This window comes from Eleutherodactylus coqui, chromosome 3 (genome assembly GCF_035609145.1).
Source record: "Eleutherodactylus coqui strain aEleCoq1 chromosome 3, aEleCoq1.hap1, whole genome shotgun sequence".
NCBI classification, from domain to species: domain Eukaryota; kingdom Metazoa; phylum Chordata; class Amphibia; order Anura; family Eleutherodactylidae; genus Eleutherodactylus; species Eleutherodactylus coqui.
Genome location: NC_089839.1, coordinates 30362093 through 30423040, shown reverse-complemented (window position 1 = coordinate 30423040; position 60948 = coordinate 30362093). Strand labels below are relative to the sequence as shown.

General features: G+C 46.4%; 2 protein-coding genes across 4 annotated transcripts in view; both read right to left on the bottom strand.

Moving 5' to 3' along the window:
- Positions 1 to 14905: 14905 nt before the first annotated feature.
- SLC4A1AP (solute carrier family 4 member 1 adaptor protein) lies at positions 14906 to 41807 on the bottom strand. 2 transcript variants are annotated; one of them, XM_066595412.1, is made up of 15 exons: positions 41195 to 41807; positions 40039 to 41146; positions 38483 to 38675; positions 37765 to 37887; positions 33170 to 33230; positions 32547 to 32686; positions 28943 to 29103; positions 26263 to 26332; positions 24997 to 25186; positions 23868 to 23964; positions 20232 to 20433; positions 19427 to 19525; positions 17210 to 17292; positions 17043 to 17115; positions 14906 to 15468 (listed from the first exon to the last, which is right to left on the bottom strand). In XM_066595412.1, exons 1-15 carry the CDS (start codon positions 41731 to 41733, stop codon positions 15419 to 15421), a joined length of 3189 nt encoding a protein of 1062 aa, XP_066451509.1. In that variant the 5' UTR covers positions 41734 to 41807; the 3' UTR covers positions 14906 to 15418. The 2 variants fall into 2 exon arrangements, with proteins under 2 accessions (XP_066451509.1, XP_066451508.1); XM_066595411.1 differs by having other exon boundaries at positions 40039 to 41807.
- A 13357-nt stretch (positions 41808 to 55164) lies between these two features.
- Positions 55165 to 60948, bottom strand: part of LOC136620560 (oocyte zinc finger protein XlCOF8.4-like) — a 17714-nt gene continuing 11930 nt past the window's right edge. For both annotated transcript variants that reach the window (XM_066595405.1, XM_066595406.1), the window contains 2 exons: positions 60098 to 60149; positions 55165 to 56820 (listed from right to left, as the gene is read on the bottom strand). In XM_066595405.1, the coding sequence (XP_066451502.1) occupies positions 56129 to 56820; positions 60098 to 60149 (744 nt within the window). In that variant the 3' untranslated portion in view covers positions 55165 to 56128. The remainder of the gene's footprint in view (positions 56821 to 60097; positions 60150 to 60948) is intronic.

The window sequence follows — 60948 nt, the reverse complement described above, 5'->3', positions numbered from 1 at the left end:
AGAATGGTTAGAAGTAGCTGAGGGTCAGAGTCAGGAGAATGCTTAGAAGTAGCTGAGGGTCAGAGTCAGGAGAATGGTTAGAAGTAGCTGAGGGTCAGAGTCAGGAGAATGGTTAGAAGTAGCTGAGGGTCAGAGTCAGGAGAATGGTTAGAAGTAGCTGAGGGTCAGAGTCAGGAGAATGGTTAGAAGTAGCTGAGGGTCAGAGTCAGGAGAATGGTTAGAAGTAGCTGAGGGTCAGAGTCAGGAGAATGGTTAGAAGTAGCTGAGGGTCAGAGTCAGGAGAATGGTTAGAGGTAGCTGAGGGTCAGAGTCAGGAGAATGGTCGGAAGCAGCTGAGGGTCAGAGTCAGGAGAATGGTCAGAAGTAGTTGAGGGTCAGAGTCAGGAGAATGGTCAGAAGTAGTTGAGGGTCAGAGTCAGGAGAATGGTCAGAAGTAGCTGAGGGTCAGAGTCAGGAGAATGGTCAGAAGTAGTTGAGGGTCAGAGTCAGGAGAATGGTCAGAAGTAGCTGAGGGTCAGAGTCAGGAGAATGGTTAGAAGTAGCTGAGGGTCATAGTCAGGTGAATGGTTAGAAGCAGCTGAGGGTCAGAGTCAGGAGAGTAGTCAGAAGTAGCTGAGGGTCAGAGTCAGAGAATGGTTAGAAGTAGCTGAGTGTCAGAGTCAGGAGAATGGTTAGAAGCAGCTGAGGGTCAGAGTCAGGAGAGTAGTCAGAAGTAGCTGAGGGTCAGAGTCAGGAGAATGGTTAGAAGTAGCTGAGGGTCAGAGTCAGGAGGCTTGTACTGGCACGTGGTTAAACAAAGTTGTGAATCTGCATGAGGAGATCAACACACAGCATCAAAACCAGGAAGAGAGTCAGAGTCTAGGCCAAAAGGAGAACAGTGAGGAACAGAGTCCACAAACAGGCTAGACTAGGGTACACTAGACACAGCTGCAATGATAAGAACAGAAGAGTGGACAGGGATGGAGCCAGGGATCAGACAAGAAGGTCAGATGGAACCGTGGGCTAGAGCATGGTCTGACAGAACCATGGATCAGATCCAGGAGGAGTGGAGTAGATTAGAGCTAGGAGGATCAGAATTGAGCATGGTCATATGGATCTGCAGGTCAGGGCCAGGAGGACTGGAATGAAGCCAAGAGAATCAGAATTGAGCATGGTCAGACAGAGCTGTGGGTCATCACCCGCAGATCAGTGAAGAGCGTCAAAACTAGGGTGTGAGGCGTAGGCACTGTCAGAGTCCAGGCCAGAAATCAAAACCAGAAAAACAGTAAAGAACAGAGTCCAGGAACCAGCCATGAAAGATTACTAGCATAAATCAGGAACACGATGGCTTGAGGCAGCACCACAGAAACCGAGCAGTAAGTCACTGCACTGACACTCAGGTCACAATCTCTAGGATGTCACTTGTTTAAATAGGCTGCCAGGATCAAATTGCATCCGGTTGCCATGGCAATCTAACATCCTTGCCTTTTATGTCATTGGCGTGGCCTGGTTGCCTAGCAACACAGATAACTTGCCAAGAGGACACAGGATGGTGCTAGAACAGGGAGAACTGTGCTAATTGCAACACACCGTTTCCTATATGATGAGAGCAAGATAGACTGATCATTGGTGTCTGACGAGTGCCAATCATTGGGATCAGCGCTCCTTTATCTGGCCTTTCGCATGGGCCAATTAAGACTATATTGGGGAACGAACGATCGTTCATACTGTCATTTGTCCTCCATTCACATTCAGTATTCTTGGCAGCACATCTGCTACTCACACACGGCTGATCGCTGCCAATTACTCAGGGTAGCGATCAGGTAAACAAGAACTCATTCACACTAAAAGGGCCTTAAGTCAGACCTCAGGGAAAGCAATGGAGTCTAAACTAAGGATGTGACATCACTATGTTCATTCTACCTATACTGTGACATCACTATGTGTATCATCCCTCTACTGTGACATCATCACTGTATGCATTATGCTCATACTGTGACCCCATTGTATCTGTTATTCCTGTATTGTAACATCATTGTATTTTTATCCCTGTACTGTGACATCAGTGTGCATTATTTGTGTATTGTGACATCACTGTATTCATTATGCCTGTACAGTGACATCACATGGTTAATTATCCCTGTCATGTGACATCACAGGGTTTATTATATCTGTACTGTGACATCACTGTATTTATTAAACTCTATACTGTGACATCATTGTGTTTATTATCTCTATACTACACCATCATGGTATCTATTTAATCTGTACAGTGACATCAATGTGTTTATTATCTCCATACTGTGACATCACAGGGTTTATTATATCTGTAGCCACTTAGTTGGGGTATGGATGTTAAATCGGGGAAGGCAAAGACAATGCCTGAGAATTTAGGCCAAGACCTTTGCTAGGGACATTTATGTTTGTGCATGTAAAGTGATACTATAACTGTTGAGGCACACATGAGGTCTCCTAAGTCTGGCACTCACTGTTATGGAAGTTTTTGTGACTCACTTCTAGAAATTTTTGGCCCATGTTTTAGCATCTAGAAAAATGTTCTGAGGAGCAGAAAGTATCACTAACATATATAATGCCCCAAACTGCTCCCCCTTCATGTTCCAGGCCCTCTATGACTAGCAGGGTACAGCTCTGTGCTACCCTTCCACCGCTGTGTTCTCTCTCCTCCTTTGCAACTCTCGTAATACATGGAGAATGAACCGTGAGACCAGGGGTGAACCTAGTCTCTCTTCAGCCTGAGGCAAACTATAGGAAGGCACCCCCCTCCATCCAAGAGCGCATCTGCCATGAGGCAAGTTGGGCTATTCACTTAAGGCAGAGCCACCTTCTGGGAAGTGGGTTTTGGTGTAGCTACCAGAGCTTATATAAAGCAGGCGCAGTGGCAGTCTGAACTGTTTGGAAGTAACCAGCCAACATGAGCTGCATCTATGAGCACTAAGCTCAGCATGTGGGTTGCAATGGCTTTCAGGCTTGCCATGTATTACTGTCCAATAGGCTGCTGGTAAAAGTAGAATATACTGAAGTACAGAGGTATTGCAGTATATTGTACAAGTGATCAGAAAATTGTAAGTTCAAGTCTGCTATGAGGACTAAAAATGTAAAAAGAAGTTAAAAATTAGAGATGAGCGAGCATACTCGATAAGGCAAACTACTCGAGCGAGTAGTGCCTTATTCGAGTACCTGCCCGCTCGTCTCTAAAGATTCGGGTGCTGGCAGGGGGCGGGGAGTGGCAGAGAAGAGCGGGCAGGAATGTAGGGGAGATCTCTCTCTCCCTCGCTCGCCCCTGCTTACCGCCGCAACTCACCTGTCACCCGCGCCAGCAGCCGAATCTTTTGAGACGAGCGGGCAGGTACTCGAATAAGGCACTACTCGCTTGAGCAGTTTGCCTTATAGAGTATGCTCGCTCATCTCTATTAAAAATGCAAAAAATACTTTCCAGAATAAGCATAAAAAAAACACAGCAAAAAACCAAAACATAATTGGTATTGTCACATCTGCAAAAGTCTGAGCTGTGAAATAAATTGAATTATCTGTACTGCATAATAAATGTACTTAAAAATGCACAATGACAGAATTGCATTGCTTTGAGCACCCCTTTAGCCTAAAAAAGAAATAGGACTAAAAAGCGATCAAAAAGTAGTATGTAACAAAAAATGAGCCCCCCACACAGCCATGAGAAAATAGAAAAGTTAAAGGTCTTGGACAAAAAGCAATTTTTTAAGTAAAGTTTTTTTTACATTTTTAGAAGTACTAAAACAAAAAAAACTACATAAAATTAGTATCACTGTAACTGTTCTGAGCCACAGAATAAAGTGAAGATGTCCTTTGTGAAGAAGTTATGGTTCTTGTAAGGCAGAAATTAAAAAAAAAAAAACTGCAAAAAAGAAAAACAACAAAATGTCAGGTCCTTAAAGGAGATGTCCCGAGGCAGCAAGTGGGTCTATACACTTCTGCATGGCCATAATAATGCACTTTGTAATGTACATTGTGCATTAATTATGAGCCATACAGAAGTTATAAAAAGTTTTATACTTACCTGCTCCGTTGCTGGCGTCCTCGTCTCCATGGTGCCGACTAATTTTCGCCCTCCGATGGCCAAATTAGCCGCGCTTGCGCAGTCCGGGTCTTCTCCTCTTCTCTATGGGGCTCCGTGTAGCTCCGCCCCGTCACGTGCCGATTCCAGCCAATCAGGAGGCTGGAATCGGCAATGGACCGCACAGAAGCCCTGCGGTCCATGAAGACAGAGGATCCCGGCGGCCATCTTCAGCAGGTGAGTATGAAGACGCCGGACCGCCGGGATTCAGGTAAGCGCTGTGCGGGTGGTTTTTTTAACCCCTGCATCGGGGTTGTCTCGCGCCGAACGGGGGGGGGGTTTAAAAAAAAAAAAACCCGTTTCGGCGCGGGACATCTCCTTTAAGGGGTCTTCCAAGCAGCACTGGCTGTCACTGCTGGGCTACACAGGAGTTGGAGCAGAAGACGCTGTTCTACCCACTATCTAGTGGCCAGCGCTCATATTTGCAGACACAGCTCCCACTGAAATCAATAGGACCCCAGCTTGCAATTATAAGTGCCGGCCACTACACAGGGGTCGGAGCTGCAGCTTCTGCTCCGACCCCGATGTAGTCCAGTTCTGACAGACGGTGCAACCTGGAAAACCCCTTTACGGAAGCATGTTTCATTGTTATTCTTATTTCAAGGCAGCAAAGTAGCTGCTGAGAAGATTCTTCAGCCAGTAAGCTCTTATGCTGGGTTTACACGAGACGACTATCAGCTAAACGACTGCAGAAGCACTGCCACCACCGCTAAGGTTAGCGCTCGTGTAGAGACAGGCAAATCACTGCTGACTATCGTTGGCTTCTTGCTCAGAGCTTCATATTCTATATGAAGCGTTGAGCGTTTACACCGCTGCTTGAAGCCAAAGGCCCAACTTGCCTCATATTAGGAACGTCCCCGACTGAGACGGTCAGACCTCTCTTCATCCTGGTTTGCCCCTCTCTACTATACATCGGGGCACTTATGAGCATTGCCATATCACCGTGCTCCGGTGGCAGAGTCCACGTATCTTCTGGGTAGCTGCCAGTCCATTTTGCCTCTTAACGCTGGCTCACCTTTGCGCCCCGATTAATACATTGACCCATTTCCTTGTAACACTTCAAATCTTTGTCTCTTTATACAAGCCTGAATGGTGTCTACAAGCCAAGCGCTTCTGTCATCTGCATAATAAATGTCTCCATAAAACAGATCGAGTCATAAGAAATCAATCTGCAACCTCACATAAAATATCCTCTTGTCTAACTTTACAGTCCACATAATGGTTGAGTATGCCAGAGAGATTAAAGTGGGTGGAAGGGCGGCGTTCATTGGCGACAGATTTGATGCATGAGGTCTTTGTTATATATTCTTGGGTCACCCTGAGATGTAGAGGATAACTGGCATGAGCCACAGCTCGAACTGGGAGGCCTGTGTCCTAACCAGATGGAAGTGAACTGAATTACCCAGAATTAACTGGCAAGGCTGGAAACTTGCTTTAATATGCTAATAAGGCTGGCAGAGCTCTACAAGTACCACTGGTAAATAATATATACTGTAATACTGTCCCCTATGTACAAGAACACAACTACTATAATACTGCCCCCTCAGTACAAGAATATAACTACTATAATACTGCCCCCTCAGTACAAGAATATAACTACTATAATACTACCCCCTATGTACAAGAATATAACTACTACAATACTGCCTCCTATGTACAGGAATATAACTACTATAATGCTGCCCCCTATGTACAAGAATATAACTACTATAATACTGCCCTCTATGTACAAGAATATAACTACTATAATACTGCTCCCTATGTACAAGAATATACCTGCTATAATACTGTCCCCTATGTACAAGAATATAACTACTATAATACTGCCTCCTATGTACAAGAACACAACTACTATAATACTGCCCCCTTTGTACAAGAACACAACTACTATAATACTGCCCCCTCGGTACAAGAATATAACTACTATAATACTACCCCTTATGTACAAGAATATAACTACTATAATACTGCCTCCTATGTACAGGAATATAACTACTATAATGCTGCCCCCTATGTACAAGAATATAACTACTATAATACTGCCCTCTATGTACAAGAATATAACTACTATAATACTGCTCCCTATGTACAAGAATATACCTGCTATAATACTGTCCCCTATGTACAAGAATATAACTACTATAATACTGCCTCCTATGTACAAGAATACAACTACTATAATACTGCCCCCTATGTACAGGAATATAACTACTATAATACTGCCCTCTATATACAAGAATATAACTACTATAATACTGCTCCCTATGTACAAGAATATAACTACTATAATACTGCCTCCTATGTACAAGAATATAACTACTATAATACTGCCCCTATGTACAAGAATATAACTACTATAATACTGCCCCCTATGTACAAGAATATAACTACTATAATACTGCTCCTATGTACTAGAATATAACTACTATAATACTGCTCCCTATGTACTAGAATATAACTACTATAATACTGCCTCCTATGTACAAGAATATAACTACTATAATACTGTCTCCTGTGTACAAGAATATAACTACTATAATACTGCCCCCTATGTACAAGAATATAACTACTATAATACTGCCCCTATGTACAAGAATACAACTACTATAATACTGCCCCCTATGTACAAGAATATAACTACTATAATACTGCCCCCTATGTACAAGGATATAACTACTATAATACTGCCCACTATGTACAAGAATATAACTACTATAATACTGCCCACTATGTACAAGAATATAACTACTATAATACTGCCCACTATGTACAAGAATGTAAATCCTATAATACTCCATCCTGTGTATAAGAATATTCCTACTAGAATATTCCCCCCATTGTGCCCCAAAGAGTAATCATTTCTCCATAAAACAATACCACCCCAATTCCAAAACAGTTGGGACGCTACGAAAAATGTAAAGAAAAAAAGAATGAAATATTGCTTCACTCTGCAACAACATTGGGGGCGAGATAGGCGGAGCTGGATGGAGTCTTTTTTTTCGGCCTTATATGCTATGTTACGATGATTTGGAAATCTGATATAACCATGTTTTATTCACTATAGAACAGGGGTGTCAAACTCATTTTCATGGAGGGCCACATCAGGCTTATTGTGACCTTCAAAGGGCCGATTGTAAGACGGTATAGTAAGGGCCTGTTAACACAAGCGTATTTACGTGCATAATATGCAGTGAATAGAAGCCATTGATGTCAATGAGTTCATTCACATGACGTATTTCCTGCGTACTACGCATCCCGATAGGCCATTGAAGTGAATGGGCCGCACAAATACGCGGTGAATGCGCAGGAAACCTGTGTAGTCACTGCACATTTGCGCACCATCTCAGTGGGCTCATCTGTGTTCTTTTTTGCGTGTCCAAATATGCAGGCATAAGTAATTTTCGATTGTGTATTTGTGGGACCAAAATACGAATACGCCTGTGTGAACGAGCCCTAATAGTGACCCCTATAGTGGTCGCAGTAGTAATAGTGACTCTGATAGTGGCCCCAGTAAAAATAGTGAACCTTATAGTGGCCCCAGTAATAATATTGACCCCCACGGTGGGCCAGTTAGTCATAGCGACCCCCACAGTGGTCCAACTAGTAATAGCGACCCCCACAGTGGCCAAATTAGTAATAGCGACCCCCACAGTGGCCCCAGTAGTAATAGTGACCCCCACAGTGGCTCCCGTAGTAATAGCAACCCCCACAGTGGCCGCAGTAGTAATAGCAACCCCCACAGTGGCCCCAGTAGTAACAGGGTACCCCACAGTGGCCCCAGTAGTAACAAGGTACTCCACAGTGGCCCCAGTAGTAATAGTGACCCCCACTGTAATAATATTAACCCCCTAAGTAGTAATAACCCCACAGTAATATTATCCCCCTCAGTAACATTAAGCCCACTCAGTAATAATACTATCCCTGTCAGTAATATTAACCCCCCTCAGTAATAATAGTTCCCCCCAACCCATATACTTACCTCCTCCTTGCTGTCAGCACCGCTCCCCCTCTGCTCGCGCTGAGCCCAGATGCGCTCTGACATCAGTGTGTGCGCCCGGCACGTTTCCTTCCCGAGTCCTCTCCTGCGGAACTGAGGAGCAGGGGACTCAGGGGAGTAGGATCCCGGCTGCACACTGGCGTCAGAGTGTGTGCTGGGATCAGCGCTAACAGTGTGATTACCAGCGGGGAGCTGCGGCACCCCAGCTGGTAATTGCTACAGTGGTGAGCGGCTGTCGGCACGCTGCGAGCCACATAAAATGTGGCAGCGAACCGGATTTGGCCCGTGGGTCTTGTGTTTGACACATGTGCTATAGAACATATCAGAAGGTGAAAGGGAGACATTTTCCCATTCAATTTTTTAAATGTTACTTATTTATAATATGATGGCAGCAGCACATCTCGCAAAAATTGAGACACGGATAATAAAAGGCTGAGAAAGTAAGTGGTACTGATGAAAAACAGCTGGGTCAGTTTAACACAAACTTTAGGTGCAATTTTTCACAGATTGGTGCACCTCTGACCATCTTTGCTTCTGAGAGACTCTGCCTCTCTAACATGCTCTTTTTATACAGTCATGTGATTTAGTAGAAAAATGACCCTCCAGCTATGTTTAATTAGTGTCATTTACTTTTCCATCCTTTTGTTAGCCCAGTCAAACTTTTTTGAGATGTGTTGCGACCATCAATTTCTAAATTATTAATGCCCCCTCCAATGGTCCCCCAGCAGTAATAATGCCCCCCTCCCCCCAGTGGTTCCCCCAGCAGTCATAATACCCCCCCAGCAGTCACAATGCCACCCCAGTGGTCCCCCAGCAATAATAATGCCCTCCTCCCCCCAAGCGGTTCTCCCAGTAGTAATAATGCCCCCCAGCGGTTCTCCCAGCAGTCATAATGCCTCCCCTCCCCCCCCCCCAGCGATTCTCCCAGCAGTCATAATGCTTCCCCTTCCCCCCCAGCGATTCTCCCAGCAGTCATAATGCCTCCCCTTCCCCCCAGTGGTTCTCCCAGCAGTCATAATGCCCCCCCCTCCCTTTTCACCAGCAATTCTCCCAGCAGTCATAATGCCTCCCCTTCCCCCCCAGCGATTCTCCCAGCAGTCATAATGCTCGCCCCCAGCCCCACATATTTACTCCTCCTCGTGGGAGCGCCGTTCCTCTTCTGCCTGATCCCAAGTGCACACTTATGGCAGTGTGCTGCTGTTGGATGCCTCCTCCCCCTGCTCTTGCGGAACCAAGTAGGAGACGTCGGGGGACGGGAAGGAGGATCGTGGCTGCACACTGACGTCACAGTGTGCGCCGGGATCAGCGCAGATAGCAGCGCTGAGTGAATGTGGGCAGGGGAGCCGCGGCCCCTGCAGGCATTCACTAATGTGGTGAGCGGCCGATGGTGACGCGTGCCAGCAGGGAGGGTGCTGCGTGCCATAGGTTCGCCACCACTGTCCTAGTGGTTCCTCCATATAGTAATAGTGCCCCCATTAAGCTGCCATAAAATAGTAGTGCCCTTTTTGTGCAAATTATACAAAAACCCTCAGCTAACCCCAATTCCCACAACAAGCCTATCGTCTTCCTCTGCATGCAGCCCAGTGTGATACACTAATGGCATTGCGTTGCATGAGCCGGCCTTGAAGGCTGAGAGCTGCAGAGCCCTGGCCAATGCGCCAGGGAAAGGACACGATAGCTCTGTGCATCCCCTTAATTCTCAACGGGATCTGTGCCCCGAGGACGCAGTTGTAAAACTGTGCCCGCTAGAGAACCCCAGTAAGCCCCCATCCCCTCTGCGAGCCAATCTGCACCCCTATGACTATGATTATTGCACATCTGTAATACAGTATAAGGCAATGCTTGGTGTAGAAGTGACGGATTACATGGAATGTTCTAGAAGCTCCATGGCTCGGCCTGCTGCTAATCGCTCCCAGGGCAGTTAATTTAAGGGTCATGTATTATACAAAACAGACTAAAGAATAAATCTGGATGCTGCAGGAGCCGAGAATATCCAACATCCAAACACCCACATCACACCGGATCCAGCAAGTTCTGGCCGAGGAACAAGATGGAGTTTGTTGCTCCAAGCCTAATAAAGAGACGCATGAAGTCACTTCATCCACATCGAGATCTTAGAAATCCCATTCAATCGTTTTATACTCTAGTCACACCCAGAGCTGCGTTCACAGTTCTCCTGTTGGCTCTCGGTAGGGCTGGCAGGAGCTCCACTTGTTATCAGGGTAAAGATACTCTATAATTGTCAAGCCAAGGATACAGGGACCGGGGGATGGGAGGGGGATGGGTGGGGGGCCACATATGTAACTCCCTGGTCCACATACACCTGGAGCTGACCTTTCTTTGAAAGCGGCTTTCAAAGGGATTTGAACTTTGAAAATCAGCTTTTGATGTGAATGGAGAACTGAAGCACTGAAAACTCATCATGAAACTGGGTTCATTGATATGAAAAACGGAGAAAATGCAAATAAAGCAACAATTACACAAAAACGTTATAGATTTTTTGAGATAATATTCCATTAGGTGGCGCTGTTGTGATGCAATCAGCAGGGAAACTATGTCAGTATAACAAAAACATTGCACTGTGGATCTTAGCCGAGAATCTGTAATCCGGTACAACCCCTCGGGGCATTTCCAAATGATTCCTGCTCTCACCCACTACTCGCACTGCCATCATTCACATGGATGGGCCGTCGTCCGGAGTGCCTATAATTTAAGGCTGCTTTCACATGGGCGACAAGACCGTTTCTGAAAATCCCAGCAAAAGAGCGCTACATAGTCATGCGACTTTGTAGTGACACAAAATCGCAATATCGCCACTAGAAAATGTATCAATATCGCAAAGCACACAGATACGATATCGCTGGCGACCGTCTGAAAGAGACTTAAAGGACCACCCCCGCAAAAACACATTTTTCCATGCCAGAACCCCTCATCTGATTGTGCTCTGGAGTTTTCCTCTGTGTATTGCAGTTATGCCATGCAGCCTCCTGTCTGATGCTTATCAGGCAGACACCATCTTATGAGAGATTTTTTACCTTCACATCAATCCCACGATGCATTAGCACAGCATAAGGTAGAGGGTGTACCATTCTACCAGCTGGAGGGACAGTTTAATTACCATTGTATTCTATATTCACCTAAACAAGCTAAAAACCCTAAGTATACAGCCAGAAGGATGAGCTGTGATCTCCTCTATTATAACTGTGTGACTTGAGCTGTGTGATCACCAGCAGGAACGGTGCTTGTATTCCCCCCTAGACAGCTTCTGTGGTAGGATTAATGCAACAGCATAAGACAGACTGAGAAATTGACTAGTTTCAGACAGCAGAACCCCAAGCAGATCTGATCTGGTCAGAACTGAGATCACATGACCATCTGAGGAGAAGGCGGCTGGGAGTTTCAGACAGAAAGAGGTAACTAACCAAGGTAAAACTAGCTGACATATATAGGGGGGATAGCTACAGAATGAATGGGGGGGGGGGGGGGGGCTCATTCCCCAGATGCCGGCGTTTCCCCACTCACCGATTGGGCCAGGAAATGAAGCTCTTCACGTTAGGAGCTAAATGTAAAAACATACCGAAGAGTATTAACAATCCATCAGTCTTAGAACGACGACAACACAGATTTCCATCCTCGGAAAATAAAAACTTCGGAGATGAACTGGGGATTAAATGGAGCTCTGGTGTATTATAGCCAGTACATAGGAGCCGTAGATTATAACAGCTAATTATAACATCCTCCAACATTCTGAAATCAACCATAGGCACAGGAGTGAGGAGGATCGAGCCCTGGGTTTGTACCTCCTGGAAAATGTAACAAGTTTAAACATTTGTCCAAATCCACTGAAGGATCATTGCACTAGCATCATCACCTCAACGGGATGGTCCACCTTTTCAGACGTCAAGGTCCACAAGGTCCTCCATACTCAACTCGATCCATGCTCTACGCAGCAGCTCCGTCAGTTGGTGCACGTTACAGATAAGTGGGAGCAGATTGATCAGCCCTTTCTAGTGTATCCCAAACAAGTTCAATGGGGTTACAGTCGAGTAAGTTTGGGGGCCGAGACGGTGTGGAGAATTCATGGTCATGTTCCTCCAACCACTTCCTAATGATCTAGGCTTGAGGACACGGAGCGTTGTGCTGTTGAAAGATGGCGCTGTGGTCGGGGATGGACTTCCTGAAGATATTGGTGCACATGGTCAGCTATAGGGTCCCTGTAGTGTTCACCATTCAAGGGTTATGCTATCGTGACCAACAGGTCTCAGACCATGGAATCGTCATAACGGGCCTGTTGAACCTCAACGGTTCACCCATGGGAAAAAGCTTTCTGCTGTTTGTGTCAGATGCATACCCAGCCATATGATTCAGCAGAAAATGGGACTCGTCACTCCAGATGACCTTCTGTCATGTATCCAAGGTCAACGGTTGTCTTTCCTGGTCTATACAAGGCATTGTTGGTGATACCATCAGGGCATTAGGGGCACCCTTGCCGGTCTTTGGCTACTGAGCCCCATTGATGCAAGGTACACCATATGGTCATTGTGGAAACTTGTCTAACTTCCCCACTGTTGGGCACATTGGTCCACTGTGGCACGTCGTTGCTGAGAAACCTCCAGGATCAAGCACACATGGCCTGCCGCTGTATGATCTTCTGTCAGATGTCTGTCCATGGATCACTGAGTCTTGACAGACTCTTAATACTGTGGTTCTGGAACAGCCAACAAGTGCAACGGTTTCAAGAAATACTGGGACTACACCTCTGGGCATCAGCAATCTGCCCGCAGTCAGAGTCACCATTGTTACCCATTAGTGCCAAGCGTTGCCTTCTACTTTGCGGAGGAGAGGTCAGCGTGGTATCCGAGAGCAGATCACGATATGGCGAGCACATTGTACAGTGATACTGACCACAAGATGGCATTAGGCATAGATGGCATGTGACGAGATCGTTGAGTGTAATTATGCTACACAGATGTCAAATGCAGTAACAACCCGAGGCAGTGCCCACATAATAGTGCCATGCAATCCTCAAAGACTACCGCAACTTCCTGAAAGTGCCAAGCAGTCCCCAAATAAACCTGTAAGATCCAGAGAGACCGTGCCCAGGTAATAATGCCACATTGTCCCCAAATACTAATTTGAGTTTCAGAAACCAGAATGCCAGTGTTGTTTCCTGCTGGAATTCCCCTTTAAGACGAGGAATACATGACAGACGCCGCAGCGGAGGGCGTTCCTGTACACAATGGCGGCCGGCTGCAGCCAGACCTCACCCAGAGCTGACATTTGATGTGAAAATATGTATTGCGTACAGTAAATAAGGCCGACTATTAACCGCCTGAGCGCGCAGATGGTGAGATGATGGTCGGAGCAAATGAGCTGCCCCTACACACACATACAAGGACAGGCAGCATTGACAGATTCTGACCCCTCGTTGCAGGTCCAGGAAGATCTACCATATAACACACCTAAGGGTCCTCAACCAGGGAAGCATCTGTTCTCTCAAAGTCAGAGCTCTAAGGAGCTGCAGCGCCCTCTCCTGGTGATAGTAGTACTACATATTCTCCGACTGAGTGGGATAACCAGCTATCAAGGGAAGAGCGCGCTGGATATTCCTTTCCCCAGCAAGGACGCAGCACACCTAACAGCACCAGCTGCCCCTCTCCATACACCTTTCACTCAACTAGTATTGTCGTTTTTAAATCTTCTGCTGTGCTTGTGTGTCAGTCCTCACTGTCAATTTGACATTTTATTCACTAGTCGGAAAGTTCTGCATGAAGAGTGCCATTTGTGTACACAGAAGAGCATTAGAAACGGCCTCTATGCACGTAGAACAGATCCATGACTGCCATGTGGCTCTAAGAAGGTGTACACAGTGACACCACCAGCAGAATAGTGAGCGCAGCTCTGAAGTATAATACAAGATGTAACTCAGGGTCAGTACAGGATAAGTAATGTATGTACACAATGACTCCACCAGCAGAATAGTGAGTGCAGCTCTGGAGTATAATACAGGATGTAACTCAGGATCAGTACAGGATAAGTAATGTATGTACACAGTGACCCTCCAGCAGAATAGCGAGTGCAGCTCTGGAGAATAATATAGGATGTAACTCAGGATCAGTACAGGATAAGTAATGTATGTACACAGTGACACCTCCAGCAGAATAGTGAGTGCAGCTCTGGAGTATAATACAGGATGTAACTCAGGATAAGTAATGTATGTACACAGTGACTCCACCAGCAGAATAGTGAGTGCAGCTCTGGGGTATAATACAGGATGTAACTCAGGATCAGTAGTGTATGTACACAGTGACTCCACCAGCAGAATAGTGAGTGCAGCTCTGGAGTATAATACAGCATGTAACTCAGGATAAGTAATGTATGTACACAGTGACTCCACCAGCAGAATAGTGAGTGCAGCTCTGGGGTATAATACAGGATGTAACTCAGGATCAGTACAGGATAAGTAGTGTATGCACACAGTGACTCCACCAGCAGAATAGTGAATGCAGCTCTGGAGTATAATACCGGATGTAACTCAGGATCAGTACAGGATAAGTAGTGTATGCACACAGTGACTCCACCAGCAGAATAGTGAGCACAGCTCTGGGGTATAATACAGGATGTAACTCAGGATCAGTACAGGATAAGTAGTGTATGCACACAGTGACTCCACCAGCAGAATACCACCAGCACACGGTCACTTTAATAAACAGTTGGTCCTCTTGTTGCCCCAAAGCTTGTTGAGGGAAACCAGTCACTGAATAGGGTTCTGTAAGTTCACCAAAGACCGTTCTAAAGGAGTCGCAGATAAACCAGAATAATCTCACATTTTTAATCTTTTACAAACAGTTCTACAAACTAATCTGGTATTTACAGCTTCCATATTATACAAGGGGGCAATAATAATTATAATAATAAATCAAAAAATAAAAAACATAAAAATGTCCGTACTGAGAAGTGGGGCCCTAACGGAGCGCTGCCGGGCCCCTAATGGGGACACCATCCACTGCATCTTTATTATAAAAAGAACTGAATTAGCACAAAGCTTGTGAATCCAGTAAAACTAATACGGGGGAGGGGTGAAGGTGGCTCCGGACGCCGCGGTCAGTCAGGGGTCCGGCTTCCCTGCTGCCACATATGACAGTCCTGACCTGTAGACGGGTTTATCCGGTGTCCACACAACACAACACAGCAGCATCCAGGGAGAAGTACAGGTAAACCTACTGGTGCCAGGCCGATTCTGAAAGCGCAAGCGCCCACGTAGGTACTGAAGAAAGGTAAGTCAAGAGTTATGGTCTGTCCTGCGATGATCATGAAGCAGCCCAGTAGTGTCAGTAGCCGTATTTTTCATTCAAATGGGTCTTCCCGTCTCCCGTTTGCCCTGATTGACAAAAGCAGAAAAATTAAACTGTTAATACTTTCATGTACTCCTCTTATCCTCCAGTCACACCCAGAGCTGCACTCCGTGCTAAAGTGGGCTGAATCAGAGGCTTAGTTGGAGTCCTGTAATATATATATATTGCACTGTGCGAGATGTACTAACAGGAGATCTACAGACACAACAAACCACATCTCTCATAATGCAGAGCAGCAGCGGACGTAACTCAGGATCAGTAATGTATGAAAACAGTGACTCCACCAGCAGAATAGTGAGTGCAGCTCTGGAGTATAATACAGGATGTAACTCAGGATCAGTACAGGATAAGTAATGTATGTACACAGTGACTCCACCAGCAGAATAATGAGTGCAGCTCCGGAGTATAATACAGGATGTAACTCAGGATCAGTACAGGATAAGTAATATATGTACACAGTGACTCCACCAGCAGAATAATGAGTGCAGCTCTGGGGTATAATACAGGATGTAACTCAGGATCAGTACAGGATAAGTAATGTATGTACACAGTGACTCCACCAGCAGAATAGTGAGTGCAGCTCTGGGGTATAATACAGGATGTAACGCAGGATCAGTACAGGATAAGTAATGTATGTACACAGTGACTCCACCAGCAGAATAGTGAGTGCAGCTCCGGAGTAGAATACAGGATGTAACTCAGGATCAGTACAGGATACGTAATATATGTACACAGTGACTCCACCAGCAGAATAATGAGTGCAGCTCTGGAGTATAATACAGGATGTAACTCAGGAGCAGTACAGGATATGTAATGTATGTACACAGTGACTCCACCAGCAGAATAGTGAGTGCAGCTCTGGAGTATAATACAGGATGTAATGTAGTATCGGTACAGGATAAGTAATGTATGTACACAGTGACTCCGCCAGCAGAATAGTGAGTGCAGCTCTAGAGTAGAATACAGGATGTAACGCAGGATAAGTAATGTATGTACACAGTGACTCCATCATCAGAATAGTGGGTGCAGCTCTGGAGTATAATACTGGATGTAACGCAGGATCAGTACAGGATAAGTAATGTATGTACACAGTGACTCCATCATCAGAATAGTGGGTGCAGCTCTGGAGTATAATACAGGATGTAACGCAGGATCAGTACAGGGTAAGTAATGTATGTACACAGTGACTCCACCAGCAGAATAGTGAGTGCAGCTGTGGAGTATACAGCTGCTTATATGCCTTCAATACGTGTTTGCTTAACACTTGGTTGACCAACAGCTAGTCTTCCTGACTGCCTCATATACACAGATGGTAAGCTCGATGTGCATGTGTTTTGAATTGGTAGAGAAAGGTAAAGTGCTGACAGATAACTACGACAGCGGCTTATCTCCTGCCAGAACAAAAGATCAGGTTATTGAAAGTCCACTGGCTTCAAGGATCAACCATCCTTCTCTCCCCTGGATGCCATCTGTGGGGAGGAGTTTGAAATATACATTTTTTACCCTGACCGCCAGAAGAGCGTGTTGATATTGTATAGCGAGTTCTTAATGAACTTTAAGCCCGGGTAAGGGTGGACACATCATTAGGTGGTTCCGTTACCTGCAGGTGGGGTCCACACACAGTAGTCTGGGTCGTCTTCAGGGTAACTGGATGCGAGGGCCCCACGTGGTGGCTGTATGGACAGACATTGCCGGATTATTCCCCATTACATACCATGCAAATTGTGAATAGAATAACCCAGATAATCCCCTGTAAGAGGCACGTACCCGGCTCGGGCCCAGCATCTTCTTCTGCTTCACTGGGGCGGTCTTAGACGCTTTTTCTTCCTCTTTTACCTCGGTCTGGGCAGCTGAAAATGAGATATAAAAAGGATCGTCCATCAGGAGAAACTAAAACTCCTTCATGAGCTGCTGGAGGATTCCGGACAACCCATATCTGTCTGCACAGGCAGCGACCATGAGCCTCGCCCCCCCCCCCCCCCCGATGGTGGAAACACCCCTTTAAGAGACCGACTGCATCTAGAACCATATATCAGGGGTATAACTATTGCAGTGACATTACTTCCGCGGGTGCGTACGGTTACGGGGATGCCCAGTTTATCTACTGTTTATTATGTTTAATGACTTCACAAAATATAAACCATCATAAGAGGATAAAGTTTACTGATTGCTTGTACTTTTTGTGGGGCAACTTGTAGTTTTGTATGAATCACTTTACTCCATGCTTTCTGTGGTGCATTTTTTTAAAGTTATTTTGCTGACGTGGTGGGATAAATCGTGGGATGATTTAATATTTCAGACATGGGGATACCAATTATGTCATTTTCTTGTTTTTTTTTTATGTGAAAACTGGGAAAGGTTTTTTTCTTCCAACTTAAGATCTTTTATCATCTGTATAAGTTTAACCCCCTAATGACTAACCTCTTTTTTTGCACTTTTGGTTTTTCCTCCCTACTTTCAGAGAATCATAACCCTTATCCATGAACATACCTGTCTGAGGACTTGTTTTGTTTGCTGATACTATTTAATTAACCTTAACAACTTCTACAATTTTCAGTGTAGTAAAATGGAAAAACAAAACACATTCCCACCATTTTTTGGCGAGGCGGGGGCATACAAACTGCAGTAAACATTACATAACTATATTCTATGGGTCAGTACGATTGGGACTATGCCGAATTAACAGGATTTGTCTTTACTGAACTACTCTTTAAAAACTAGAATCTTTGGGGGAGGGGGGATGTATAGATTTCTTTTTTGCCACCATAACTCATTCGTTGATCTAGTTGTGTCCGTTTTATTTGTGGGACCTGCTTCAGTTTCTGTTGGGACCATATTGCAGTGCATACGACTTTTTGATCACTTTCTATTCCTTTATTTCTTGGAGACTCTGCAGGATTCCAGCATTGTGTATTTTCTTCTAACGATGCTCACCATGGGGGATAAATAAAGTGTTATGTTGATAGATGTAGCGATACAAATAGGTTATTAATTTGTTTTTTTTACTATAAATATGGGAAAAGTTTTTTTTTTTTTAAAGAACCTATTTATTGCCCGTTATATTTTCTAGTACCTAATAAAACCAACTTTTTTAAAAACTCATTTTTACATTTTATTTTGGTCTCCATAGGGCAGCTGCGCATGTGATCACTCAGAGCACAATGCAATACCCTATTATTGCATTATACTGCATTCGGACAGTCTATCAGGACGTGCCCATGTCAGGCAACCAGCCATGGCTGCCCTGCGGGCCTTCAGAAAACCCCAGGCTGCTATGGCAACCAAACAGCACCTTGCAATCTCATCTCAGGAAGTGGGGGATGCCCAAATACCGATCGGGGTATTTAAATGCTGTCAGTATGTAAAATGTCACTCTGGGGTTAAAAATGTATTAAAAAACATATGCACTATAAGAGATCACGAAAAGTGAGGCTGGAAAAAGAAAAAAAAAAAAAGATGGTGCACGCAGAAACCGTTTACCGGTGATGTTGTTTCCGTAGGCTTTTTGACCCTCAAGGCTTTAACTCAGGTTTTGCAGATTGCACTGTCTTTCACGGACTTTATGATGGTTAATACGAGAGAGAACATGGGGGGGGCTTATGTTTCTAATATGTTTTTATATGGTAAAATTCAATAAAAATATCCAATTAAAAAAAAAATAATGTATTAAAACCTCATTTTGTCTTTTTTGCTTTTTTTCCAGTTCACATAAAGACTTGAGCTTGCACAAAAGCATAGCACTTTTACTGATAGCCTATTAAGCCTCCCCGCTCAGCACTGACAACAGTATTTAAGCAATTAAACGGCCACAGCTAGCAACCGGTGTAGGAAACAGCCAACAGCCGCCGAGTATGGAGCAAGGATTCGCAGTTCTGCGCTAGATCATCAGAAGCCAGATTAAGGGAACCAGAATAGGATATATTTCTAGAAACAATCACTGATATCATTGATGTTCTGCCAGGAGATAACAGGTCCGTTACTCACCTAGAGGGCTGTGGCCCTTCGGGGGCCCCCGGCTGGCACTGGCAACCTCTACGTTTTTCTTTGACTCTTCAGTTGGGATCTTCTCTTCCACGTCAGTAGCTGCAATAAACAAGTCGTGCGATGTTACACGGGGCTTCATGGAAGGCATTAATGGCTGCACTGACTGCGCTGTAAGTGGTAAAGATACAGGACCCGTCACACGGACAGATCCGCAACGCCATGCGAAACACATTTAAATGTGTTTTCCATCTTGATGTAAACAAACCAGAGTCACGGCATCACGATGCATTCTGCAAATTCCTACTATACTATGAGTTTCAATTTCTCACTAATTTCAAGATCTATGCTTCCTGTCAGTGAATGGGAACAATCTTGCTTAAACCTAGGGGCTAAAAACCATTCCTGACACAACACTGCTAACAGCTGAAGTTTTGCTACATTTACATCCAGTCTGCATGATGCTTTGTGAAACTGATACATTGTAGCAAACGAATAGAAAGGATAGATTTGTGCTGCTGCGTTTAGCTCAAGGAAGATTGGACAGACGTGTAACAAACCCTCAGCTGTCAGAAGTATCAGATTTGGACTGGTTTTAGCTTCTGGATGCAAAGAAGGTTTCCATTAGTTGACGGTAAAGAGAATATTTGAAACTGATGAGGAGTTGAAATATTAAGTATATTAGGAAGCTGCTACAGCGACTAAGCTTTGTACACCTGGAAGACCCCTCCAAGTCACAGCGGGACCTCTTATAGCAGATCATGTACCGCCCTGGGGCAGGTTTACAAGTATGGAGCGCTTTTATTACCGTCCGAGGGGCAGATTCCAGGGTCAGAGCTCTTGCTCTTCTCTATGGATTGGCTCTGTGCGGTCTTGCTTTCTGTGCGGCTGTCATTTGCGGTATCCACTTGCATGTCATCGTCTTCATCCTCTTCCTCCTCCTCCTCATTGCTGTCACCTTTCACTGTGAACAGGCTGGAGGGGAGATCTGTCCGTTTCGGAGGCAGCTTCTGTAAGACAAGGGAAAGGGCATACACTTAGCATGTTTTATCCAAGACTTCATACACATCTGACATCCCCACCATTTTTAAACCTGCGGACAGCTCTGCCTGGGAATTATAGCTCACCATTAAACTAGTAAATAGCGGTGATGATTTATGTATGCGACCGCCGTTGTGTTGTCCATCTGGACACGGATTGGGAAACTCGTGATTTGCAACATCAAATGACAGAGCTCTGAGATATTTATTGTAGGGACGACTCCCGTATTGTCCACTTTCCTTGCGCTGTGAGGTTTTGCAGCGTACCTCACCATCCGAGGAGACTGGCGTCCATGGTGAGCACCGGCCATTGAAATGTCAGAAAGGGTCGCCCCAGTGAAGGTGACGGGAGTCCAGCCACCATTGCAGAAAGCGTCAAACTGTCAGAGGTACACTGATTCTTTAGATCGAGTAATTGTGCAGATTTGTCCTATCGAGAGAAGATCGTCCACTGGAGAGGTCTGGCATGAAAATGGCCAAACGGAATCACCTCAAATGAAGAGACCATCAACCCCAGGACTCTCATGCAATATCGCATTGGAATAGGTTTTTGTGACGACAAGAATTGCACTTGCGCTTAGACGAGATTAATTCTTTTCATGGAAGCAAATCACAGGTACATACAGTGTCAAAGGCAAGGCCCAGACATTCCAGACGCTGAGATGGGAGGACTTGGGGTGGTTGATAATCCACCTGCATCCGGACAGGGCGTCCAGAGTGATGTGGAGACTCTCCAGAGTAGCCGAGCGAGGCTCCTTCAGCAAGATATCGTTGAGATATGGGATAGCCATAATCCCCTAGACTGAAGAAGAGCCATCACGGACGCTAGGACTTTCGTGAACCCTCGGGAAACCGTGGCCAAACTGAAAGGGGAAAAACATAAACTGATAGTGTTTTGATCGAACTGCGAAGTGAAGTAAACGCTGATGGGCCCATGGAGGTATGAGTCCTTGATGTCCATGGACAACAGGAATTACCCTCATTCCATGGACACAATCACATGCTTTAGCAACTCCATGCGGAAATGCCGGACTTTTGCATATTGATTCAGGTTTATCAAATCCAGAACGAGGCGGACGGATCCGTCCTTCTTGGGTACCAAGAAGTGACTAGAATAAAATACCATGAAAAGCTTTGCGGTGGGAACCAGAACAATGATACCCTGGGAGAAGAGAGATGGCATATTGCCCAATCCAAAGCATTGATCCGTGAAGGAGACGTCGGAAGTCTGAAGGACGCTTGACAAACTGTATGGCATCGAGTAAGGGAAATGACCTCCTGGACCCAGGTGTCTAAGACCTAGGTTAATCAGGGGTTTCTTGATTAGAAAAGTCTGACTAACTGGGGGGGGGGGGGGGGGACGCAAGAAGAGTCGGGGTTTAAAGGAAGGTTTCTTCCTGTGATCCTGTATGGCTTTACTGACACCCGAGATACGTGGACTGGAGCGTCGAAAGAACCGAAACAGAGGTCATTTCTTTTGAGTAGACCTCGCTTAGCTAGGCTTGCTCAGTGATAGGTGGGAGCTCTTACACCCGTGGCCTCCGAGACAAACTTGTCCAGTGGAGCGCCGAATAAGTGTGAATCAACAAAGGGAAGTCCAGTTAAGGACTTTTTAAAGGCTATATCCACATCCCAGGGTTTTAGCCTCAAGGTCCGGCGTGTTACTATGAAAGCAGCCGAGGCTCAAGCTAAAAGCCTGCAGCATCCAGGGAGGCTTCAGAAAGATATTTTCCTGCCTGGCTGATTTGTTGTACAGTATCTGCAAGTTCTGATAAGAACCCGAGAGAACGCTGCGGCAGAGGGAACAGAGATAAGAGGAGCTATCCCCTATGCAGAGCCTACACCGTCCAAAGCAGGTGGCCCAGTAAAGCTGAGTGAAGACCACAAATGTGGTACCACAGGTCACAGCAGTGAACAGGGATGCGAGAAGCTGGGAAGAAATGAGAAAGGAATGAATAGAAATATGGAGTAATAGCATCAAAGGCCTTCATTGGAGAGGCGGTAGGGAAGTCCCGAATAGTCTGACAAGAGTGCATCTAGGTCCACCCTCTGCAAGGAAAGCATCCTGATTAGGTAGCCTTTACATTGGCGTCAAAATCGTGTACAATTTGTGTGTTGTAAGATGCACAAATCTCGCACGGATATAAAACCCATTTTTCTGAATGGGTTCATTCACATTTGCAATGTTTTCCTGCATGGCACCACGATACAATGCTATGCAGGAAAAAATAATAATGCAGCATCTTCTATCTTTTTGAAATATCATCCACTGCTTTTAATGGGGCCTGCCCCTTTAAAAAAAAATGGGAGAACTCTGTGATCCTCTGTCACGGCTGTGACAGCCGCGGCAGGGAATTCCGACAGCCCCGTAGTGATGCAAGGCTGTTTTCTGATGAAACCGCCCCGCATCCAGGGGTTTTACATGAATTCGGAGGCAATATCAGGCTGTCATTCACATCTCAATATCACCCTCGCCAGTACGAAGTAGCCCTTAGACACGAGGTGGTTGCGTGCCCTTCTCCCTTTGGGAGTGGCGGCGCTAGGCTTCAGACCATGAACTAGATTAATACATTGCCCTGCAAGGTATTCTGTCCTCTCCACCCCCCATCTCCTCCTGGGAGTAGCCCACAGACAAGCCGCAAACAGTTGGCATAGAAGACCTAACCGGTACCATGAGCGGGTGCAGGAAAATAAAAAAATGTAAAAAAAAAAAAAGAAAAACCCACAAATGCCAAAATTACAGTTTTTGGTTCATTCCATTCCCAGAAAAATACAATAAAAAGCAGTAAAAAGGCCAAATGTACCCCAAAATAGTACCAATGTAAACTAAAATGCATCCCACAAAAGACAAGCCCTTGGTTGGCGGAAAAATAAAAACATTTTAGAGAATTTCGGTTCCGCTCTGGTAGACTCCATGTGTGTCTGCATTAGACTGCCTGTCCGCGGGCGATTGTTTATTGCGTTACCCATGGCGATAATCTGACTGCGGGTGTCGCAGTGAACACTTTCCATAGCAAGTCTCCGCTCATGGGATCTAAATCCCGCCATGCGGCACTTATCCGCGGTGAGCCTATCTGTCAGATAAGCTCACCACAGAGAACTGACAGCCGCTCCCCCTTCTCCCCCGCAGCGGAATATCGCTAGAGATCCTCCGCAACGGCTGTGGACAGGGGGCCTTACATGGTCGACCACTACTGGAGACCCAACTGAACTGTGCAACAGGACCAAACAGGGGTTTTTGGGGGGAGGTTGAAGATCTCCGAATAACGCCTATTGCTCTGTTTCTGCGGTCAGGAGATGAAAAGTCTATTACAGACGATTGAGGAGGGGGCAGGAGGAAGCGAGAAGTTAGCAGAACTCCTCAACATCACCGTCATCTAAGAATAAAAACCGCTGCTCCTTACCCCAACAGTCCCAGTTTTCAGCTTGAATTTTCTTCCCCCTTTCATCGCTCCGAACATCGGTAACGCCGGCTTCTTAGTCTTGCAGTCTTCAGCAGTACTGGAAAAAGGAAAGGACAACGTCAGGTCTCTGTAGTGCTCAGTCAGCGATGTTAGCGAGGACACAGCTGCATGTGACACGGCAGTATGGAGGATTTCAGAAGACGCGTTTGCTGACTTGAAGAGGGCGTTTTTGGATATGCCATAACCTGCTACTGTCCAACAACTCCTTTACAAGTAGAAATATAAAGAGATCCCAAGGGCTAAAACCAAAACTCCGCCTGTATCCGATGCAGAAGGTTGCCCCAGTGCAGATGCAGCAGAGCCAGGTTTGTCATTTGGAGCTGCTGCACTCTCCGGATGGGGAGTACAGTAGTACCTGTGCAAATATCGCATGATGTCCCACAGAAGTGTCTGAAACTACAAAGTCAGCTCTGCTACATGTGAAGTGGTATCTAACTTTATGAGAATACTGGGGGCACCATGGAGATGAACCAGATGACATGAAGTCAGGCTTTGACCGTTGCCTATTGACACACACACTTGTCCACATGACGATGCTGCTGATGAGCTTTATGAATCGCATGTGGAATAAGCGACTGATTTCTCACTACAGAGGAAGACAGATGTTTTCTACTAGCCCTCCATCACTTACACTTTATCACCTACCTGCTGCACAGGAGATTCCCTGGGGAGATGGCTTAGATATTAAAGGGCTGTTCCAAAATATTGTTATTCCCTATACACAGGGCAGGGGATAACTTTACAATTAGTGGAAGGTAAGACTTCTAGGGCCCTCACTGATCCCAAAGGTATGAATGAAGTAGAGGTCCTACATGAGCACCACTGCTCCATTTATTTCCATGGCAGTGCCGAAAATCGTACTTGACAGTTTCCAGGATAGTCAAAAAAAGAATGGAGTGGCGGCGCACATGCACAACCACAGGACCATTCATTCAAGGACCACCAGGACCCCTCTGTCCTCAGGGTTGGTGGAGGCTGGACCCACCGCTGACCATAAAGTTATTCCCTATTCACACTATAAGGGATAACTTTATATTTTGGTACAACCCCTTTAATGCTCATCACTTACTTAGCCTTGAGCTCTGGAAGTCTGGTCGGCTGGACGATCTTGATAAGACTCTTCAGCCTCTGCTGCTCCTTCTTCAGCTCCAGGGATTGTAGGTGAAGCTTCTTGCGGGTTACACTATCTACAGAAGCTCCAGATTTGATTTCTGTCATGAAGGCATCCAGGGAGTCTTGGGAGGAGGTCTGGGCTTCATCTGGGGAAGAAAAGGGAAACAATGCTTTTGCATGGAGCAACAAATCGTTGAAACAAGCAAGAGAGTCATTTGTTTTCAAACGGCGTCCATTTATACGCAGCCAAGTGTTTAAATGTATTCGGTCAGCTCATTTAGTCCATCATCCTTGGAAGCACCAATATCTTAAAGGTACAGGATCCCTTTAACCCCCTTAACACTACAGGACATACCCTGAACATGCAGGACGTTACTGTATGTATGAAGGGAGATTGTGGGGCGATCTCACTTCATACATCATGGCTGCTGGGTGTTTCTTACAACCGCCACCTGCCCGCAACAGCTCCGATAAGCCGTACCAACAGAAACTACAGGATGTCCTGCACAAACTGAAAATGGGGAAAAAAATAGAAAAGGGTCATGTCCTTGAGGGGTTAACATTGTTCTCCAGAGCAGAGGGAGTGTGACACATTCCACGCTATCCTTCCCTTTTGAAGGGATTTGTCCAGCTTTAGAGAAAAAAAAAAAGAACAGTCTGTTTCTTTGTCCAGAAATAGCGCCACTTCTTTGTGTGGGCTGTGTCTGGTATTGCAGTTTAACTGCATTCACCTAAATGGGGATGAGAGGATACAAAACACCGTCCATCTACAGACGCTGCATTCTTTATGAAAAAAAGACCACTCCTTTTTCCTCATCCTGGACCTCCCCTTTGGCCCCCTGAGAACCAAATTACAATTAGAAAATATTTTACTGTAAATCCTGCCACCCACCCAAAGGGTGAAGTGACAGCCGCAAGCACAATAAGTGTAGTTCCAACTGTAACCTGTTCTAGCTCCGACTGGGAGAGTATATATATTTTTTATAAATAAAAAAAGGCCGGGATCACTCCTCTAGCTGCGTTCTAGCCCGACTGGCAGCCTCTTGCCCTGTGCTCAGGTGGGGAGTCAAAAGTGCAGACGCTACATAGAGAGCAGCAACCGATCCCTGTTCATAAGGTGGTGTTGCAGTACGGCACAGTCCATGAAACTCTCTTTCAACTGAAATGATCAGTTCTGACATGTGAAATGCATTCTGCTGGTGCCAGACTCGCTCGGTGTTACCTTGGCGATTTGTTTTCAGCTTTGCTGCGATTTCTACAATATCTTTTTCAACAAGATCCAGTTTTGCGGTCTAAGGACAGAAATATAAAATCAAAATCAGCTACAAGTAGATCTGCAGGACAGAAACGCCAAATGTTACAAAAAAAAAAATAAAAAAAATTATATATATATATATATATATATATATATATATATATATATATATATATATATATATATATATATAGTACTTTTTTTCAGGCATTTTGCCTTCACACTGTGTGGCATGCTTGTTAATAGGTTAGACAGTTACTTATAGGGAAGCTACCTTCCAATAGATGGCGCTGAAGAGGTATTATACCATCTCCAATTTACATACCAAATATCCCAGGGAGCATTGCACGACTTATAACTCTCTTTACGCCTATTATGTAGCCTCCACAAGAATAAACAGTACCCCTCCTGATCACAGGCCTGTCACCCAGCCAACCAGGAAGTTACTGTGCATTGATGAGGGGCAAGAACCCTGACAGAGCTGTCTGTAGATGATTATCTTATCCTTCTGGTTTGCCTTATGGCCTTAGTCATGTTACAAGGCCTATTAAAAGATCAGACACTGACTTTCAATAGGTGGCGCTGCAGAGACTGCATACCATCTCCATTTGCATACCAAATTTCCCAGAGGAGCATTGCATGGCTTGCAAGTCTCCACAAGGAGAAACAGTACACCAGTTAATCAATGCAAGAAACCACAGGGGTTTTAAAAGAGAAAAAAAAAAAGACATTCTTAGTCTTGACAGGATTGTACTGAGATGTAAACACGGAGGAGGCTGCAATGCTCACACGACTGCTGCAGCCCCTTCCAACATCTGGTTGGTGGGAGTTAGTAATCAGATCAGATATGGATGGCCCCGTGCTGAGGATAGACCATCAGTAAATAGACCCCCAAGATTGACTCCAGGAATTTTAGCTTCTGTCAAGTTTGTATCTCACCAATCGCTTTACTCCTAATATCAGCCAACATTGCGTCCGTTTTACCATGTGACCACACTCTACCTCTCCGGTCCTACAGCCTCCATGCGAATCTTATAGCCATGCACCGAGACACTGACTGACAACCGATCCACACAGAGGCAGTATACTTCGGAGACGCAAAGTACGGTCAGCGGTCACATGGTAGAAAGCCAGGAATGGAGGCTGATGGGATGAATAAAAGGATCGGGGAGAGTTCTTTTGCCCGTTATAAACCAAAGCAAAGCTAGAAATTCTCATTAAACATCCCTTATTTATTCCATTTAGTCTCAAAATTATGTGACAATGGCTTAACCCTTCAAGCATCAGTCTATTTTAGGCCTTTAGGACCAAAATGTTTTCTTCCCCATTGGTGCATTCGAAGAGCTCTAACTTTTTTCCCCACTGACCTAGCCATACAAGGGCCTGTTATGATCTTTACCGCCATCAGGTAAATGTAACCATGTACTGGAAGCACCATTATGTCCAATTACAGGAAGGACATATTTACCTGCACATAATGGTACATCCATGTGCAGTAATGGGTCAATACATTTAAATAACAGCTGGAGGTCTGATACGCAATCACAAATCCCTGCATAGACAGAGTTAAATAAAAAAACAATTCTAGTTGCCTGCAGTGACCACTAGCTGGAGCTCAGGAGCTGAACTCCGTAATAACACCGCTGCAGAAATCTCCCCCTAGTGGCGGTCATCATATAAAGTGATGATCTATCCTCAGAATGGGCAATCAATATCTGACTCCTGCGCCCCCCCCCCCCCCCCCCACACACACACACACTTCACACTCCACACACAGTTGTTTGAAGGCACCATGTTAATTGTGCGACCGCCGCGGTCTTGTAAGCGTTTACATCGTTCTGGCACGCTGCTCACACTCATTGAAGTGAACGGCTGCAGCGCTGCAAACAGTAGGTATGAGAAGTATAGGATTCTGAACTATACATCTCACAGAATGCAACGCAGCGGAGCACGTGCGGCGCCGACTCAATCTGCAGGCAATGCAGAAACCAGCAGAATTCCAACGGCAGCTTTGGGTACAACTGGAGCGTAAGAACGGTGAAAGATAAGGAAAACTAAGGGGAAACTTTACTAAGCCTGGCATTACTGATGCCATGCTTAGTACCATTTCCTCTGGCGCACAGTGCACACATCACTGGAGTAACTATAGGGGATGCGGTTGCACCCGGGCCCAGGAGCCTTGGGGGGGGCCATAAGGCCTCTCTTCTCCATATAGGGAGCCCAGTACTATGAATAAAGCATTATAATTTGGGGGTCCTGTTACAGGTTTTGCATTGGGGCCCGGGAGCTTCAAGTTACGCCTCTGGCGCACAGGCCCTTTTACGTATTAAGCGTATCTCTGCAGGTTTGTGTGCCTTTTCAGAAACGTCTGCAAGCCCTGATCCGCCATAGGTTTCTGGTGTCATTTACTCCAGTCTCTGGGGCAGATGATACGTAAAACTATCCGCCCGAGCAGCACGGCCTTCCCGACAAACCAAGCCCACTTTTCCAGAAAAAGTGCAGAAAGGACAGAAGTCACAATTTTTTGCGCAAATACCCGTTTTTGCAAAAATTTGCAACTTCTTTAAGACAAAAACCGGCATCAAGAGTGCCATAAAAATGCCCCCAAGTTTCTCAAACTGCTGCGTTTTTCGGGCTTCTCACTCACCAGGGACTCGTAGGTTTCCGGTTTTTCCTCAATCTTCCCAGCTTTCTTCATGCGATTCAGACGCTTTTTTTCCACAATTCCTGTGCGGTCGAGGAAAGTGTCATCATCGCTATCGTAGAAGTCCTCCGCCTCCCATTGTTTGGCTTTTCTTTTGCGTGACACTAGAGAGAGAAAAACACCAATTCGATTACTCACCAGATCCAACATGGATGCCCTCTCCCGGATAAAGTGAACAGCAGCAGTGAGAACACAAAGTATCACAAGTGGTTAGAGATATGTCATGGTGGAATTCTGTGCAGGCGAATGTACCCTACTGCTCTCTGTTATCAGAAAGTCTGGCTTCATAGATATCAGTTGCACTCATTTCTGGAGGCACAGGAAATATGGCAAAGACATGGGGACAGGGAGCGGATATTAGAGGACACGGCAGACTACTACTCCTTAATCTGACGTGGCTGATAACAGGGAATGATTGCATCCAACATTTATGTTGCTTTACAGGGGATCTTCTCCAACAGCTTTTTCTACAGCTCCCAAAGAGTTGTACATAGTAGCAATGTGCTCATATAACTCCACTGGGGTCATGCTGATGGCGGCGAGGCTCCCTATTCTGGTAATCGGTAGGAGTCGCAGGGGGTCAGACCTCTTATGGCTCTTTTACAAGGGCTGACGTCACCGCTAAGGTCGTCAGCGCTCGTGCAGAGTATTTACACTGAAAGACTTGCCTCCTGTTAGCGGGCATCTCACTCAGCACTTCACCTCCTATGGGAAGCGCTGAGCGTTTACACTGGATGAGTAGTCAGCGACCCAACAAGGTTTTTTTAAGCCGACTAAAAACTCACATTCACAACATTCACACTAAACGATGAGCACTTAAATTAATTCGTTTGAACAAATTTTGAGCAAAAGTTGTTACGTGTAAATGGGCCTTAACCCATCACACATTTACAGGCTGAGACAAAAGTCTGGACACACCGGTTTTAACTCATGTAAAAACGGACTTCCAATGTGTGAAAGTATTAATTGTGAGGAAGGCTGCATTCTCTTTTTTCTTTTTTTTTAAAATCCGATCACTTTTACTGAAGTGCTGCAATTTCTATGCATTAATACGGTATATACATAAGCATCTCATTACCCCACCCAAATAAGGACTTGAAACAGAATTACATTGAAAACAGATCATGCCCTCTGCTATCCCAAACAAGACCTGCTTAAATGGGGGGCAGCACACCGCACCCAACCGGTCATGTCAGAAACTAATCTAACAATCACCTCCACTCCATTTCTTTCTACCCTTCAACTGTTGCAATTGAGGCATTTGGCATCGCCAGCCATCCAGATCGTTTATCTCTTTGAAGATCCTCAAGTTTAATTCTAGCGGATTTCTCATTCCATAATAATCCAAATATAGCCCCCTTAACCCCTTAGTCCTTTTTTAGTCCTAAAAGACCAGACCCCAAGTGGTGGTTTCACTGCTCTATTTTATTTTCTTCAGCTACCAGAATTATTTTTGCTGGGTTTTTTCTCGTAGGGCGATTTTATTGTATCTTGTTTCACTGACCCCCCCCCCCCCCCCCCCCACCACCACCTTTTTTTAAAAACTTTTTTGGAGGGTAAAAAAAAAAAAGATTTTTACATTAGTACATTTTTGCTAAAATAAAATATGGGAATGGGTTCCTCATTTGGTGTTGAATGTTTTGATCTATAATGCGGACAGTGTTGGATTACGAGGTGCATACAGCAGCGGTTTTGCTTGGTGTCAGCGGTGGGTCGTTTTCTCTTTTTTATGCATATATTTTTATTCTGTCATTTTATTTTTGGAAGTTTTTTTTTTTTTACCATCTATGACCCGAATGATGTCATATAAGACCTTTGGGGGTCATTTATATGAATTTGAAAAGAATGTGCCCATAAGGAATGGTGAAGTGAACAATATCTTTGGTTAAAGGAGCTTTAAATAGACAGACAACAGCTTGCTGTTGAAACGTGTGAACCTTCTCTGGAACCCCCACCAGCAGCAAATTATTTCTCCTTAGGCCCCCTGTCCACGACTGTGACAGAATATCGCTAGCGATACTCCACTGCAGGGGAGCAATGACAGATTCAAATCGCAGCATGATGCGATTTGAATCCCGCGAGCGGAGAATCACTAGGATTCTCCACTTGTGGACGTCGGGCTGCGCTTTCCATAGTTAAGTCTATGGAAAACGTTCACTGCGTTACCCGTGGCCGGATTATCGCGCGGGTAACGCAGTGACATATTGACTGTAGACAGGAGCCCTTAGTCTATTTTCCAGATCCTCTACTCTATATTGCACAGTACAGATAGACTGATCACATTTTTGCTAGAAAAACATCCCATGGAGTAGGTTCATTTTGTATATGATTTTGCATACCCACACCATAAGGGTGCATTCAGACGACTGTATATCGGCCGGGTATTCACGCCGGCCAATATACGGCGTCTCTCTCTGCAGGGGGAGGAGGCTGGAAGAGCCGGGAGCAGTGCTCTGAGCTCCCGCCCCCTCTCCACCCCCCTGCACTATTTTCAATTAGGAGAGGCGGGACAGGGGTGGAGCGAATTCTAGAAAGTTAGCCCCGCCCCCTCACATTGCAAATAGTGCAGAGGGGTGGAGAGGAGGCAGAGAGGGGGCGGCAGCTCAGAGCACTGCTGCCGGCTCTTCCAGCCTCCTCCCCCTGCAGAGAGGGGCACCGTATATCGGCCAGCGTGAACCGATATACGGTTGTCTGAATGCACCCTTAGATTGTGCTGAAGTAGCCTGCATAATAGTATTCGGACAGGCAAGTAAAGCAGATGAAGTATATAAAACAGGGCCATGATTACCTCTCTCAATTAGGGTGTGAAAACATATTAAAAGTCCCATCTGAGGAGTCAAATACAGATGTAGTCATTTCATGAGCATTTCTAGGATTGCAGGAGGGGTTGAGCGAGGAGACTTTTTGGCAACCATTTTGAAATCTGCTATATTGAACTAAGCTCAGGCTTTTCAAATGCCAAGGTGGGGGGTCATGTGATAGTTCCAGCCAAGAATGATTTGACTCATACACACTGCAAAGGGCAAAACTGACATCTAGAATTGTTTAGGAGTTAAGAGAGGGTAGAGTTTCCCAAAGTGCTATGCATGACGTATTCAGCGTCTCTACCATTCTGCCGGAACACATTGAAGAGCTGCAGGTGATACTTATTCACAGCAATGTAGGATTCGCTGTTTCATGTGACCATTAAATAACCCCAGAGATAAATGTAGAGGTCTGGTAGAATGACCGCCAAGGTCACCAGACAAAACTGACAATTCTAGCATGTTTCTGAGTAAATTTTAGCCAAGACCGATATATCACATGACCCTTCTCATTTGAAAAACCTGAGCTGAATTCAGTATGACGGGTTTTAAAACGGCTGCTGAAAACATCTCCTCTACCAAAAAATGCAGCCTTCCTCCCAAATTAATGCTTTCACATATTGTAATTAATTTTTTTCATTATTACACCAGACTTTTGTCTCACCCAGTACCATATATCCAGTAATAAACTCCTTTACACTATATTCCAAACAACTGGAAGTGGAAGTAATGTTAGGACTGACCGGCCTCCTGACGTAGTAACCCTCTCATGTCCAGCATCCGGCAGGCTTCCAAAGAACACAGCCTCATTGCATCCCTCTTCTTTCCTGAATGTACCACCTCCGTTACCAGCTGCTTCCCCGAAGAATCGTCCACTGGCAGCCTACACAAAACAAGAAGGGAGAGCAAGCAAATTAGGAAAAAAGCATCCACCGATTGGCCCATAAGGATATCAAAACCTGATGTGAAGGGCACAGCAACGTTTTACTCTTCACTACAAATGCACAACCATTTCCCTGCTGCACAGTGTGTAACTCCTTCACATAGCTGACTGTGCTGCTGGTTCTGACCGATCCAACAGCTCACTGCTATTGGCTTTGGCAGCGCTCTCTGCTATTCCTCCTCTCTTCTCTCACTAATAAATGTATAAGCAGAGCGGGCGAGAAGCTTGTACATGGCAGATTGATTGGAGTGTGGTGAGGAGAGAAAGCATCCAAGTTATCAGCAAGGGCAGATCACACAGGCTGTAGATAGGGGGTAAGGTATACATGGCAGTGTGAATCACACAGTCTGTGTATGAGTGGAGAAAGCGGAGGGTCACTTTAATTCAAGATCTTTTGAGACATATTCTGGAGGTGTGACATACTTTACTCTGCAGAGCCACGACCCGATCCCTTGCTCTTCATATTCGAAGTCCAGTTCTTCTCCTGCAAGATACAAGGCTTAATTACATTGTGCAAAAACACTAATTCATTTAATTTCTCAGCAACCCAAAATCAGAATTTAGATTTGCGGTCCTCATCACCTTATTATAAAATTGCCTCCATGCACACCATGAAGACTTGGTTGCAGCATTACGCAATTTTCAGGGTGTGTTCAGACAAACACATTATACATGTTGATGCCGCCTGGGGCCAATCGTGTGATGTGGGAGCCATTCTCTACAGCAGATGGCTCTGGAGCAACACCCCTCACATCTCAGCGACATCATGTTATGCTTGCAGGGGTGTCGCTCCAGAGCCATCTGCTGTAGAGAATGGCAGTGTGGTGTCCTAGGATGAATCGGGATTCTGTCTCAGCAACGATAATCACCGAGCAAGGGCCCGAAAAAAGATGTGGCAATCAGACTGATCGTTCTGCCATTTTGAAAAGCCACACAGCTCATCAACTTCGAGACATGGTTTGGGGTGCCATCAGTATCAACAGACGATCACCTCTAGTGCACATAAGGGCACATTGACGGTATGCCGTAAAGTTGATGAGGTGCTGCAGTCCATTGCACTACCCTATCTTCACAATGTACTAAACTCCATTACCCAGCAGGAGAAGGCACGGCCCCACACAATGAACACCAGCAGGCAGCTTTATAAGGTGTCCAGGTGGACCGCACTTTTAAAGACCTGACCGCCTATTCCACCAGAGTCTTGTCATGGTTCGGGAGGATACAAACCATTAAAATGGATGTCCTACCCCGATTCTTATACATTTTCCAAGCTATCCCTATAATGGTACCCCAAACATTTTTTAACAAACTGAAGTCGGCACTAATCAGATTCGTTTGGGGGGGGGGGGGGGGGCAAAGACCACGAGTAAGCACGTGCACGTTATCGTACCCCAAATCAAAAAGGAGGAACTGGTTTACCCGACTTTAAGAACTATCATACGGCGGCGATTCTTACACACCTGCTTGACTGGCACTATCACACCGACAATAAACAATGGATAGCACTGGAACAAACAGACTGTACAATCCCTCTGAGGCTACTCCCATGGGTGAAAAAAGAGAATAGGGCCCAAGTGATAGGTCCCAACTACTTCCTAAGGGGCACACTTAGACTATGGGATATACAAACATGTCAACAGATACTGTCCAGGGAACATAGCCCTTTGACGCCATTGTTTAATAACCCAGCTTTCCCACCAGGGAGGGAGCGAGAACGCTATTTGGGTTGGGAGAATCGGGAGGATACCAGGGTCCAGCAGGTCCTGGGTGGGCAATCAATTCCCACTCTGCAGGAACTCAAGCACCGATTCGGAGACATTCGTGTCTCCTGGCTCGAGTATTTTCAGTTACGCTCCTTCCTTACAACTTGGGAGGGAAGCGACACCCCGGGCCTGGAATTGACCCCCTTCGAGAGGTTGTTCGAGTTGCGGTCGCCTCCGGAGCACGTGCTATCACAAATATACGGCCTTCTGATGCATGAGCTTAGTTGCACAAGCCCGGGCTTCATGTGGGCTTGGGAGCAGGAATTGGGAGAGGAAATCACACAGAGCGGCTGGGAAAAATCATTTATTTTCACACACAAACTAACCATGGCATGCGCTGCTCAAGAGAAGGGGTACAAGGTGTTGGCTAGATGGTACAGATACCTGACGCGACTACATGCGATATTTCCCTCGGTGTCGGACATGTGTTGGCGCTGTGGGACTGATAGAGGCACTCTGTTACATGTCTGGTGGGGTTGTGATAAACTGCGGCCCTTCTGGAACGGGGTGTTTGCCACATATAACTCAATGTGCAGAAAATCGATTAGCAATACCCCGCAGATAGCTCTCCTCTCCATCCTGCCGGGCCCCATTAGTGCACAAAAGGGAGACTTGCTCCGGTTTTGTATTGCAGCAGCCAGAGCAGTCATCCCTCGTCACTGGCGATCCACACAGGTCCCCTCAATGAGGGAGCGGCAGCAGGAGATGTCATACCTTAACCAAATGGAGGAGCTATGTGCGGAGCACTCTCCAGAGCCCGAAAAACAAAAGGAGAAAAGAAAACAGAAGGAGGCTGGAATCGGCACATGTGACGGGGCGGAGCTACGCGATGACCCGTACAAGGGGCGGAGCCAAAACGCCGCTACTGCCGAGCCGAAGGGAGAAGACCCATCTACGCAAGCGCGTCTAAAAAAGCAAGAAGACACCAAAATTAGACGGAGCCATGGAGACGGGGACGCTAGCAACGGAGCAGGTAAGTGAATAACTTCTGTATGGCTCATATTTAATGCACGATGTATATTACAAAGTGCATTAATATGGCCATACAGAAGTGTATAACCCCACTTGCTTTCGCGAGACAACCCCTTTAAACATAAGGTGTCCAGGTGACTCCTTGGCCAGCACGATCCCCAGATCTCTCTTCAATCGACAACCTATGGGACACGATTGGATGTGGAGGGATCACTCTCCCACAGCCTTGTAAGGAAATGTGAACTATGGTCAATACCACGTCAGGACAGGTTTCCAGCACTCACTGAATCGCTGCCACATCATGTTAACCACTATCGCCCAACATGGTGGCCCATAAACTTACGGATTGTACTGTTTATTGGGCCGGAGGAAACGTGGAATTGTTTGAAATTAAAATCGATTGTTCAGAGCTTATTTCTCGGCGTGTTGAGTTTCATCTCATTCATAGTACGACATTTTCTCTGTGAGACAGCGCATATAATATGTGAAACATTTGAGGGAATGCAGTGATGGAGAAGGTCAGCAGAAGCTATCACCCCCCCACCCTTAGGCCAGAAAAGATGAAGGAGGCCCAGGATCATTACCCTGAACTACAGAATTCCCCAACAATGCGCTGACTGCCACAGGTCAGATCTGGTCTGGGTTTAATTGAAAGTGCTGTCCAGATCTTAACCATTGATAACGTATCTTTGGCCTAGATTAGCAATAACTGATCAGCAGGGGTCCGCAGCAATCAGCCGTTATCCGGACCGCTGTCGGTGTGGACTGAACAGCCTGGGTTGGTACTGAAATTCAAAGGGAACAATGCCTGCATTACCAACATTGGCCACTGCAGAGTGTACGGAGCTGTCTGCTTCCAGCTCGGTCCACATTAACAGCAGGCCAGATAACAGCTGATTGTTGGAGATCCTGAGCATTGGATGCTACCTCAAGGATAGCCCATCAACAGTCCAGACAACTCCTTTAAAACTCTGCAGCTGTGCATGCAAAATGCAACCATGTGTCACAAGACGCAGTGAATAGAACCCATAGATTTCAATGGATTCATTCATGTGCGCGTATTTTGCGCGCATTCTAGTCTTGCAATAAAAAAAATACACAGCATGAAAATAGCACATATTGGATAAATTAACTGAGTTGCCAATTTCAGTGAATGGGAGCGGGGTTAGGTGATTTTTCAAACATGCAAATGTGCGCAAAAAGTACAGTAAAAACACACTGGCATGCAAAATGCAAGCCCATTGCACTAATACATGGCATAGATGCTTGAGTGAAGATGCTTACACCCATGCCACACACAGGCCTAAGACTCTCCAGCACACCTTGTGTACAGAGCAGCAATAAGCAAACAGTGTAAAAATAGTTTTTCCTTCTCCATCACTACAATCACGAGTGGTGACGCAAATCTGTGGCAACGCCGAAACCTGGCACTGGGTCATTAATAGGGTTAAAGGGGTTCTGTCATTAAAAAAAAAAAAAATACTTACCCATTCCTTCTATCTTACAGCATCTTCTCACCGATCTTCTACGGGCAACTCCAGTCCCCCGGGTCACCTCACCGCAACACGGCTGGACTCTCTTCTTCCTGTTATGTAGCGTCCATTCTCGGCAGTCTCCTTCCTGCAGGTCAGTGTACCCGGTCACTAGTGACGTAACTTTCCCTGCCTAGAGAATGCTGGGCTATTGCCAAGACTGTGCGGCATAGGAGTCTGCATTGCCTGCTAGGCGTTGAATGCTACGTCACTAGTGACCGGGTACACTGACCTGCAGGAAGCAGAATGCCGGCAATGTATGCTTCGTCACCGGAAGAAGAGGATCCGGTGGGCTGGAGGTGACTTGATCCGGGAGACTGCAGGAGCCAGGAGAAGATCGGCGAGGAGACGATGCAGTAAGAAGGCTGCCTGGGGAGGAATAGGTACATATTGAATTTTTTTTGTAATGACAGAACCCCTTTAAAGGTCGATCGAGCATCAAATATAGCTCAAGTAATGAGTAATCTCAGCCTCTGATAAGATCTGTATTAGAGATGAGTGAGCATACTCGGTAAGGCCATGTACGAGAGAGAGAGAGAGCATCGCCTTTTTCGAGTACCTGCTGGCTCATCCCTGAAGATTCAGGGGGACCGCGGGGGTCAGGGGGCAGCGCGGGGGAGCAACCCCCCGCTCCCGCCCCGAATCTTCAGGGAAGAGCCAGCAGGTACTCAAAAAAGGCGATGCTCTCTCGAGTATATCCCCTTACCGAGTATGCTCGCTCATCTCTAATTCGTATGTACTAAATTACTACCTTCTCTATCAAAGAACCCTTGGAGCGTCTTCTTTGGATTCGCGGAGTACAAAGCTTCCCGCTCTGCCTGATACTCCATAGCAATGGGGTTCACATCGTTCTCCTCATCCACGGCATCCTCCCCTGCAAAGTGAAGAAAGAAGTCACCAATGAGGACAGAAAGGAGAAAAAAAAAATTTAGTAGACACTTAGTTTATCAAAGTCTCAGCAGATTCAGGATCTCTGCTTGCAGGAAGTAAATGGAAACATTTCTATTTCCATCCAAAAGCCTGAAAACCCCACGTGACAACTGAGGTTTTGTAGAATTGTATCTGGTTTGGACAATCCCCTGAACACATCAGCAGCACAAAGGTTTTCAGTCTCAGAAACATTTCCATTAATTGATGGCAAGCAGAGATCTTGAACAGGGTAAGGACCTGAAATGACGAATATTGGAAAATTGCAGAATGATTTCATTATACCAAAAGACGTGACACAGCGAGCCGCCCGGAATGTTATCGGAAACCTACGCGCTAGGGATTAGAAAGCTGTCTAATCCCTTAATTAGACGTGTAAAGCAATATGAGGAGGGAGAAGACGCTGCCAGAAACCCGGGAACCGCTCATCTCCAGGTCGTTGAACCGCCAGACAGCAAACTCCACAGACAGATTAGCGGGATCTGCTTTCTAGAGGTTCATATCTGCGGTCAGCGAGATGGTAGAATAAAGTCCGGACTCACCCATCCCCCACATGCAGCCAGAGTCGTCGGCTCCTCCCGGCTGCCTCTGCTCCTCCTCTTCTCCCTCCAGGTTGTCTTCTTCATCAGAATCATCTCCCAGCATCCTCTTCTGCAGACTCTCTTTCTGTCGCCGTGCTTCCTTGATCTGTGTTACCGTCAGCTCCGACTCCGCTTCCTGATCTTTTTCTGGACCCTGAAGAAATCAGATTTCACTAGTAAAAACCATGTACCACAAAGGGTTAAACTTGCCATAATGCAGAAAAGGCAGAGAATAGATGGGCAACTCTAGAGTTCTTGAATAAAATGCGTTAATCCAAGACCTGCACTCCACGTAACTCCAAACGTAAAGGGTAACTGAGCTTTTACAGACATAACATACGGACAGGTCACACATTTTGATCAGTGAGGGTCCGAAGTCCCCACCATCACTAAGAGAAAGTCTAGATCAGTGTCCCCCAACTCCAGTCCTCAGGGACCCCAACGGGTCATGTTTTCAGGATTTCCTCAGTGTTGCACAGGTGATGTAATTATTGTCGGTGCCTCAGACATTGCCACAGGTGATCTTACCATAGGATATCCTGAAAACATGACCTGTTGGTGGTCCCTGAGGACTGGAGTTGGGGACCCCTGGTCTAGAGTCCGTGCACCACTTGTGATGACAGCTGAACGGGTCACAGCACAAGCTGAGCTCTTCTGCCGCTTCGTTTTAACGATCGTGGGGGGCTCAGCATCCAGACCCCCACGATCAAAATTTTAGACTTTAAACTTCTGACATGCCATAGTGATGTAAGTTTAGTTAGGCCATATTCACGCATCCGAGATTCTCAGTCGCACCTCTCATCGCTCTGCACATGGGCACTCCGTCCGTGTGCAGAACACTGCAGATGGCAGGTCCTACTCTCGTGCGGGACTCACTTGAAAACAGGACATGCAGCGATTTTTCAAGGTTGGATCATTGGTCAGTGGGAAAAAAATGTGAAAAAGAACCCAAGTGAATGGGATGTTTTTCAGTGCAATTTCGGTCCATCTCGGACACAGACTGTTTTTGTGCGAAAATCCCAGCCCTGTGAATACAACTTTAGGGCTTATTCAGACGACCGTATATCCGCCGCGTATTCACGCCGGCTGATATACGTCGTCTCTCTCTGCAGGGGGAGGAGGCTGGAAGAGCCGGGAGCAGTGCTCTGAGCTCCCGCCCCCTCTGCACTATTTGTAATGAGGGGAGGCAGGACAGGGGTGGAGCTAATTACCTGAACTTAACCCCACCCCTGTCCCGCCTCCTCTCATTGCAAATAGTGCAGAGGAGGCTGAGAGGGGGCGGGAGCTCAGAGCACTGCTCCCGGCTCTTCCAGTCTTCTCCCCCGGCAGAGAGAGACGCCGTATATCAGCCGGCGTGAATACCCGGCCGATATACGGTCGTCTGAAGCCGCCCTTATACTTGAAACTGCTCCCCCATCTCATTTATGGTGAAACAACAACAACGGGAGCTGCTGTTTCCCTGACTGAACCACAATGGACGCCACAGTGAGCGGTAACAAACATTCACAGCGATTGACCTGCAGGATGAACAGTCTGGTGCTCCCTCCAAATTTCAGCACGTGCCCCACCCGGAATCGGCAATAGGTCTTGGATTGGATCCTCTGCTTATTGATAAAGGTCCCATGGGTGCTGCCCAGGTCATATACATAGAAGCCAGGCTCCTGATCCGGCTCCGACCCAGGAACCGCCCGGTACTGCAGGACGGCATGATACCGGGAAACAGAAGGGTGTTCAAGCGATACGTGGCAAGTAGGTAACCTGCCGAAAATAGTCCAGGTAGCATCATTCAAGTTCTTGGTGGACAAGATGCTGCCGCCCTTCAGCACCTCCAAGCTGTAGAGGGCCGGGGGCCGCCCAGACCAGGAAGGCTCCTCATAGGGAACGGCAGGGCAGCTTCTGTAGGCATCAGAGGGAAGCCTGGCCCTGTGATCCGGGGCCGTTTCCCGGTGGCTGCTGATGGGGGAAGGAAGTTGTGGGGGGGACGGGGCGGCATTGACGGGTTTGATATGTTGGTCCAAGGTCTTTTCATTCCAGCCGGACCTGAAAGGAAGGATGGGCTTCTTAAAGGACTCTGCCCTGTCGGAGGAGCTCTCCAGGGTGCTGCTCTCGGACCCATGTCCCCCCTTACTAGACTCGGAATGGAGTTGTTCAGTGGGGCCCGTGGCCCCTGCATCATGGGATTCCGCTGAGCTAACATCGGACCTCTTATTGCAGGTCCTGGCGCCATCGGCCCCCTCAAGGCCATAGGACCTGGTAAGCCGTTGGTCTGGCGAACTGGCCCTGGCATTATTGGGGACCGGACAGGGCCCATAGCTGGGGCTCTCATGTTTCTCACTGCGGTTGGAGATGGCACCACCATCCCCGGCCCCTTCCCTGGAGGTTGGCCTGATCCCCTCAGGGAAGCCGGACCTGCGATCGCTGGTGGTCTCATCATTCCCGATCCCCTCAGGGAAGCTGGACCTGTGATCGATGGTGGTCTCATGACTCCCGATCCCCTCAGGGGGCCTGGACCTGCGATTGATGGTGGTCTCATCATTCCCGATCCCCTCAGGGAGGCCGGACCTGCGATCGAAGGTGGTCTCATTAGTCCCGATCCCCTCAGGGAGGCCGGACCTGCGATCGAAGGTGGTCTCATTAGTCCCCCCCTCAGGGAGGCCAGACCTGCGATTGAAGGTGGTCTCATTAGTCCCGATCCCCTCAGGGAGGCCGGACCTGCGATCAATGGTGGTCTCATCATCCCCGATCCTCTTAGGGATGCCGCTCCTGCGATCGATGGTGGTCTCATCATCCCCGATCCTCTTAGGGATGCCGCTCCTGCGATCGATGGTGGTCTCATCAGTCCCGGTCCAGGGCTTCGCAGTGCTGCGGGTCCTGGCATCCCCATGGCTCTGCCCACTCCCGGAATCCTTGGACCCCTGAGTGCTGCTGGCATTGGATCCCTCATCCCCCCTGGTCCGAGGATTCCTGGACCCCCCATTATGCCCATCCCCGGGGGTCTCATGACTCCGGATCCTGGGATCCCCGGCTGGGGTACTCTCAGGCCTCGGGGCCCCGGCATCATAGGGCCTCTGATTGTCCCCGTTTCCCTGCGTCCCATCATCGTCATGACAGGTGGTCTCATTGCCGCCATTGGAGTCCTTATCCCCGGCCTCCAAGGCCCTCGGATCACCGGGCCGTTCCCCATCAACGGGGGACAGCTGAGCGGCCTCCATGTATCCAGCGCCACTTTCACAAGCTCAGAAATCCACACACAGCACGGCCGGGATACGCGAAAAGCTTAAGATGAGCCCACCGGAAGTAAAGGTTCCTCTTCCGGTCACGTAAAACGTCACTTCCGTCATGCCGCAGCGCTGGGCCCCGCCCACAGAGGCGCTATACTACTGTGGCTGTTCTGCAGGCAGCACGTGACATGAGGGGGAGGAGCAGAGCTTACAGCTCATGGGGAGCCTGGCATTATATGTGCAGCTGCGCCTGCGCAGTGGAGGTCATTCACACGGGCGGGTGCCGGTTCTGTCTATATAACTGCACCCTTTACGTCTCCTACATTTTTGTTACATGTGTAATTTTCTGACTTCCATATTGTAACTGTGCGCCATGCGTTTTTTAGGATCGCTGTCTTTTCTCCTTCGGGAGAGCGCCTAGACGGTGAGGGAGGAGACGTATAAGGCCGTGCATGCTCCTCTGGGTAATATGCAAATCAGGGAGATGGTGGCTCTGCATACCCTGTTTCCCCGAAAATAAGACACGTCTTATATTAATTTTTGCTCCCAAATATGCACTATGTCTTATTTTCAGGGGGTGTCTTATTTCGCCACGGCAAATCCGTCTGTGGCCGCTAATCCCTCAATTGGCCAGCTTTGTGGACGAAATTTCTCAGAAATCTCGTCCACATGGGACAGCAAATCTGTCACGGCAAAGCCGGGAGAAGCCGATGTTGTGGTGCGGATTCACCGGCCACAGAAACGGAAAGGCGTGCAGCCAGGTCGCTTCAAAACAAGCGGCTGAGTGCCGTGGGTTTTGAAGCAGCGCTTTCCCGGCGGAAATCTCGCTGTTTATCGCTGTGGCCAAACTGCGAGATTTCCGCTGGAAATACGCTCTGAGAACCCAGCCTTAAGAATCACACAGGTTGCCTGACTCACACACAGAGCCTTAAAGGGGTTGTCCCGCGCCGAAACGAAACGGGTTTTTTTTTTTTTCAACCCCCCCGTTCGGCGCGAGACAACCCCGATGCAGGGACCTAAAGAAAGCTTACCGGAGCGCTTACCTTAATCCCCGCGCTCCGGTGACTTCTATACTTACCGGTGAAGATGGCCGCCGGGATCCTCTTCCTCCGTGGACCGCAGCTCTTCTGTGCGGTCCATTGCCGATTCCAGCCTCCTGATTGGCTGGAATCGGCACGTGACGGGGCGGAGCTACACGGAGCTACACGGAGCCCCATAGAGAACAGGAGAAGACCTGGACTGCGCAAGCGCAGCTAATTTGGCCATCGGAGGGCGAAAATTAGTCGGCTCCATGGGAACGAGGACGCTAGCAACGGAGCAGGTAAGTATAAAACTTTTTATAACTTCTGTATGGCTCATAATTAATGCACAATGTACATTACAAAGTGCATTAATATGGCCATACAGAAGTGTATAGACCCACTTGCTGCCGCGGGACAACCCCTTTAAAAAAATAAGGGCTGTAAAGTAACGTACCTGTCTGCAGACAGAAGTTCCTGTACCACTTGTAAGCAGGGATGGTATTGCAGCTTCCGGCCACCAGGGGGCGCTCATCACTGCAGACATGTACAGCAGGAACAGAACGTACAGTATGGACTTTTCCAGCCAGCAAGGGGAGCTCACAACAGCACACTCGTACAGCACAGCAGGGACAGGATAACAGCAGACTGTCTGCAGATCTACCTATACATCTGTAGGTAGGAGACAACGGGGATGGCAGCAGGGGACAGGCCTCTTGACTTGCCTGCACACTTTACTATGCCTTACTATCGGGGGTGCCTTATATTTGGGACTTCTGCAAATTTCAGGGGTGCTTTATTTTCAGGGGTGCCTTATTTTCGGGGAAACACGGTAGGTATTGTTCCATCTCCCTTATTTGCATATTACCTCCCCCTTCCCAACTTCTCTCACTGAGAACAACCGCACTATAGAATAAAGGCATCAGTTGCAGTTTGTGCGCCGCAGTAACAAGACGCGCCGAAAGATGGCGGAATGTCGTCTTTTTTTTTTCAATTTTACTCTACTTAATTTTTTTTTTTACATTTTTCAGTACATTATAAGGTAGATTAAATAGTGCCAATGAAAAATGTAACTCCACCAAAAACAAGCCCTCGTACAGCGACGTCAATAGATAGGTAAAGGAGTTACGATTTTTTTTTAAAGGGGGGAGTAAAAAACGAAAATAGAAAAAAAATGTAAAAACCTCAGTCACTAAGGGGTTAATTCAATAGGTCTGTGTTCATATTCAGGCAAAATAATACGCCTATGGAAATGGACTCTTGAAGAAAAACAAAAAAACTTGCTGCAGCCCATGTCAGGAGGCATGAATGATGTCACCTGTGTTAAACCACACCCATTCTTTAATTAAGCCACACCTTCATTGACACTAACCCCTCCCCCCTCCTCCTCACAGTTAGGGCTTATTTACACTGGTGTAAATATGCAGTGAATAGAACACATTGATTTCTATGGGATTATTAATATGTCAGCCTTGCGTCGGCTGTCTTCCTGCGTGGTTCAGGTAGCCGACTCAAGGTTGGCTCCGCCTTCCATCCTTCCGAGGTCGGTAAAACGAGTACCCAGCTTGCTGCGGGGTAAAAGATGACTGGGAAAGGCAATGGCAAACCACCCCACAAAAACAGTCTGCCAAGAAAATGTCATGATGTGACGTACCCCTAGGAGTCAGTCGGTATTATTGTATCTTGACGCCACCAGAAGCTAGGGGTTTGACATGAGGAACGCCCCAATCACACCCCTAGCTCCCGATAGGGTCAAGAAGTAAAGGTCCTGGAAGGAGGTAGGAGCTGGGGACACCAGTAACAGCGCAGGGAAGCCAAAGTGGGACACATGCTGCAGGAGGAGTGGACCCGGGGACGTCAGTGACAGCGCTCCGGCCTGCTTTGGCTGCAGGGGAAGCTGAAGCAGGAGCCTACAGTGCCGGACTTCAGCGGGGACACCAGTGACAGCACTCCCGCCTGCTTCGTCCGCAGGAGGAGCGCAAGCGGGAGCCAACTTTGCCGGTACTGCAGGAGTAGAACCTGGCCACACCAGCGCTGACGCGAGTCGCTTCCATCTGCTTTACCCACAGGGGGAGTAACAGCGGAAGACTACAGTGGCGGTGCAGGGTGAGCGGAAGCAGACGGTGCCGGGGGGGGGGGGGGGGGGGAGGGGCGGGGGCTGTCCGTGGTGAGGCATGGAAAAAGCAGCCTGTGGCAATTTATGGCAGGGATGGAGGGTTAGGGGTAAGTGTAACAGTTAGGCTTATATTATAAGGCTGTTACACTTACCCTTAGACTAACCCTCCATCCCTGTCAGAAATCACGGCACGCTGCTCTCTGCCTCCAGAGCTGTGCTAGGTGTGCAGCCAAGCGCCTCGAAAAGAACTGAGGTGAAGGGCTCCCTGGCTTTTAGCTGCAGCATGAGCTTACTGGGCTGCCAGGACCTGCAGCCCATCAAGCTCTGCAGCCAATCAGCTACATGGGGCATCACCGCCCATGTCAATCTTGACTCCACCAGTTCTTCCTGGTGGCGTCAAGATACAATAATACCGAGTCGGTCAGGACTCGGTGCTCGCACCACGGGACTTTACCTATTTATATGTGCATATATACGCAGTGTAACCAAAAATGGCCTATTTTGATGCATATTGCTTACCTAAATCGCCTGCATTAAAGGGGTTATCAAGGAAACAGCCAATGTTCAGAATTGCATTGATTTCAATGAGAGCTGCGCTTGCAATTAAGAGCATCAGCCGCTAACACAGGGGTTCAATGGAACATTGAAATCATTTGGGCCAGTCTTGAGGGGCTAGGGGGTTTGCCCATGCAAAAAAACTTGTGCGTGTCAGTTTCCGCACATATTTTGGGTAAATTTTCTTTGTCCTGTAAACTGCTGGAAATTGAACAGACCCCATTATAGTCAACAGGGTCCGGTCAGCACCTTGTGGTTCCATCATGTGACAGTTCCGCTTGGGCACTAGGTGCTCCATAACCGAGTAGGTACAGCGGAACCCAAAAGCGCAGATGTGAAGAAGCCCTAATAATGCCCCTTCACAGAAATAGTGCTCACCAGGGATGTTACAGTACTGATGCCTCTTATACCTCTTGCATGCGTTGCCCCCTTCCTGTACCCTTCACCACTGAAGTAATGGTGACCCCTCTGTGGCCCAATTTAGAGACTCTTGTCACCTACTTTTAGCCCTGTAAGCTAAGCTTATGGAGTAAACGTAGGTGAAGTTCTGAGTCCGGGGATACAAGTTAGATACATTATAAAATTAGAGGAGCGGACTACTTAAAGGGGTTGTCCCGCGGCAGCAAGTGGGTCTATACACTTCTGTATGGCCATATTAATGCACTTTGTAATGTACATTGTGCATTAATTATGAGCCATACAGAAGTTATAAAAAGTTTTTTACTTACCTGCTCCGTTGCTAGCGTCCTCGTTCCCATGGAGCCGACTAATTTTCGCCCTCCGATGGCCAAATTAGCCGCGCTTGCGCAGTCCAGGTCTTCTCCTGTTCTCTATGGGGCTCCGTGTAGCTCCGTGTAGCTCCGCCCCGTCACGTGCCGATTCCAGCCAATCAGGAGGCTGGAATCGGCAATGGACCGCACAGAAGAGCTGCGGTCCACGGAGGTAGAGGATCCCGGCGGCCATCTTCACCGGTAAGTATAGAAGTCACCGGAGCGCGGGGATTCAGGTAAGCGCTGTGCTGTTCTTTTTTTCAGTCCCTGCATCGGGGTTGTCTCGCGCCGAACGGGGGGGGGGGTTTGAAAAAAAAAAAAAACGTTTCGGCGCGGGACAACCCCTTTAATAGTGCAGCTCATTGCACTGAGTGGTGGCTTCCAACGACGGGAGAGGTAAGTATAGCACCTCTCCAGACTCAGCAGGTCATCCTCCTATTGTCCGGCAGTCCCAGGCATGCTGCATTTTTGCACTGTAAGGCTGGGTTCACACAGGCCGGAATCCTGGCGGAAATCGTGCGGTTCGGCCGCAGCGAAAAACGGCAGAATTTCCGCGGGTTTTTAAGCGTCCTGGCCGTTTTTTCCGCTGCGGCCGGCGCTCCCATAGAGGAGAGCGCAGCCGCAGCGGAATGAAAAAAAAAAAACGGACATGCTGCAGCCAGCGAATCAGCGCCACAGCGCCGACTTCTGCCGGCTTTGCCACAACGGATTCGCCGTCCCATGCGGACGAGATTTCTCGTCCACATGGCTTGCTAATCCCGGGATTAGCGGCCACAGGCGGACTCGGCATGGCGAAATTTCGGACGGAATTTCCACGGGAAATCCGCCCTGTGTGAACCCAGCCTAAAAAAAAAGGCTGAGTTTGATGCAGATTTGTTGCATCATTCGCCGTCTCTACGTATTTTCCTCTTCCGCCTGCTGTTGGGGTTCCTCAGGGCTCAGTACTTCTTCCTCTACTCTATCAGTGGATGCTGACGATACTCTATTATATACTTCCTCCTTCGCTACTATAACACACCGGTGTCTGCCACAGTTTCTAACACTGCGGTCTCTATTGTCGGAGTAATCCCCTAATTTAGGTAATACTCAAGGGGTAACGAAGCCTCATCAACCAGGTCTGCCCAACTGTCTGCACTAGACAAAAACATAACATGGTGCAATCAAGTGTTGTTCCAGGGCCTTTCGCAAAGAAAAAGCTCATTCACCAGAGTTTTTTGTTACAAAAACTAGAACCAAGGAGTCTATAATAGACCCGTTATAAGTGGACGGCGCTTTACGTTACGCCTCTGCAGTGTTAAAAAAAATCATTATAAAAAGTTTGATAATACGTAATATGACGCATACATTATTATTTGATAAGTACAAAAATTCGGATAGAATGGCTATATATGTACTCCAGGAAATGCGCATACCCCTCCCGCTTGCCAAGGATACATAGTGTCCATGAGCTTCGGATGAAGATGTATTAACCCCTTAAATAACAAGTGCAACAGGTCATCTTAATACTTTCACACTATCTAAAATGGAATCTCACAAAAAAACGGAACTTCTTGTGTTTCCACCATCTACTAACTGACCGATATCTTCATCTCAGTGTGTTCCTGGTCCAAATATTGTGTATGCTCTATACACTATAATCACAGGTGTGTGAACTGACCTATCACTTGCCAGCCAACCAAGAAGCGCCATATGCACAGAGAGGAAGCTGGTGTGTAGAGATTATATAGACATGGGAAGAATGGTGTACAGAGCATGCACAACATTTGGAGCAGGGTTGCCCTGCCATAGCATTCAATCACGCTTGGAAGAGTGTGCTTATCAACCAGACTTAAAGGGGTTGTCCCGCAAAAGCAAGTGGGGTATACACTTCTGTATGGCCATATTAATGCACTTTGTAATGTACATTGTGCATTAATTATGAGCCATACAGAAGTTATACACTTACCTGTTCCGTTGCTGGCGTCCTCGTCTCCATGGTGCCGTCTAATTTCAGCATCTAATCTCCCAATTAGACGAGCTTGCGCAGTCCGGTCTTCTCCCTTCTGAATGGGGCCGCTCGTGCCCGAGAGCTGCTCCTCGTAGCTCCGCCCCGTCACGTGTGCCGATTCCAGCCAATCAGGAGGCTGGAATCGGCAATGGAACGCACAGAGCCCACGGTGCACCATGGGAGAAGACCTGCGGTCCACCGTGGGTGAAGATCCCGGCGGCCATCTTCGCAAGGTAAGTAAGAAGTCACTGGAGCGCGGGGATTCGGGTAAGTACTATCCGGTTTTTTTTTTTAAACCCCTGCATCGGGTTTGTCTCGCGCCGAACGGGGGGGGCTATTGAAAAAAACAAAACCCCGTTTCGGCGCGGGACAACCCCTTTAATGACTTATGCATTGTGGCTATGCCCAGTGCACGCTGCATACAACACATTAAAACTTATTTTTTAAGGTGGGGCTGATCACGTACACATGGGTACCGTAGGGGTACTTTCACATGGAACAAAATATTCTGCAACAATGTTCTGTATCAAAATCTGCACATCTAAATGAGGATTTTGATGCGGAATTGCTGGCAAAATTCTTCAATGTGGATTTTGGTGCTGAATATTCCGCAGGAGGGCGTATTTGGAAACTTTGTTGCAGAATATTCCAACTCATGTGAGAAGACCCTTAGGCCTCATGTCCACTAGCAAAATTGAATTGCGGATTCCGCATTCAATTTTGCCCATAGGGATGCATTGGCCATCCGCGGTCAATTAAATTGTAATTTGCACCCGCGGATGGCATTTTAATGGATTTGCGTTTTCTCATGTGCGGGAGAAAAAATGCAGCATGCTCCATTTTCTGCGGGTCTCCCGTGCGGACGGCTCCCGCAGGCTTCCATAGAAGCCTATGGAAGCTGACCGGTCCAGCAGTACACCCGCAGCTGAATTTCTGCTCTCTGGCGCGGGAGCGCAGGAGCTCAAAAAGTAAAAAATAAATAAAAGAAAAAGAGAGCACAGCGCATGTGCGCGGCACGCTTCCGGCGTGCTGAGCGCATGTGCGCGGCACGCTGCCGGCGTGCTGAGCGCATCCGCCGGGCAGAGAGAAAGAAGATCCGGCCGCGACGGACGGGAACCCGCAGCGTCCAGACAGGTATGAAAAATAATTTTTCAGGTCTCATGTCCTCGGGAAAGGAGGGACCCGCTGTGGGATTCTGCATGGAGAATCTGCGCGGGCCCGAATTTCCTAGTGGACATGAGGCCTTATCTACATGTCAGTTAAAACAGGTGGCGGTTGTTGGAGGTGAAAGTTGTGGATAGGTCCCCATTAAAAAAGGTGCAAAATGCTTCCATAGAGCTGAGTCCAAAGTCTCCAACTAGACCAAAGTGTTGCAGAAGGTACTCTAGAATATCAAGTAAAGTCACTGAATTTAGTCACCCATGTTCACATATATAGTTAGGTGTCATCAGTGGAGAGATGATACTGAAAGCCAAATCGACTCGAAAATGTCTCCATAAAGTTGCTGAAACGTAAGCTTTTGTGAACATCGGTGAACACATTCAATGATTTCTGGAGGGCTGCATTGGTTTCCAGATAGTAATTTCCCTAAATTAGGTCAAAGCTCCACCGCAGCAGAACAAGAACAATCATGAAGGTATTGTTTACACTCCATACAACACTGCAACATTTGCCGATGACACAAATCTCATCCTCACCTAGGAGGGATAGCTAACACCAGGGAAGAGAGAGAGTATTCAAAAAGATCTAGAAAAACCTGAACAGTGGGCGGTGACTAACAGAATGGTATTTAACAAGGAGAAATGCAAAGTCCTACATCTGGGCAAGAAAAATGAAGAAAGCACATACAGAATGGGAGGAATTGGGCTACGCAGCAGCACATGTGAAAAAGACTTGGGTATACTAATAGATCATAGACTGAACATGAGCCAACAATGTAATGCAGCAGCCAAAAAGTCAAACACAATTCTGGGATGTATTAAGACAAGCATATAGTCTAGATCACGTGAGGTCATTATCCCCCTCTACTCTTCCTTAGTCAGACCTCATCTGGAATACTGTGTCCAGTTCTGGGCACCCTATTTTAAAAAAGACATAGACAAACTGCAAAAAGTTCAGAGAAGAGTTACCAGGAAGGTGAGCAGTCTGCAAATCATGTCCTATGAGGAATGGTGAAAGGATCTGAGAATGTTTAGCTTGCAAAAAAGAAGGCTGAGAGGAGACTTAAAGGGGTTGTCCCGCGCCGAAACGGGTTTTTTTTTTTTTTCAAACCCCCCCCCCGTTCGGCGCGAGACAACCCCAATGCAGGGGTTAAAAAAGAACACCGCACAGCGCTTACCTGAATCCCCGCGCTCCGGTGACTTCTTACTTACCTGCTGAAGATGGCCGCCGGGATCTTCTCCCTCGGTGGACCGCAGGGCTTCTGTGCGGTCCATTGCCGATTCCAGCCTCCTGATTGGCTGGAATCGGCACGTGATGGGGCGGAGCTACACGGAGCCCCATTGAGAAAAGAAGAAGACCCGGACTGCGCAAGCGTGTCTAATTTGGCCATTAGACGCTGAAAATTAGACGGCTCCATGGAAACGAGGACGCTAGCAACGGAGCAGGTAAGTGAAAAACTTCTGATAACTTCTGTATGGCTCATAATTAATGCACAATGTACATTACAAAGTGCATTAATATGGCCATACAGAAGTGTATAGACCCACTTGCTTTCGCGGGACAACCCCTTTAATAGCTGTCTACAAATACCTAAAGGGCTGTCACAGTGCAGAGGGATCAGCCCTATTCTTATTTGCACAAGGAAAGAGTAGAAGCAATAAGAAGAAACTGAAAGGGAGGAGACACAAATCAGATATTGGAAAAAACTTTCTGACAGTGAGGGTGATCAATGAGTGGAACAGGTTGCCACGGGAGGTGGCGAGTTCTCCTTCAATGGAAGTGTTCAAACAAAGGCTGGACAAATATCTGTCTGGGATGATTTAGTGAATCCTGCATTGAGCAAGGGGTTGGACCCGATGACCCTTACAACTCTACCATTCTTTGATTCCATGAACTGCAATATCGTGATTGGCAAAATAAAAAAGTTGGATTTTTTTCAGTATTATCCTGAATGTAACTTGTCATCCTGATTTGTCTTACTTCTCATCTTCCTTTGCAGTACAAAAAGAAGAGACGTGTAGCGTTGTCGGGAGGAGAGAAAGACGTAGTTAACAGGTAGTCGTAGTTCGCAGGAGAGGAGTAGGTTTAGGAGATGAAGCTTGATAAAAGGCAGTGGAGCACAATAATCTCGCAAGGAGCTGAAGAGAAGGGCCAGGCTGTTATAGGATGTTCTAATTAGAAGCAGGGCAAGGACAGGGACGCAGGAATTAGGCTAGGGTATGCAGGGGGATTTGTTCAAAGGCTTGGATGGCTCAACAGGGAAAGCAGCTGATCTGGGAACCGGAGGTCCTGATTTCGAGTCCTCTCTTCTCCAGCGTTAGCCATCCCTCCTAGTTTTGTGTTGTCAGAAAATGTGATTGATTTTCCCTCAATTGACTGCTCTAGACCATTTATGAAAAGGTTGAATACTAGACAGACACTTGTGGTACCCCACTTGAGACATTCTTCCAATTGAATGTGCAGCCATTTCTGACCAATCTTTTGAGTACGATCACTCAGACAGTTGTGAATTCATCTAACAGTTGGCTTGTCGATCCCATATTTAGTCATTTTTTTCAATAAGGATGGTATGGAATACTTTGTCAAATGCTTTACTAAAAACAAAATATGCTGTATCTACTGCATTTTCCTGATCAACCCAGTCAGTGATTTTGTCATAGAGGGAAATTAGATTATTCTAGAACGATGTGTTTGTTACAAACCCATGCTGGCTCTGGTTAATCACTCCATTCTCATTTAAGTATTTGTATAAAGGGTGTTTAATAATTTGTTCAAAGATTTTTCCCAGTATAGAGGTCACGCTCACAGGCCTGTAGTTTCCTGGGTCCGCCTTCTTCCCTGTGTTGAAGGTAGTGACAATTTTTGCCCTTCTCCAATCTTCTGGCACTTCTGTTCTTCATTAATTTTCAAAGATCACAGTGAGTGGTTCAGCAATTACCTCTGCTGTCTCCTTCAGTGCCCTGGGATGTAATTCTTCTGGACCTGCATTTAAGCTAAAGCCCCATTTACATGGGACGATTTTTGCTCAAAATTCACTCAATGTCTTTTGAGCGCTAATCGTTGCGTGTGAATGCCATCATAGTTTTCTTTTCAGCTGAACGATGATTTTATGTTGAGATTAAAATCCATTGTTCGGCTGGGCAGCTAATAGTAGGGACCGCATGCTGTGATTCTCCACAGGATTGCTGATAACATTTTTTTCAGTTGCAGTCCCGCGGCAGAACAAAGGGGCTGTATGCAGATAACAGACCACCTTCTTGTATCTGCATACAGTGAAGGGAGGCTCATTTACATGCAAATGAAGCTAATAAGCTACTAATGGACAGTAGAAACAACCACCTACTGTCAGTGTTGGGTGACTTCAGCAAGCACATCATTCCATCTCTGCAGTTGCTCTTGTGGCACAGTAGCAACAGCCCACTGCTCTTGAGGTTGGTTGCTCCTACTTATTACACTACTCTGCTTCAGCAAACTTGGCTTTTTTTTGTTATACATGCGCAGGAAACACCGGTCCTCTTGTCAGCAAGACATCTGACCACTTTACTTCTTTTTGGTTTCCTAAACACCAGCATAGGACACCCACTTAGCAGCACTACCCTCAATCATAGCACAAAAAGGCTTCATGAAAATCAAATGACTCCCACTATTATGATATTGGTTCTCCAGTCTGGAATCCAATGGGAGAGGCAGCCATAATCAGAGTTCGGTACACAATGATTGGAGTTCAGAACAGTGATGATCACAATGCACTAAACAGCCAGAATACTCAGACACTGGAAGACCAAGGCTAAGAGTTTTAATAGAGCAACAACTGTGATCAGGTGGAGTCCATAATTAATCTTAGAATGCACAGCTAAACAAGGCTTCAGATAGCATGGTAGTCAAGGCTATAGGTTATAATGGAGATCAGGACTCAAATCCAGGCATGTTTAGTTCCTGATACCCACCCAGTTCCCACTAGCTGCCCTTAGCAACTGCACTCAGTGTCTGGACCCCCAGACATTATGGGCACTTTATAGTTGGCATCTTGCAATGCAGGCCGAGCACTTGGAAGTGAATGAACCTTCAAATGGGACGACTTGGGGGTTCGTCAGCTCAATAGAGTGCCATCTTTCTGTCGAAGACAGTTGGCACACGCAGAAAAGGCACTCCAAGACCATGCATTCAGGTTTCAATTTGACCCTCAGCCAGTTTTATTTACTTCATAGCAAATTAACTGAAATACAACAAAACCCATCAAAATAATCCTAGGATGTCCAGCCACTAAATAAACACAATGTCCCCAACTGTCAGGTTAAGGCCTACTACCTCAAAGATCACATGTTAATTACCATCACAGTTCAGGCTCCATACAGGCCATTGGTTATAGTCTGTTTATTGCCCAAACTGGAACGTTGTGGAAAGAGCTCACACTCCCCTTATTGAGCTCCTACTGCGGACTATTTGACTTTATTAAACAGCACACAAACAGATAAAACCCTTTCTCTACTGAACATTCTCCATGATTACCTGACATATGGCCCCGTGTTCCCTGATTTATATACTACGGAGTTCACTTGGGTGACGACCGAAGGAATCGTACCAGCCATCTCACATTGGAGCCAATTAGAAGGGGTGAGGTAGTCTCTACCACTTGCATGATCTAAGTAGTTAATGCGTATTTCTAATCCTGCCAAGAGGGATCGATCGTGTTGCTAATATAACTTTTGTTGCTCTTCTTTTTCATTTGGCCTCTAATGGGACCAACAAGTTACTACAGCGGTCACTCTGCTACAAGACCTTCTGTCCACAGTGTTCAATATGAGAGGTGGGAAAGGAACTCCTATTAAAAGGGGTTTTACAGGCAGCGCTGCTGTCAGTGACTCTGTGCAGTGCGGCGTGGCCTGGAAACCCCTTTAATATCCCACTCCAGTAAAGACCTATCCGAACGACTGATTTTTCCCATCTATGTGCCACTTACGTATTTCCCCAACAGCACTTGGACCCGTTATTGACTTTTGCACAGGAAAACAGAGCAAGTCCAGCGTAGGACATAAAACTCTTTCTCTTTATTAAAAAATCCAGATAGACATAAGGAACAAGAAGCGTATGTCTTACATGTTTAACCCTTTGCAATCCAATTTTGGTTTCAGGGTTTCCTAGGGTGCTTTCTCTTTCTGCCATTATACAATAGCGCCATCTGCTGGCTAGAGCCAGTACTGCAGTATGTGACATGCTGGAGAGGCCCCCGACAACAGAGCGGCCAGTAATCTACAGTAAGAATACCCTGCCGGACGTCTTCCGACATCGGAGCTGTACAGCCTTCAATCAGAATGTCTTTGGACGTCAGACAGTGAATTGGAAAGGGTTAAGGCATAATGTATGATGTCGGCACATGCTTCTTGTTCCTTTATATAGGTCTGCATTTTTCAATAAAGAGAAAGAGTTTTTCACCCTACGATGCACTTACTCCATTTTCCTGCGCATATGTTATGGGCTGCAGCCAGTCCTTGCATGGGAGTGACTGCAGAGGAGCTGGTTTTTGGTTTGCATCCCATTATAGACAATTAGGCTATTCACGTGAGCGTTTTTTTCACATGGACCGATGGTCTGCATGAAAAATCACACAGCATTTCCCATTTAAGTTGGATTCACGGACCAGATTCGGACATGATATTTCCACTGCCCACTTGTATTGGACAGCACACAGACGTTTGTCCATATGCTGTCCAATGGAAGTTGCGTCCAAGTATCTCCAGCGCAACTCGCACTTGGCCATCTGAATATGGCCTAAGGGTTCCTTATCCCAGCTTTCTCATAAAAAAAACATTAAACTGTAACAACCCTTTTGGACTCTTTATTCAAAAATAATACACCGATAGTAGAGGTTCAACTCATCTTCAGCTCTGTGAATCAAAGATAGTTCTACCAAAAATGGAGAATTTGTATTAAAAAAAATACATTTCCAGTAGCCACCGCTAACCTCATTACAGTACAGGTTTTCCTGGCATATGTAGGTCATCTGAGAAGTCCAGCTTACACCGTTTTTGTATTGCACAAGTTCTCAAGAGGCTAAAGGGGTTCTCTGGATATGACCTTTCCCATGATGCTCCTGGTCTGTTTAGAATTGGCTACTACCTGACCGCTGAAGCCAATCAGAGGCTGCGGCAGTAATGAGTGATCTCCTGGCATCCCAGTTCGGATGCTGGCAGCCATAACGGACGTTACCGCTGTGGCCTCCAACAGGCTGAGGTGATCAGGTGATAGGCATTCGTAAACAAATAACAGAAGGACCGCGAGAGCTGCAGCACTGGATCATCAGAGGAACAAAAGGTGGAGGGGGATTTGTTATTTGTATAGCGCCAACTTGTTCTGCAGCGCTTTCAGGTAATTTTTTTTATTTATTACCCCCCACCAAGCACTCACAACCTGAAGGTTGTGAGTTCAATCCCCGCACAGTTCAAGTAGCCGGCTCAAGGTTGACTCAGCGTTCCATCCTTCCGAGGTCGGTAAAAGGAGTACCCATTTGGGTACTCAAGCTCTACCATGCTCTTCTAGCTACTCCTATCCTCTTCTAAACAAAGACCAGGAGGACCATGGGAAAGGTCGTGAGCGAGAGCTTAACACTCTGCGCCACATGAGGCCCCTTAACAAAAGCACAGCTACTTTCATTAACACATTTGCAGCCATTTCTAAAAAATCATTTACAACCCCTTGACGTTCTACATCAGAAGGCATCCTTAGGCAGCAGGCCCTACAATAAATTTACACACCTGTAACATTTACTAAAATCTTAACATTAAAATGGCTTCTTCTCTGTGTGAGTTCTCTGATGTTTAAGAAGATGTGACTTCTGGCCAAAACATTTGTCACATTCAGGACATGAAAACGGCTTCTCTCCTCTGTGAGTTCTCTGATGTATAACAACACCCGATTTTTGGCTAAAACACTTTCCACATTCTGAACATGAAAATGGCTTCTCTCCTGTGTGAATTCTTAGATGTTCCACAAGACTTGATTTCTGACTAAAACATTTCCCACATTCGGGACATGAAAACGGTTTCTCCCCTCTGTGAGATCTCTCATGTGTAACAAAACCCGATTTCTGGCTAAAACATTTCCCACATTCAGGACATGAAAATGGCTTCTCGCCTGTATGGATTCTTAGATGTTCCACAAGATTTGATTTCTTGCTAAAACTCTTCCCACACTCCGAACATGAAAATGGCCTTTCATCTCTGTAAATTCTTTCACGCGAAGAAAGATTAGATTTCCTTTCAAAGTGTTCCCCAGATGAAAATACGTGTCGGTCAATCAGCGATTGATTAGATGAAGGTTCCTGGGAACCAGTGGTACCAGAGGTGAGATCTTCGCCATGAAGGACTAAGGGTACATCCAGAGTTAATAAATTAGCTTGTATGGTGTTATATTCTACTTCATGATATGGAGATACAATGAGATATTCATGGGAGGGTCTCATCCAGTCTTCATCTGGAAAAAGAAATAAACTTTTTTATTTTCCTAAAGAAAAATCATGTTTTTTTTTAGTTATTAAATAATCAAGCTTTAATGAAATAATGGCAAGACAAAGTAACAGGATAATGTACAAGGTGGGCCAAAGAAATTTAGCCTACCTCCAATCCCAGCACCCCACTCTTTGTAGGAGGCTATAGCCCTCATAGATATATCTTATCTTATCTTACCCCATCCTATCCATCTATCTATTTATAATGAAAGGGCTACAGCCTTCTCCAAAGAGTGCAGTGCTGGGATTGAAGGTGGGCTATAATATATCAGGGGACAATCCAGAGATCTCTGCTACTAACGATGACATGTCCGTCCATCTGTAGGTTTGTGAGTGACTTACATGCTCTGCTCCTGATCACATGACTGTGAAGTCATCAAAGGTTCTTCATCCCCAGTGAGGATGTTACAGGCTCAGCCCCTGATCACATGACTGTGACATCATCACAGGTCCTGTACGTACACGGCTGCTGTCCAGTTAGGTGTTTGTAAGTATTCCATAGCAACTGAGGCCACAAGGGGTTTGTAGTCCGCCTGTAATCTGCACAAGAATGCAGGACCTTTGATGACGTCACCATCATGTGATCAGGGACGGAGCATGTAAGTCATTCACTTAAAATAAAAAAAGGGCCCAGTACCGTGTTAGCCAGTAGAGCAATGTGAGATTGTTCTCAGGGAGAGAAACCAAATAATCTTGTAGCTATGATACCTTTTAATAACAAACAAAAATGTGTGATGTTACAGCAAGCTTTCGGGGATATCTTGCCCACTTCGTCAGGCTATTGAAAGAAACTAGTTTGGATGGCACACAATTATAACATACAGATGCAGAGGGGAGGAGAACACATTCCTCTTGATCTAAATGAATGTTCACACACAGAAATTTGAGACTGTTTGTCACTCAAAACTTAAAACAACATACAAGCAGAGCTGAAACATACATCGTAAATCAGTCCACTGAGCTCAGGACAGTTTTACGATGTGTCTTATCTCTCCTTCAACCTGCACATGAAAGGAAATGAGGCACCACCTAGTGGATGGCAACATTACTACAAGTCAAGTCATGAATTTTTATAAAGTTTTAAAGCAAAAAAATAAATAAATAATTATGATTCGGAGGAGGACAAAATATGAAAGGTCTGAAGGAGATCAAGAGTGTTTCTGTGTGGCACATTTTGCCACCAGAAACACTGGTACTATAATTTCCTAATAATTACTAGTGTATTTATACTCAGGACTGTCACTGTAACAAGCGGGCACCCTTCAAATAAAAAAAAACAAAAAAAAAACAAAAAACACAGGTGTCCTTGAAGAAACTGCTAATTACAGGTTTCATGCCCACAAACTGATTTTCACCGCGGTTCCCGCGGCGTAAATCCGCTGCTCTTAGGTTCTATTGAACCTAATACCTCAGTGCTCACATGCGCGATTCTGCCGCGGGAAAAAAGAAAAATCGCGACATGTTCTAATTCACCACTTTTTTCCGCCGCGGGAGGTCTCCATTAATTATACAATTCCTAACGGGCACTCGAGTTTTTAAATGTGGTACTCCCGTGGCGGAAATCCGTGTGCATATTCCGTTCCATCCTTGGGCATGAGGCCCTAAAGGGGCTTTCCAGGCAGTGCCCGCTGTCAGTGCTGGGTTACACTGGGGTAGGAGTGGAAGATGTTGTTCTAATCCCGCTGTATCCCAGCACTGTCAGCGTATGCTGCATGGAAAGCCTCTTTAAAGAGTGTTTAGGTCCTGAAGGACCAGATACGTTTAAGTGATTTTACACATGTAGTGGTTTTATGGCCCCGTTTTTTTGGGGGGGCGGGGTGGGGGTTACCAAAATTATTCTTGCTTCGATTTTTAATACCTTTTTCATTTATTTAGGTTCTTCGTGGTTCTTTCTGTATCTGGTTTGATTCTCAGTTTTGGCCTTTACCTGTTTACACAGCTTTCCTGAACCCGTTTATAGTTATGTCTTACCCGGATGTCGCCTGTGTTAGGGAAAAACTCCCGTTAGTATGTCATCCGGCATCCAAATTGAAATGAGTACTCATCATTGTTTAAAGGAGATGTCCCGAGGCAGCAAGTGGGTCTATACACTTCTGCATGGCCATAATAATGCACTTTGTAATGTACATTGTGCATTAATTATGAGCCATACAGAAGTTATAAAAAGTTTTTTACTTACCTGCTCCGTTGCTAGCGTCCTCGTCTCCATGGAGCCGACTAATTTTTGGCCTCCGATGGCCAAATTAGCCACGCTTGCGCAGTCCGGGTCTTCAGCAGTCTTCTATGGAGCCGCTCGTGCCAGAGAGCGGCTCCGTGTAGCTCCGCCCCGTCACGTGCCGATTCCAGCCAATCAGGAGGCTGGAATCGGCAGTGGACCGCACAGAAGAGCTGCGGTCCACGAAGGTAGAAGATCCCGGCGGCCATCTTCAGCAGGTGAGTATGAAGACGCCGGACCGCCGGGATTCAGGTAAGCGCTGTGCGGGTGGTTTTTTTAACCCCTGCATCGGGGTTGTCTCGCGCCGAACGGGGGGGGGGTTAAAAAAAAAAAACCCCGTTTCGGCGCGGGACATCTCCTTTAAGTAATACCGATCGGCAGGGAGAATGAAAATGTGTACAGCTGCATTTAGTGTACAATTCATCTCCGAGTTTATTGGTCATTGCAAGTTCTTTTTATAGACATATCACATATTTAAAGTGACGTTGATTCTGAGCCAAACATTACATAGGTGTTTACATCATTCAATAGCCTGCCACATGTTTAATCACCCTGACCTCTTGACTATTCACTGCATTGCATGAACTCTACTTGTAAAGACCTCAGACTGTTAAATGTCTTCAACTGACTTCAGATGGCCTTCTGAGCGCTGTTTGTCCAGTAGGCACCCCATATCTTTCAAGTGTCTAACCTAACGACATGTTATTTTGGTGTGGTGGTCACCAGTTAAACACATGATGGCACTCACATCGCACACAAATATCAGGTTCTAATTGTGGTGGTATTGCCATTAGCTTTCTATCATGTAACCTTCCCTCTAAATCGGCATTTGGGCTCCAATCTTTTCTATGATTGTATTATTATTAATCCATAATATATCACCTTGTACCGCTGCCAAGCAACAAGACGGAATATTACAGAACTGAGTGAGTTATTAGTAATAATGATGATCAGAAGGAAGACTTCCTATCAGTTATCCCAATAATAGAGACATTTATAATCAAACAAGATTTATGAAAGGCTCTTACCATTCACCGATACGGGCTTATAGAGTCCACTCGTTATTCCACCAGAACTTTCCTGCAAGAATCCCAAATTAAAGACATGAGAAAAAAGAAAAAGCCCCCTTGCTTATCTTATATCCAGATGGAGGTCCAAAATCCCTAGAAGACATGAACCAATCTGCCCTAAAGGAAGAATTTTCTGCTCAAGTGGTGATCAGGCCGGATCAACATTTAACATGAAATGCTCGGAGTCTATCTTGTAGGGGACGCTCTGCTCATTAACTCCAGTTCTGAGGTTATTTAACAGAATCACAGCTTTTACAGTAAGGAAGCCTTTTATCACCACTGGAGATTGAACCTTCCTGCCTCCAGTCAGAGGGCCGCTCTTGTCCTTTAGAAGTCTCTTCCCAAGACTAAAGAAATCACATTACGTTTGATCTTTCCTCATCAATGCAGATCTTCAGATCTCTTATGACTTTTTATGCTTCTCTTTGCACTTCTACCGACTCACTGAGTTGTATATTCCAGATGAGGCTGCACTAATGTTCTATGACGTATTAGGATCATGTACCTAACTAGTGAGCCAATGACTCTTCAATACATGACAGTATTCTGCCTTAGAAGCAGCTGACTGGCATCGTGGAAGTATGTGATCCCTGCATTGCGAACCCTAGCTTCTTTTATGAAACCAGAAACCATTTGCAGCCACTACCGACCACAGCCAACAATACTCAGATGACTTAAAGGGGTTGTCCCGCGCCGAAACGGTTTTTTTTTTTCCACCCCCCCCCCCCCCCCCCCCCCGTTCGGCGCGAGACAACCCCGATGCAGGGGTTAAAAAAGAAAACCGGACAGTGCTTACCTGAATCCCCGCG

What these genes read in the sequence shown, in the direction of transcription:
- SLC4A1AP (XM_066595411.1), bottom strand. Translation starts at nt 41,733, where the DNA reads ATGGAGGCCGCTCAGCTGTCCCCCGTTGATGGGGAACGGCCCGGTGAT. An exon ending in CGGAAACCTACGAGTCCCTG is followed by an intron (nt 26,333 to 28,942) that starts GTGAGTGAGAAG and finishes TTCTGTCCTTAG; the next exon opens with ACCGCAAAACTGGATCTTGT. An exon ending in CTTCCAGAGCTCAAGGCTAA is followed by an intron (nt 23,965 to 24,996) that starts GTAAGTGATGAG and finishes TCCTTTTTCCAG; the next exon opens with TACTGCTGAAGACTGCAAGA.